At 49.9% G+C, this 68,665-nt stretch overlaps 4 protein-coding genes across 8 annotated transcripts; 3 read left to right on the forward strand and 1 right to left on the reverse strand.

Moving 5' to 3' along the window:
• Positions 1–3,138: 3,138 nt before the first annotated feature.
• S100a8 (S100 calcium binding protein A8) lies at positions 3,139–4,264 on the forward strand. The gene is made up of 3 exons (XM_004871130.4): positions 3,139–3,268; positions 3,780–3,938; positions 4,078–4,264. The coding sequence occupies exons 2-3, from the start codon at positions 3,798–3,800 to the stop codon at positions 4,204–4,206; spliced, it is 270 nt and encodes an 89-aa protein (XP_004871187.1). The 5' UTR covers positions 3,139–3,268; positions 3,780–3,797; the 3' UTR covers positions 4,207–4,264.
• Positions 4,265–18,775: 14,511 nt separating this feature from the next.
• S100a9 (S100 calcium binding protein A9) lies at positions 18,776–25,690 on the reverse strand. 3 transcript variants are annotated; one of them, XM_087203557.1, is made up of 4 exons: positions 25,585–25,690; positions 22,117–22,161; positions 20,648–20,808; positions 18,776–19,093 (listed from the first exon to the last, which is right to left on the reverse strand). In XM_087203557.1, the coding sequence occupies exons 2-4, from the start codon at positions 22,124–22,126 to the stop codon at positions 18,887–18,889; spliced, it is 378 nt and encodes a 125-aa protein (XP_087059683.1). In that variant the 5' UTR covers positions 22,127–22,161; positions 25,585–25,690; the 3' UTR covers positions 18,776–18,886. The 3 variants fall into 3 exon arrangements, with proteins under 3 accessions (XP_087059683.1, XP_087059682.1, XP_004871186.1); XM_087203556.1 differs by having other exon boundaries at positions 25,468–25,662; XM_004871129.4 differs by lacking the exons at positions 22,117–22,161; positions 25,585–25,690 and adding an exon at positions 21,154–21,366.
• A 2,999-nt stretch (positions 25,691–28,689) lies between these two features.
• On the forward strand, positions 28,690–40,758 carry Pglyrp4 (peptidoglycan recognition protein 4). Of its 3 annotated transcripts, none has more exons than XM_021249493.2 (9): positions 28,690–28,818; positions 29,634–29,693; positions 30,612–30,719; positions 31,455–31,656; positions 32,864–32,982; positions 34,115–34,267; positions 35,345–35,543; positions 38,596–38,714; positions 39,986–40,758. In XM_021249493.2, exons 2-9 carry the CDS (start codon positions 29,645–29,647, stop codon positions 40,162–40,164), a joined length of 1,128 nt encoding a protein of 375 aa, XP_021105152.1. In that variant the 5' UTR covers positions 28,690–28,818; positions 29,634–29,644; the 3' UTR covers positions 40,165–40,758. The 3 variants fall into 3 exon arrangements, with proteins under 3 accessions (XP_021105152.1, XP_021105151.1, XP_004871185.1); XM_021249492.2 differs by having other exon boundaries at positions 28,695–28,818; positions 29,598–29,693; XM_004871128.3 differs by having other exon boundaries at positions 28,696–28,818; positions 29,581–29,693.
• An 8,067-nt stretch (positions 40,759–48,825) lies between these two features.
• On the forward strand, positions 48,826–58,327 carry Pglyrp3 (peptidoglycan recognition protein 3). Its single transcript, XM_087203555.1, has 7 exons — positions 48,826–48,930; positions 51,239–51,440; positions 52,531–52,649; positions 53,539–53,691; positions 54,957–55,155; positions 57,368–57,486; positions 58,149–58,327. Exons 1-7 carry the CDS (start codon positions 48,882–48,884, stop codon positions 58,325–58,327), a joined length of 1,020 nt encoding a protein of 339 aa, XP_087059681.1. The 5' UTR covers positions 48,826–48,881.
• Positions 58,328–68,665: the final 10,338 nt, after the last annotated feature.

Consider the following 68,665-nt stretch of genomic DNA (forward strand, 5'->3'; position numbering starts at 1 on the left):
GGAATTTAGCTCAGTGGCTCCACCACCTGCCTCGCAAGCTCAAGGTCAGAGTTTGATCCCCGGTACCAAAAAAAAGAAAAGAGAAAGATCAAAAGTCCATTTCGCTGCATTTATTCCCTCAATAAATCCTAACACCACTTGGTTAGGGCCAGGTCCTGGGAGTGTGGAAATAAATGTAGCTTCCCTTCTAAAAGGACTCCCGGTCCCAAAGGCAGGTAGTAAATAGGTGAATCATAATACAGCAGGGCCGATGTTGTGATGGACAAGGAGAGAAGAACTAACTGTGTAGATGGGGTGGAGGATGGAGAATCAAAGGTGGACTTTGGTCTCTTGACACCTGAGCTGGGTCAGGAAGGGTAGGGAGCCTGCTACCAGGATGAAGAGGCATCTGGGGAGGGACAGGAAGCGAATGCTGTCACACACATGGTAAGTCACCTAAGTCTGGATTCCAGGCAGGTGTGTGTCCCTCCCTGGGCCTCTGTTTCCTCATTTGTACAATGGCAATTGAATAGTACCTACTCATAAGATCACTGTGCGAGTTAACTGAATTGATGCAAGAAAAGCACTTGGAACAGTTCCTGACACATGGCACCTGGCCATGAGTGTTAGCTGTTATTTTGCTACTGCCTGCTGTTGTGATGAACTGTCTTTGCAGTTCTGAGTATGCTGGACAAGGTGCTGTGTCCAGGGGAGGCAGAGAGGCACCATCCAGCCAAGGAGGATGTACAGTTGAGCTAGAGAATCAGGCATAGATTGGAGCAGTTACTATGGTTCTCTTGATACTGCATTTCATACAAAAATGTGTAAAATTTTATTAAAATATAATACATGTTTTGGAAAGTGCAAAAGTCTTACATATTTTACATCAATTATCCTTCCTCACAAGTTGGACATTTTACGGTGGAAGCATTTAAAAATGTTAAAACTGTAATTGTGGTAAAATATGCATAACATCAGACTTACTGTCCTTACCGTTGTAAGTTGACATTTCAGCGGTGCTAAGGACATAGCTGCACAGTTGACCCCTAGAACTCTTTTCATCTTCCAAAACTGAAACTCTACAGGCTGGACATGTAGCTTGGTGGTGGGGAAAGCACTTGACCAGTGTGGCCTGCGTTCAATCCCCAGCACGGGAACACACAAACAAAGAAACAGACAAAAAACAAACCATGAAACACTAACTCCATCAAAGAGCGATTGTCCTTTTCTCTCCTCTCACCTCCTAGCAAAGACCGTTCTAGTTTTTGTCTCCGTGAACCTGACTACTCCAGGCACCTCACATTAAGTGGAATCACATGGTATTTGTCTTTTTGTGACTGTTTTATTTCACTTAGAATAAGGGTCTTAGGGTTCATCAATGTTGTAGCATGTGTCAGAACTTCCTTCCTTTTAGAAAGTGAATAATATTCCGTTGTGTGCATATATCAATTTTATTTATCCATTCATCCGCGGACAGACAGTTGGATTGCTTCCACTTTTTGGCTATTGTAAATAATGCTGCTATAAGCATGGGTGTACAAATATCTTGAGACCCTGCTTCCAATTCTTTTGATCATTCTATTTATTTTAAAGGAATTATTGTACTATTTTTCAGAGCAGCCACACGATTTCTCATTCCCATCAATAGTTTATAAGACTTCTAATTTCTCTACATCTTTGCCAAAACTTGTTATTTTCTATGTTTGTAGACTGTAGCCCACCTTAACAGGTGAGAAATGATCAGTGATGTTGAGAATCTTTTCATGTGCTTATTGGCCTTTTTTATATTTTCTTTGGAAAAATGTCTAATTCTTTGTCCATTTTTATTGGGTTGATTTGTTGTTGTTGAGCTCTCAGAGTTCTCTTATATTCCAGATATTAACCCCTTATCAGATACATGACTTACAAATATTTTCCCCATTCCATGGATTGAAGGAATATTCTATTTTTAATTGCCCCTTAATACTTGACATAACTAAGGCAAAGAGAAGGTAAATAACTGGCCCGAGGTCACACAGCTACAAAGTGGCGTAAGGAAGCCCAAAGGGCTGTGTAACCCTGAAGGAGGGAGGCCGATCCGTGCACATCCACAAGGAGGCATTGATGGCTTAGGCGCTGGCTAAGCACATGGTCAGTGATTGTTATTTGCATGAAGGAAGGAAAGAGGAAAGGAGTTTGCTCAGCCAAGTCATATTCTCGTCAGATCACATTCTGGAGCCAGATCCTCTGCGATTCCTTCCAGACTGACACACCAGCAGGGGGAAACTGACTCAATCACTTTGCATTCTCGGGCCTCAGCTTCCTCATCTGTGGACAGGGCAGGTTCCACAGTCTATCTTTCTAACAGGCACATTCTGAGGCTCCCATGAGGCATCGTGGATATAAAGTGCATTGTTACATGAGAAATACACTACGAAGCCACAGGTTTGGAAGCCAGTTAATCGGAGTGGTGCTTTGTAGTGGTGGGAGGGGTTGCTCCTCCTGAAACCCCGGGGAACTGGCCACTCTCTCTCCTCCTCTTATGCCCGAGGCATGTCTGGCTTCTCTAAAGAACTGTGCCCTCAATAGTCCACATTTGGGCTCCTGTCTTCAGCCCACACTCCTGGGGTCCGAGACACAGTGACCATCCCAGAGAGGGTTAGAGTCTCTGCTGTGTCCTCGCAGTGCCTGGGTGCCTTGTGCTAGCCAGCCTTTGTCTCCCAGGGCACAAGGTGCCCCTTCCTCAGAGCAGAGTGGTCGTAAGGGTTGTGGCCTGCAGGGTAGGAACTGACCCAGCCCCTGGCAATGCAGAGTTCAACCACCCACCCAAAATAAAACTCCCTAGCAATAAAATACTCCACCTTTCATTACCCAGAGCCAGCACCTAGAGTTCTTAACTTTTTCGAGGTCTTTGACTCTTAAGAATTTGGTGAAAGCCATGGAAGAGTGTTCTGTGCACACCCTCAAAATGCTGCATTCTGTTTAAATTCAATTTAAACAATGTGTCAACCGGCCACAAAAACATGAGGTTAGCATGAGAGTCTCGGCGAAGTGAGGCAGAGTTTCCAGGGTCCTGGGAGGGGAGTACTTGCGGTGGCCTCCTGGTTTCATCCTGCTCTTCCACTTTTTGTACCCCCCACCTCTCTGAAATGCTCACTGTGCAGTGATTGCCACATCTACCTGGTTGGGAAACAGCAGCTATGGCAACTCCGCAAGGCCCGAGGCCACAGCCCAGCCCAAGCTACCCGCTATAAAAGGGAGCCGGCACTCAGCCCTGCGTATCTTTCACCAACTGTTTTGGGCAGAGCTGGTAAGTGGGACTGTCTGGACCTGCCCCACACTTTGCGCTTCCTTTCGGGAGGGTCGGGGGAGTGGAGGAGCCTTCTCTGAGAAAGGGAAGAGAAAGGTCTGGGGGTCTGCAGCAAAGATCCAGGGTCCTGAAGGCCGAGAGCAGGGCAGGGGTAAGGGAGGAGTGGAGTCCCCTAGCACTGTCCGCTGGGCAAGGGCACAGTTACTTGCCAGGCTGGGCTTTTCTTGGGCCGAGAGTGGAGCCATAGGGAGAGTCAGTGGCACTGGGGTGTGCGTGTGTGTGTGTGTGTGTGTGTGTGTGTGTGTGTGTGTGTGTGTGCGGCACCCTCTCCTACACCTGCATCCATGTCACCTGTTAAAGATCAGCTGTCTGTTGGTGTTAGTTATTTGGGTGGCAAGGCCAGGTGAAGCCATTCCTTGGGGTCTGAGCCCTCCGAGTGGCAGTTCTCACTCTGCCATAGGCAAGTCCACTCTCCCCACCTCAGGATCCCCCATGTGGTTCCCACTTTCAGGTGGACAAACTTGTCACCATGGAGACTGAAATGGAGAAGGCCCTGAACCAGGTCATTGAGGTCTACCACAAGTACTCCACGGCTCAAGGGAACCACCACGCCCTCTACAAGAGTGACCTGAAGAAACTGCTAACTACCGAGTGTCCTCAGTACACGAAGGTGAGGGGGGGCTGGGTGTGGGCGGGGCTCTCCACCTGGCCGGGGCTGTGGTCTTCTGTGTTTTCCTCTGTAGGCAGCCACACCTCAGCTTTCTTCGAGATCTTTCAGCTCTGCCTCTCTCCCCTTTCCCCCTTCACAGAAAAAGACTGCAACTACCTGGTTCAAGCAGTTGGACATCAACGAAGATGGAGCAATTAACTTTCAGGAGTTCCTCCCGCTTGTGATAAAAGTGAGCCTGAGAGCCCATGAAGAGAGCCACAAGCATTAGGAGAGCTGTTAGGCCCCTGCACTTGTTCCTGCAGAACAATAAAGTTATCAATACCTCAGGCCTCTCTTAGTCTCTCTTGTGTTTCTTTTTCTTGGGAATGAGGTTCCTGGTGCAGGAAGGGTTGGAAAACTTGTGTTATCCTAGCCCGAAGTGGTTCACTGCATGCTCCCCAAACTATTCTGGGTCTCTTCCAACTCCATGGTCCTGAGTCATGGTTCTAAGACCTAAGGATTTAAAAAGACCATGGCACTGTAGCTGTTGTTTACTGGTTCCCAAATGTGTGATCCGGGACTCATATGAGGTGAGGTTAGAAAAACCGATACCATTCTCTAAGCTAAATTTCAGTTTCCAGCAAAAAGCTTTAGATGCGCCTCTTGGGAAATTAGGGAGATAAAACACAGGAGTGAGGGTGTGTGTGTGTCGGGGGGTGTCACAGGGAGAGACAGAGACGAGCCAAACAGACTGACTCTCTGTGTGTTATGCCTGCATGCGGGGGATGTTTAGACTCTCCCTTTAGCAAACTAAGAGATACGGTTGAGTGGGCCAAAATGGGCCAGGTTCCTGCATGTGGCAAGGAAAGAAATGCCAAACATACACCTCATAGGATGTAGTTATGTATATTGAAGATCTCAGGACAGCAGCAGGAACAGGCAGAAGGACAAAGTGGGGCAACAGAGCTTTGTAACTCAGGTCCCCGGTACTTACAGGGCCAGACATCCACTGGTTGGGTCTAGGTGCCTCCCATCGGCTCTCTTTGCTGATGTCAGCAATCTGCATGACCTCCTAACCTGGAGGCTGAATAATTGTTAGGGTGGTCCTTGTGTTTAGGGTTGAGAGGAACCAAGGGAGGTACCTCACACAACTTCCCTTTTTAGTATTCTGGGAGCCTGCATAGCCATTAGGGGTAGTGCAGTGCTTACAGGTGAACAAATGGAAGGGAGTGGCTCGGCTCCTCTGTGTGTGACTGTGCTACTAGGGTAGCCTCCCCTCCCCTCCACGTACACACATCTGTAATTTGACCTTAGGGATTTTGGAAGCTTCCCTCTCTTTCCACTCCAAGCCTTCCAACTGGATTAAGCGATACAGGAATGGGTAGGGAGGAGACAACTACATTAATAAAACTCAGTTCAAAGATTAGCTTATTCAAATGCTGCCCCATGGGATTATATGTTCTGGTGATCTAGGAACTATCTAAAGTAACTTCCCGATTGTCACATTTGTGGATTTTTCCAAGGGCCTGGTAAAAGGGGAATACCCAAGATGAATGAGTACCTTTCAACAGAGCTGAACTCCTAAACTAGATTTCCAAGCTGTGGTTTGGGAAGTTTGGTACTGTCCTCCTTTAGGTGTAGAGCAGTGGTATAGGTGCTAGAGAAGAGGATAAGGAAGGAGCAGTCATCAGAATCACTAAATCAGAGTTCTTAACATGGCCAGTGAGAATGGCCATCATTGAGAAATCAAATTATAGCAAAGCTGGAGAGGCTGCTGGGAAAAAGGAATACTTCTGCATTGTTAGTGAGAATGTAAACTAGTGCAACCATTATGGAAATCAGTGCGGAGGTTCTTCAAAAATTAAAAGTAGAAATTCCATTTGACCCAGCTATTCCCTTTCTAGGTATCTTCCTGAAAGAGTTAAAGACATGATATTATAGAGACACATGTGTACAAATGTTTATAGTAGCACAAATCATAATACTTAGATCTTAGAAGCAGCCCATATGCCCATCAACAGATGGATGGATGAAAAAAATGTGGCATTTACCCACAATGAATACAACTCTGCCATAAAGAAGGACAAACTTGAATCATTTGTAGGAAAATGGATGCACCTTGAGATCCTAATGTTAAGTGAATAAATCAGACACACAAGCTTAAATATGATAATGGTTTCTTTTATTTGAGAAACCCAAAAGTATGAATAAATACCAAGATAAAACATAGACAATAGAAAATCAAGAGATACAGATCTTTTACAAATGGGAAAGGGATCCAGAGATGGAGGGAGGGAGGAGGCAAGGAAAAGGAAATGAAAAACTAATTAAGATGTGTTATGGGGCCGGGGATTTACCTCAGTGGTTTGACCACCTGCCTCGCAAGCACAAGGACCCAAGTTCGATCTCTGGTACCAAAAAAAAAAAAAAAAAAAAAAAAGGATGTGTTATGTACATTTACCAACTCCCCATGAGGAATGAAAGCAGTATGTACTCAAAATGTGTACTAACAAAAAATAAAAACTGGAAAATAAAAAAGTGGCCAGTCCATACATCCATGTAAATGAATTGAAGTTGAATGTAGCATTTTGAGTACGGGCACTGAGGGTCACTCTTCCGTGGTTTTCTCAAAAGAATCCAAAGATCCCAAAAAGGTTAACAACACTGGTCCTAACTAGACTTTCCAGCAGTGAAAGGTGGACTATTGCTAGGGGTGTTGCAGTTTGAGTGGGTGGTGGAACTCTGTGGGAATGTCTGCTGCCAAGGGCTGGGTCAGTTCCTACCCCACAACCCACGACCCCCCACAACCATTGTGCTGTGACAGCAAGGGGCGCCCTGTGCCCTGGGGGACAAAGGCTGGCTTGAGGTCCTTGTACACTGCACAAGGGACGCAGCCACTGTGAGGACGCAGCAGGGACTCTAACCCTCTCTGGGATGGTCACTGTGTCTCGGACCCCAGGAGTGTGGGCTGAAGACAGGAGCCCAAATGTGGGATATTGAGGGTACAGTTCTTTAGAGAAGCCAGACATGCTTCATGCACAGGAGGAGAAGAGAGGGTGGCCAGTTCCCCGGGGTTTCAGGAGGAGCAACCCCTCCCACCACTACAAAGCACCACTCCGATTAACTGGCTTCCAATAGGATGACTCACTGGGCTTTCTGTTTGTACTAGACTTTAATTATTTTAAAATGCAAATGCATAAAGTAATTTAGCAACTTATGCTCTTATTCGCTGAAGCCTCAATTACCAGCTAGCTTTAATATCAGCAATGTATTGGCAAAAATGCTTGGCAGTGAGCTGAGAGTTAAGATTAGGACTGAAACAGGCATGGGAGACTAGTTACAGAATACGGAGGGCCCAGGCAGTAGAGTGATTCTCAGTTTTGCTGAAGTACGTCTTCATTCACCCCTCAGATCTAGGGTTTCCACCTAAGTCAGAAGCATGAAACACACTGTGCAATGCAGACACAAGGATTTATGCAGCTCTTAGAAGCACCATAGTGGTCTTAGTATTTTCTCCAACACACAGTCCAAGGTGAGCAGAGGGCCCAAATATGGCCCAGGCAGAACAAGATGGGGAACTGTCTAGGTTTACCAGCTCACATTCTATGTCTCAGTCAACAATGAGGGGTAGCAATGGGAAGATAACTCAGGAACAGCCCACGCTGATGGTGGTGGTGATGGTGACAATGTTGTGTGCTTGTGTGTTTGCCAGGGTTGGGTTAAGAGGTAACACATCCCAGTACCTTTGATTCCTCTTAAAATGCACTGCTGGATTTGCTACTGACAGATTCTCTGAGGGAGACTTATTATAGTGTTTGCCTCTAGTTGAAAGTCCAGTGAGCCTGCTTTCTCTGAGCCCGCTCAGAGTGCCCTGTGGAATTTCGCCATAAGTGATGAATTGGATCCACACTGAGGCAGTAACAGTTTATTCCTGAACTCATGCTTGAACAGGGGAGGTAGCCAGCTGGTCTGACATCTCGGGTTAAGAGCAGGAGGTAAGCAGCATAGTGTTTGGCAGCGTCATAGAGGAAGCTTGAAGAAGGTCATTTACAAACACAACTGTGGCCATTACTGGAAGCCCTGGGCAGAATCAGACAAGGAGTATGGCGTAGTGAGGTGATTTTGTTTCCTGTTTCCCCAACTCTAAAAGAAGAACGAGGCAGTGGGAAGTTGAGAAATCAGTAGTTTGACAGGAAACCTCATGTAACATTTGAACCCACAAAGGAGACCTTGGCTCACCAATTGAGGCAGATCTGGCCACTGAGATTTCCCGGGCCTCTGAGGATGACCTTGACTGAGATCTTATTTCTCCATTCAGTTCTTCACCCAAGGCTCTTAACTTCAGCTGGGTTCCTAGTGATCACGACAAGAGCTCTAAAGGACATGGAGAGGATCTGGAATTGGACAGCTGGTTTCCAGCATCTGAGCAAGAGAGCTGATTGCAACAGAAAGGCCTCCCTGTACATCCGGCTGTCAGGAACCCTGCTACTCAGATTCAAGTCCCAACTGGAATCCTAACCGTCCAGAATGGGGGTGTTAAGCCTACATTAAAACAGGCCGATGAGGGGAAGGAGAGCTCCTAAGCTCATTAGTCCCAGGGAAAATGAAAAAATAATCTCAAACCTTGGAAAAGAGAAAATGGTGATTCTTGTTTTTCTCTCATGGCAGAGTTGGTGTGGATAAATGTACTTCTTGTTACTTGTCATCATCTGACACTTGAGAAAAGGAGTTGGCAAAGAATGTTCGATTAACAGCTTAAAACAGACAAAGAGGAGACAGGTTAGGTCTGCTCCACAGTGTAATCTGGTTTCCTGGTCTGGGCAATAGGTCAAACCCAAAACTGTCATAGCATGGGTCACCCTGTTAGAAACCTTACATCTACCCTAAAAATCTTACTTAAGAATTCCTTTTCTGTTTTATATTTTCTGAAATATTATTCAAATCAGCTTTTTAAAAGAAAAAAGTCTTGCTGGCTTTCTTATTAAAACAAAAATTTGAACGTGGACTCACTTCATTTGTTGTCGATAGTTTTCAGCACAGAGCACTGGTAGTTTATCAAATCTATTTCTCTCCTCTAAGACAGGTGATTGCTATTTCCATTTAGGTTAAGAAACTTGACAAATTTTCTAGGGCAGCAAGCGGAGAGCTACATTGGGTCTCCAGCTGTCACTGGCTTCGGACATGAACGTGTCCTCTGCTAGCTGGCAGGGACAGGGCAAGCCCTTCCTCTGCCTGCCTTTGGAGCCTCTTTCTCTTTGCCCCCCTGAGGATCCTGTGCTGTCCAGGGTGACAGCAGGTGCAAGGTGAGCTTTCCTCTTCGGGGCCTGACCTCTGTATAGGACTTCACCATTCTTGCCTTGGGGCCGGAAGGGCTGGTGAGCTTTTCCTGGTGTGAGCAATCCTTCTAAAAAGGGTTATTTACAGCAAGAGGATGGGCATTTTGATTTCCTGAAGCTCTTGGGGGTTGCCCCAGCAATAATTCCCTCTCCTTCCTGGGGTGGAGAAACCTTCCTTCCAGTCTTAGAAGCCCTGAAAATTCCTTTGTGATGTGAAACATGCTTGGATTCGCCACTCCCACATTTGAAGCACTTTCCCCCAAGACTTGAATAATCCATGTGTGACCTATCACTAAGCTGATGAGGGTCTCAACAGCTGTTACTGTCCATCTAATTGGACAGTGACACCCTCAGCATGGATTACCTAGCACATAGACATAAAATCAAACAGAATTTAAACATACCCAGTGGTATAAGAAGGTAGATCCACTGTGCATCTCGTGGCTAAAGCAGATATGGGCTTTGTACACCTGGACTAGAGCATGTTCTGGTGACCATTTCCTGTCTGGATTAAATATGCTCCCCTAGCTTATTTGTTCTTTTGTGAGTTGCCTGTCATCCACAGATGGGATGTGGTGTTTTACAATTTTGGACTCAGATATTTGTGTAAAATGACATTCTGAACTGGAAACAACGGAGAATGCTTTGCAGGTGTCAGGTGGTGAGGAATTCCTGCCAGAGAAGACAAAGCCCTGAAGTGAACACAAATAGCCCCAAAGCCAGGACATATTGAAACCAATGACTGAAATGGCGAGTCCATGAGGTGTGGGGTTTGAGTCTCAGGCAATAGGAAGATGACCACCTCCACAATATAAAAATTCTTATTGAGATGTTTTACATTTTCATTTTATCAACGCTTTGGGAAAAAAATGTGTATTTTGTACTTTCAGGATACCACACAGTTATCGCTACATTTCAAGAGCTCGGTGGTCGTGTATGACTCACGGCCACCATTTTGTATGCTGCAGCCTGAGATCCTTGGAGAGATGAGGTGGGGCTGGGCTGGGGGGTGGTAGTGGTGGTGACAGAGATAGGCAGACTGTGAAGGCATTCGAAAGATAGAACCTAAAAAATTACCGAAGATCACTCCAAATATTTTCCCCTACAACACTGGGATAGGTGCTGGGGGTAAATCCTTAGATTGAAGTGTTCGACTCCAGTAGGGGAACACTCAAGTCACCAGACTTTGTGCTGTATCATACGTGTTTTGTCAGAAGTAAGCACAGGACATTGTGGAAGAATAGGAAGGAGGCTCAGCTTGGGGATATAGGGTCATTAGACCTCCTGAAGGAGTAGACACTTGATCATGGTGTTTGGGGTAGAACTTCGAACGGAGGAAACTAATGCAAATGTACATGTCTGCGAACATGAGAGGATAAAAAATAAATAATGTTCATGGTTTTCTCAAAAGGGATTGGGAAGAATAGGGGAGAAAGGCCTAGAGAGAAGAGTATTATTTTGTGTCCAGCACAGAGTAAGGAGAGGGAAGAGTTTTCTGGTCACCTCATGCAAGTCCAGGCCAGATTCTTTGCTAAATGCTCCTCTGGGTCCTGGTGTTCTTCTCCAATTTGTGACTCTGCATGTATGGGTGTGCTCGTTTGTTTAATGTCCACCTCCTTTGGTGAATTAGGTTGTTTGAGAGTAGGAGCTATATCACCACTGACAACAGCACAAAGCTCGTACGAGAGAGGTGTTTGCTGTGTTTCAAATGTCTGTGCCGCTCCAAATTCATGTGGAACTCGTTCCAATTACAACCGTGTGAAAAGGTAAGGTTTTAGGAAGTGAAAGGCCACGGAAACATCACCCTTGCAGATGGGTTAGTGCCTTAAAATAACTTGATGGGGTGAATTTGCCCCTTTTGCCCCTTCCAGCATGTAGAAAACAGTGGCATTCTCCCAAGAGGATGCAGCTATGAGGTGCCATCTTGCAAGCATAGCAGCCCTCCCTAGAAAGTGGACCTTCCAGCACCTCAAGCTTGCACTGAGTGGTCTTGCAAAATGGGAGAAATAAAATTCTATGGTTCATTTCATGCTAGCAGTACAAATGGACTGAGGCAGTGTTGGGTCGATATATATGAATAGATGAGTGAAGGTGTGGAAATCAGAAAGCTGTTAGTTTGATTTCCTACACATGGTCCCAGAGAAAACAGAAATGAGTTTGGCCTCAGGGTGCAGGAAAATCTTCAAAAGGGACGGAAGGTGGTCAGTGTTCCCTGTGAAGCAGTGCAGTCCAGGCTCTACCCTCCGGGGCTCTCTGCCCTCCAGCCCTGTCCCCTGCCTGTTGGAGACCAGCTGTGATAAGTATAGGTTGGTGGGGGCCAGGAAACAGGTCCCAGGTCGGTGTTACCTTGCCTCCATGTAAAAGATGCAGACTTCTTGGCAGTGTGGGAAAGCCACAATCACAGCGCTCCTAAGGCAAGAAAACTTCTACTGGGGACAATAAATTATGCAGGCATCCCGGTGTGGGAAAGGACTTGAACTTGTTCCTTTTGAAATGCTAACCTTGGTCCCTATCTGGCTATTCTAACTTGCTGCCCTCACTCTTCCTGGAATAGTATACTACCCTTCCCCTGCTTCTTGCTGATTAGTAAAAGTGGGCCCACTGTGGAGTTCATCAAAGCCTGTCCACTAGAGATAGATTCCTCCCGGTCCCTCTTGCATATTGAGTACTGTTTCTGTCTCTTTTATTATTCTCCATTCTTCTCCCTACATGTATTCAGGGTTCTGAGGAGGCCCCCCCCTCCCCCACTGCCAACCAACTGCTAAGGCAGATGGGATCTATGGAGAGCTTGGAGGCTGCAGTAAGCCCTGTGCCTTGGAGTCGCAATTTAGTAGAAATTTCAAGACCCTCATGGAAGAAAATACCTGCTGTGCACCCCGGCAGGCCCCCAATGGCTGCTCCCCCTGATTCTTCTTCAGTAAGTCAGAAGCATAGGCTCTGAGAGAGTTGAAGAAACATTAGATAACTCACTGGAGCCCTTGTATGACAGATGTGAGGAAAATTGAGAAAGGGAGCTTCTTACTGGGAGTAGGTAGGTTTGGCTCTTGGTTTATTTCATGCAAAGCCAGGTGAAGACGATGTGCAGGGAGCTAGGACTCAGCACTGGGCTAATGAGTGACAGACAAGTCCTGGCCATCCAGGTCAGCAAACCAACACCTGCGTCTATGACACCTGGGTGCAAAGCTCCAGCAGGAAGAGGTGTGGAAAGCACATGAGGAGCTGGAAGCTGAGGACGGGGCAGGGTGGAGAGGTGGGAGGTGGGAGTGAAAATTGCCAGACGAGGAAGAAACGAGGCACCCACAGAAGCTGGTGCTGGGCAGCTTTGACCACCTAATGTGGCAGAGTCTGAGGGAGCCCTGAGGAAAATGTGGCACTTCCTGAGCAGCCTTGAGCCTATCATTTTGCCTTTATGGGCAGCCTATGTTTCCTTCATTTTTGAAGATGTCTAAGAAATTTTAAAAGTCCATTTTTGAAGAGTTTCAGACAAGGTGAATAACCAAGAGCCATGTGGTTTTCGGGTCCTGAGCTATTTGAGAACTTTGAGCAGGTCTGAGGAGGCCATCGTTAGTAGGCTTTGGGGAGAATGCTCCTGGGCACTAGAGCATTGTGACAAGACCATGAGGACTGAAGTGATGTTTCTGCATTCAACTCCTAGCTCTCTCACTTATTCACTGTGGGGTGTCGAGAGAAGTCATTACAATCTTCATGCCTCAGTTTCCCTCGAGATAGAGTGGGGATAACAGCAGCACCTTTGTCCAAGAGACGTTGTGAGGATTATGTAATCTCAGAGCACAAGAGAACGGGAAAAAAGTAAGAACCAAGAGAGACTATGTAAAGGTGCAAATTTCCAATGATGAATATCATTATATTGTATACCTAAAATGTACCAATAAAATTAAATTAAAGAAAAGAAAAGAAGAGCACCCGACACAGCACTGCTGCCAGGGAGACGAGCAACAGCAGGAAGAGGAGCTGCGTCCAGGTCCAGGAGGAAGCCAGTGTCACCCTCACTGCCACAGCTGGGGCAGGAAAAGCAAAGACAAAGGTTACTTTCAGGGACCACTTAGGTAGTTTGGTTGGCCAGGATGGGACAAGGAACCAAGGGTAACGACGCAATATCTTTCCCACAAGGCCTTTAATTCAGGCCAAGCTGTGCATCTGCATACAGGGGCAGAGGAAAAGGAGCGGAGAGGTAAAGAAGAGGAGGAGGAGAGAGGCAGGCCAGAGGAGGGAGGCAGGAACAGACTCGCCGCAAGTCAGGGCTGCCCTGGCTGCACGGCCCTGCTTGGCTGTCAGCTGCCCCTCCTCTTCCCTCTCCTCTCATGGGAGAATTAGCGTGAACAGGGAAACCTGGAAAGGTGAGGGGCTCCCTGCTGGAGCCCACTCTCCCTGCCTCTGTGTCTGGGAGGGGCCCTCAGGAGACAAGGGCTGGAGTCCAGGCTGGCCACAGAGCTGGCCTGTCTTGCATAGAGAAACCGGTTCAGGCCTGAACCCCAAGAGGCAACAGGACTTGGGCAACCAGCTGTTTCAGTCCTATTGTCATCTTGGTAAAATGTCAACATCCATGACACAGGACTTTCTAAATTGTAGAATTTTAAGCAACGGCTGGGAGGGGCAGGGGTCTGAGGTTGGACGCTCGAGTTTACTTCAGAGCAATGCCTGTTTCAGCATTGTGTAAGATTGCTTCAAGGGGCTGGCGAAAGCAGAGGCCTTCCTTCCCAGCAAAGTCTTGACAAACAGCACCAAATTACAGTCTCTATTTATCTTATGGAGGTTTTGGGGTTGTGCTTTACTTAATCGAGTTGGAGCCTGGGATATTATGAGATTCAGACCAAATTTGCATTTTCTGAGAAGCCCCATTGCGGGCTCTGCTCCACTCTCACCTGGACTATTATGGTAGCTTTCTAACAGGCCGTGCATCTACGGTCTGACTCCTACACCATCCAGACCTTAAGCACAGGGAGAGAAAGAGAAGCTTTCATAAAATAAAAATTGCCTTGCATCATTTTCCTCCCTGAAGCCTTCCCTGCTTTTGCCTTTACATCCACTCCGTGAAAGGTGAGCTCCTTGGCTTAGCATCTCTGTGACTCTCCTCTCTCCTCCTACCTGCCTTCAGTCTCCTCATTCCTGATCAATCCCACATGGGCCAGCCCTGGCCTTTGCACACATGGTCTCCAGTCTCTGAATCGCTGTCATGTCTGGGACGCCTGCTGCTACCAGCCCCTGTGGTACCCTTCCTCTGTTGTGCCCAGATCGCGAAGTCCCCAAAGACCACCAAGGAGCCGATTCTGATGCAAACACACTTGAGGGTCGTTTATTCAAGCTCGAGCAGGGGCTCTCAACTGTCACCGACGCAGCAGGTCAAGATTGAGAGCCCCGAATTTTGAATTAGCAGGGTTTTTATAGAAGCTACAGCAAGGTTTCATCTAGCAATTATAATGATTGGTCTACGCTTAGCATGCATGAAGTGTAGATTTCTGATTGGCTAGGCTCATCGGGGGGTTGAGGGGGATTACTTATAGGTTTTACAAGGGAAAAAGGGGACAAAGGTTAGTGGCCCACTGTCACATACTGATGGTCAGCAGACATCCTGACTAATAGTCACGACCACCCTGTGTGGACAGCCAGCACATTAACAGATTGTCCTATAGATAGTGGGCCCAGAACACTTGCTTCTAGGGTAAACAAATGGCTGAGTAATAAACTTAGGAATCTTGTCCTGTTACAGATTGTGTCTCCTGTCCCAGAGCAAACACATTTTAACCATTAATTTGAGAGGCTAGGGGAGTGGTGGATTTTAGCAAAATGGAGTTGCTTTGGTCTCACACCTCCTCTCCAGGGAGACAGCCCACTTCAAAGGCCCATCTAGCTGCCCACCTCCCTGGTCTTTCTCTTTCTATTTTACAGTAAATTGAGGATCTCATCCCCACCGCAGCCTTGCAAGCTCCTGACAAGAGGATCGAGGCTTATTTATGGTGGCAGCCCTGGCGGCACTGGGCAGCACCTCACCTGCAGAAAGTGTCCGGTTAATGTCTGCTGGGAGAATGAGTGGGGGCAAGGAAATGGACAAGCAACTCCATTTCTCCCTAAATTCGAGGGCCATCACACACCACTCAGGCCCGCAGGCCAATTCGGAGCACGGTCACATGTTTGGGCAGAGCCTAGCAGCTCAGCAAACCACAAGTCCCTCTTCATCCTTCCCAGAAAGACACCAGGAAGTTCAGCTTCCATGGTTAACTCCCGACTGGAGGGTAATTCCCTGGTGTAAAAATCGGAGACAATGGCCTCGTGACAGAAGGCTGCCTCTGGTGTCACATTTACTGTGATGCTGGGGAATGCCCAAAGTTTGTATTTCCCAGAAGGGCTCATTCCTTAATCGCCGGGGTAGCCTCCAGCTGTCACATGGGCTGGGAGTCTTCCCTCACCTTGCCACTGACGCTTGCTCTCTCTGTGAGGGAAGCCGCCATCTCCCCTCTGCCCAACATAAACAGAAGTCAGTTTTCTGTTGTTGTTGCTCGTTTGAACTGAAGGGCCTAGTGTGAGGGGGGGTTAAGTCAGCCCAACAGCGCTATTAAACTTTGTTTAAAGGAAACTCCACGAGGCCCTGTAACAATGGCTTGTTATTAGATCTTCCCTTGGGTTTTAGAACAATCTCCCACATGTACCCTTAGTTTGCACAGAGAGGAGGCAAAAGGAGGCACTGTTGGCACCTAGAAGGCACAGCCTGTCTGCCTTCTGCCAACTTCCATGTTGTCAGACAGCGGGTGTCCCCATCCTCAAAGCTGGCCCGCTTCCCACTAAGCGCACCCTCTTTGTCCTCCCTCTGAAGGACCCACTTCCCTAACCCCTGCCTCTAGCTCCCTGGAGCCCTAGGCCCACGGAGCCTTCATTTGTTTCTCAGCCAGAGCCTGCTGTGTGCAGGGATTCGGGCCTTGGGGCAAGTCAACCACCGTTCCATCTTCCAGGAACCGCAGTCAGGCTCGCAGGCGAGGATGCCAAGTCAGCCTGGGAAGGGCCAGGGTAGCAGTGCCAGGGAGTCCGTGGGCCTGGCGGAGCGGCCCTAAGCATGTCCGAGAAGGGTAGATGGGTAGGGAAGTCTTCCTGGGTGGATTTGCTGCCTGAGACTTGGGATCCTAAGGGACTTACCAGATGCAGAAGAGCATGTGCAGTGCAAAGGTGGGAGCTGAATTTGGGGGTACTTTGGGGACAGGGCTTTGAGAAAGCAGATGAGGAGGTGCATGGCTAGAGGGAAGGGATAAGGCATCAGAGCTATCCTGGGCCCCCACAGGTGGGAGGGAAACTGGCATTAACACTTGGCAGGCACAGGGAGACGGCTGATGTCGGGTAACAAAGAGTGTTCTGGGGGTCTGCAGCAGGACGGGAGCCCTTTCCTGGTGGGCTCCGGTGAGTTGACCTTACAACTGTGGCAGGGACTGGAGCAGGTTGGACTAACAGCAGTCATTTTTGAAACTTCTTTCACAATGAATCTCTTTCTTCAAATCCAAACTTCAGGGTAGGGGACATAAAAGCAGAACTGGTCTGACTACACAGTGGGGGGGCGGGGGGGCAGGGGGCTCGGAATCCCACAGAGGTGCTGCCCCCTGCCTTCAGCTCAGAGAATCTTTGATGTTCTGGGAAGCTCCCATTTGCATGCTTTAATCCCACTCTACTCTTCCCGCTTTTCCCCACATCCTCTCCTGAGAAGAGAGCACAGAGCGTGAGAGAAGGTTTAGAATGCTTATACAGCCAACATTTGTTGGGAGCCTACATATACCAGCCCCGCTGTAGGCAGTAGGGAGAAAGCTTAGCATGAGACATACACGGCCTTTCCTGTTTTCACAGTCTACTGGGGGTGGGGGTGGAGTTGCAAACACATTCCTTACACCTGGGATAAGGTGGTGGCGGTAGGCTGGCTGGGGAAACACGGTCCTGCTGCACCCTAAGCATCAGCGTCCTGGCTGAGCCAGTACTAGAATTCGGGCCTCCCATACTTTTCTTTCCCTGCCCTGAGCTGCATACAGTGGGGGTTAGCACGGTGATGGCTCCCAAGATGTGAGTATCCGGAAGAAGGTTCTCAGATGAAGGCTACAGCGGTCATGCCTTCCAGTGAAGGAGTCTAAATCCTGGCGCTCTGGCGCACAGCCTGGAACAGTTCCTGGGCCCATTCATCCTCACCAGAGGGGCCCCGAGGCTCTGCAGAGCAGAGGCCTGCTACAGGCAGGTTGGGGCCCACAGCAAGGGGAGCTGCAAGCTGACCCTGGTGGGTGCTTCTTTAGGTGCAGTGCCCAGGATGGAGCTGTGAGACCCAGCAGCGGAGCAGATGGAATCTCAGCCCCCACTGAGCAGCCTTGGACCAGTCGCTCCTCTCTCTAGGCCTCTGTGTCTTCTATGACTGGGCTTCTCTCCAGCTCCACGAAGTCCTAACTCTGTGAGCCTTCTCTGTTGAGAGGATGAGAGGTGTGTGTAGGGGACCATGGTCGCCTGCAGGGGACTCTGTGGTTGAGGAAAGGGAGATGAAAGAGGAGCGACTTGGCAGTGTCTGAGGGGAGCATTTGGGCCAAAAGGCCGCGTGCTGAGGGTGCAATCACAGCAGCTCCAAAGGAGCTGGAGCCAGGCCCATCTGGCCACAGGGTGTGCAGGGAGGAGCCAGTGCCCCCATGGCCTGAGCCCGCGGCCACCAACCACGGACTGCACGGATCTCCCTGACCCCTGGAAGATCAGCAGGCCCTTGATCTGCATCTTCAGAGGCCAAAGGATCTCTAGACATAAGTGAGCTCTAAGCGTCTCACGCTCTTTACAGAACCTTGTAGCTGCAGAAGCTGGACTGGAGCTCAGTTCTGCTGGGGTCTTTTCACTCCGCCATCCCCCTGGGTTGGGAGGGGCGTGGGGCTGACTCCCACTTCCACCAGTGAGGGCACCCCGTTCCCTACCAGCATCTATATTTGTGTGTGTTTTTTTTTTTTTTTTTGGTACCGGGGATCGAACTCGGGACCTTGTGCTTGTGAGGCAGGCGCCGGAACCACTGAGCTAAATCCCCAGCCCCCAGCATCCATATTTAAGATGCTAGGTTTATTACAAGAAACTCAACTGCTCTCTTGGGTCCAGAAACGAGTCTGTAGGTAATCACACCCAACCCTCCCTGTTCCCACTGCCTGACTCCAGTGCTCCTCCCCAGACACGGCGCTGCCTGGGTCCAGGGCTGGAAGACCTCCAGAGGAACAGGGTTCTATTAGGAGAGAGAAACGTCTATGGACAGCGAAAATGGGCTGGGGCTGGGTGAGGAGGGGCCAGGCGGCGCGTTGAGGGTAAGGATAGCCCTCCTTGCTTTCTTCAGGGTCAGAGGCCTTGCCGTACGACTGGCGTCGGAGCAGTGGGATCTGATGTGAGAAAGGAGGACGCGGTCAGGGAGGTGGGCTCTCACTCTGTTATGACCAAATGCAGGGGTTGAGCTACAGACAAGGGCAGGGCTGTCTAGGGCTGGGAGGCCACCTGGGAAGAGGACGGACGCAACACGCAGAGCACTGGCATGCAAGAAGACTTTATTTCCCCCATCCCCAGCCCCACAGCCCAGATGGTGTGGCACACACTTCTGGTGAGCCTGGCGGGCAGGTGCAGGGTGGCTTGGCCTCCCGATTAATGGCGCTGGCCGCTCTCTCCGAGGCCTGGCCCATGGCTGTGGCCATGACCACGGGGATGGTTCCCCTCATGCATCTTCTCATGGGAGGCATTGATCAGCCTGGCAAGCAACATGGTGAGCTCCTCGAAGCTCAGCTGCTGGTCGAGGTTTGTGTCCAGGTCCTCCATGATGTCATTTATGGCTGCTTCATTTCTACTCTCATTCTGTGGGCGGAGAAGAGACTGCTGTTAGGGCTGAGTGCGGCCAGGGATGGGGATGAGTGAGCACAGTGTGTGTTGGATGGCAAATGCAGAGGGAGGCCTGGGCCCTGGGACTCAATTTAAAAATTAAAATGGCTCTGAGCTGAGGGCCCAGGTTGGAGTGGAAGCTTGTGCTTCACACTTGCCAGCTTATCCCCCAGGCATCCCTGCAGCTTGGGGAGTAGGAGTGTCTTTATTTTACAGAGAAGGTCCTACAAGGATTAAGTCCGAAAATGTCCCCGTATCTGGCCCGCATAACTTTCAACAAGCAGAAGTGGCATCTTCCTTGAGGAAGGCTCAAGGAAACCACGTCTTAGGAAGCAGATTTGACTTAGAGTCCAGTGCTGTTCCATTCCCTCCTCAGTCACTCCCGCCCTCTCCCCTGGAGGATTGGTAAAGTTCACTCTCGCCTACACAGTAGGGACGCACTTAGGAAAACCAGGCAATGTGGGATCTTGGCTGAGGGCAGAGAGTAGAGTAGGTGCTTGGTGCCCCCAAAGTACTGAGGATTTAGGTGGGGCAGAGAGCACCATCTGTGTCCAACTCTGCTGCCCACTGGCCGGGTCATCTCAGCAGTGCCCTGTTCTAAGCCCAAGCAGCCTATTGTGAAGCACTCAACTCTGGCAGGGGATGGCAGCGAGGGGTGGAGCATGCCGGGAATCCACAGGGCAGCCTTGCCCACGCAGCCTCCTGGCTGCACCTTCTCTGTCCATCCTGACTTTGCGCTCTACGTGCCTGTGACCACCACCTGCGGGAGCTGCCAGTGTCCCTCAGGCCTCCACAGCCCCATCTGCATCTCCCCAGGGTGAGGGAAAGGACGAGGGACCTGCCCCAGGGCAGCTGCACCCAGGAATGGAACCGACCCTGAGACCCACTCTGCCCATCCTTCTTAGTCTAGGCCTCTGTTTCCCCAAACTTGAAAAGAAAATGAAAAGGCTGGTGGAAGGGATCTCCCTGTGTCCTGGCACCGCCCAGTCCTTTTCAGATTGGGGGACGACACCGATGTTCTAGTACACGCTTTGCACTCCACTTGCCAGGCTGTGCTGGCTGCTTTGTACATGCCCTTTATTCCTGTATTTCTGCCCGGCGCCCTTAGGAGGAGAAAAGCCCATGTTCTCTGCCGAAGCTGAGTCCCTCAGCCTCCTGCCAAGGGTCCTCCACTGCCTCAGCACAAATGTCACCTCCTCAAGGAGGCCTCACTCAGCCCAGAAATCTCCTTCTCCCCCCCCCCCCCCGCCGGGCACTTACTGGCATTGGATCTACTGTGTTCTTTCCTGTGTGTCTCCCACTCTGGGATAGTAGGTTCCCTATTCATGCCTACCTCCCTGTGCTCCAAACAGGGTCCCACACGGAGCAGGTGGTCAGTCGAACAATCCCTGGTTCTCTGGACTCAGTTGGTGCATCTAACTGTGAGCGCCTCTCGTGACTCCTCCAGCTGCCTCTGGATGGCAGGGACTAGAATTCTCCCCCGTCTGCTCAGACTGCCCTGTGCCCCATCTCACCTTAGCCAGGCCCTACCTTGAGGAAGTTCGGCAGCTCCCTTTGCACCAGCTGTTTGAATTCCTTCTTGCTCAAGGTGTCTAGGTTCCCCTCCTGTGTGGAGTAACGGTGGAAGGTCTTGATAGTGGTATCTAAGCTGCGTTCCAACAGTGACATCTCACTGGTCATCTTTTTGCACTCTGTGAAAAATGAAGAAACAAGGGTGTAGGCGCTTAGAAGAAGAGGCCACCGTGCTTTCTTGACAGGTCCTCTGGCTGCAGCAAAGGAAGAGGAGGGGATGGGCAAAGTTAAAGACGAAGCTCAGGCTGCCACTTAACCAGGGAGATGCTCTGTCCTACACACGTGAGAAAGGAATTTTGGTTACCTAGACAGTATAAAAAAGCAAAGCATTTGAGGCCAGGAAGCTCTAAGAAAGTGTGAAGGAAGGTATGAAATGGGCAGGATCCACCAAGGAGGGCCTCCAGGAGGAGGGTTGGGAGAGAGCTGGAAGCGGAAAAGAAAGACCTGGCCAGCAGCTCACGTACCAGAGCCCAGCAGATACACGGCGCTGTCCACAGAGCTGTGCTGCCCTGGCATTTATAGGCAGCCCTGGGCAGGAACAGGAGGCTTCCACGGAAGATTGCCTCAGAGGCCAGCCCTGTGGCAAACTTGCCAGGGAGGGGCTGGCGCGGGACAGGAAGTGTTCACATAATACAGCTCTCTTTGCCCCGTTTTGTGAAACTCCCAGGCCTGCGCCTGAACTGGCTTGAGAGGAAGCTGCTTGGTTAATTCACTTCCCCTCCCCACCAGAACCCATCCCTTCTCTTCCCGAGCAAGCCAGGAAGCCTGCTGCTCTCCACTCCCCTCACACGCCCTGTCCCCACCCGGGAGAGCCTCCCCTTCCTGGGCACTCTGTCCCCCCTGTAGCCCAAGGCTGGGCTGCACCTTCCCCTGTTTGGGCCTGGGCCTGTGGCAGTGCTCTCGGGAGGGCTAGGGCCTGGGGCGGATCAATAGACCCCTAGGGTGGGAGCCAGGGTTAGAAAGACCTTCAGGTAATCAACATTTTTGCATTGCAGACTAAGCCTGATGCCCAGAGAGGGTCCTGGGTGAGATCACAGAGCTGGTTGGTGACACAGCAGGACTGGGACTCAGACCTCCTAGTTCCCGGCTAAGGCAATTTTACAGGGTCGAGTCCTGCCTACCCTTCATGGTTGAGTTCAAATGCTGCCTCATCTCGAAAGCTGCTCCTTGGGAAATAATCTCTTTCTCCAAGACAATTCCCGCCACCACCCTCCTTCAGCTGTAACAGCCGCTTTCCTGGTATAAAGTGATTTGCATATTTTCCCTCTGTCTAATAAGTGGCTGTCGATCCCTGGAGACAGGTCTTTATTCATGCTCATCTCCTCCTATGTATGCAGCCAGGGCTGGGCACCACTGCACATGCTGAATCATCTCGTTTCCTTGAGGGCATCCCTGCCCAGCCCAGGAAGTGTGCACGGAAGGCCTACCTTCTGGCATTCTCCTTGTCCTCTTGATCACTCCAGTCCCTCTCCCTGCATCAGGGAAGACATTTTTCTTGTTTCACCTCAGTAAGTCCTTCTGCCTAATCTTCACGCAGCCTTTTCCCGCTGCCCCGCTCCCTCCCTGGCCCGTGCAGGCCCGCTGTGTGCTAACCCTGGCCTTGAGCACTGCCTTGCACTGCGGAGGCTCCACACACAGTAGCAGTGAAGAGTTCACACTGACCTTAGCCAACTGACTCAACTTTGCTTCGCGTCCCTTATCAGTAAAATATGATAATAACAGGACAACTTTGATGACTGTGACAGTGCACGTAAAGTCAGGGAGAGCTCAGTGAATAAGAGGCATTATGATTCGTTACTTTTAAAAATTAGTTTTGTTACTTTTCATTCATTTGTACAAAAAGTATTTGTTGGGCACCGACTGTGTGTCAGACAGTACCGCCCCCTACTGGGGAAATGTGGTGATTGCATCACCAACACAGACACATAATCTTACACATTCTGTCTTGCTAAATACATTTTAACTCTTGGCAGCTAGGGACAGGGCTGGCGGAGTGCTGAGCATAGGGCAAGTGCTTAATCAATGCTTGCTAAGCGCTTGAATGAACAGTGTGGACACAGTTGAGGAACACTTGAGTGGAAACTTCATGTCCATCTCCTAACAGAGGCTGCTCCCCAATTGCTTTAGCAGAGGAAGAAGCACAGGGGACAGCGAGCCCAGAAGCTGTGTGCTCGCCCTCCTCTTCCAGCCAGAAACCTCCAGTTTTAGGGGCCGTACAGGCTGCGCTACGGATGCCTTTCCCGTTTGCTCCCATAGCGCCCCCTGCTGGCGGTGTTGAAGAACTTTCGCCTGCACGGAGGCGCTTCCCCAGGCTGGGCCTGAGAACATCAAGAGCACCTGCAGGGTTGAACAGGACGGAAGAAACAAAGATAGAAAGGAGACAGGGAAAGTCATAATTTTAAAACTGCACTTTTAAGAAAACTGCAGCTTCAGTGCAGAATCAAGATTACTCAAGGCTGCAAGGCCCTTTTTTCTCCCAGCAACATCACTCCAAAAAATCCTTAAAGGGTTTAAAAATACTCCAAGCCTGTAAATGGGAACCGAGCCTTGCACCTGTAAACTGGGCCTAACTAAGCTTTGCCTCCCGCAGACTTGCATGCTTAGGCAACGGCACTAAGCGGCTCTGAACTTCAAAGACTCGTAATTTGCATCCTACCCCAGTCCATCAGCATAACCAGAGAGACATCAGGAATACACATCTGAGATGCTCCTTTGAGGACACCCCCAAACACGCAAGTCCCCCAGCCCCAGGCCACAGGAAGCCTTACTCTACGAGCACACCTGTCCCCTTCTGAGTGTGTGCTTCTTTCTCTCTCACATTTGTTCGCCTCTCATTGACCCACAACCCTTGGCTCATGTCAGTGAGCCTCCAAACCACCTGAGGGTGGGGTGGGTCGAGGTCCCTAGTTCCTCCTTAGGGACCTCTTTGGACCCTGTCTGGTGTCAGGACTACTCGGGCAGCTGATGTGGGGTCTCTGGGTTGGGATCCTGGGGAGAAGGGGAGCCGTGGTGAATGGAAACATCCCGCCTCAAAGGGATGGCCGGTACTCTGCCTCCACCTGCAGCGAAGGCTGCACCAGGCCCACGTGCTTCTGGGTCCCCTGAACATCCAGGGAATCTGGATTTTTACGTGAAACTCCCAACAAATTTTAAAGAAAAGCAAAGGCATTAAAATGATGTGGAGTGAGTGGCAAGCAAGACTGCAGGTGAAGGCAGTGACTCTGCTCTGCTGTGGAGTTTGGGACTCTGTTCCTCCAGGCGGGGTCACTGTCTCCCTCCCTCCCTGTCTTCTGGAATTGAGCAAAGGCCTCACTCAGCAGATTAACAGTTGTTGAATGAGGAAGTGCAGGAAACGGGTGAGTGTGAAGTAAAGACAGGCCTGTTGGCCTTTGTCTTGTGGCTTTCTGCAGAGTCGAGACACCAAGTGGGATCAGTGTTGGTTCAAGGTGAAAGGAAATAGGAGGAGGAGGGAGACAAGGCTCAGCCACTGGTGGGAGTGAGCCTAAAACAGGGTTCAAAGCAGACAGGCCTTTCCACGGGCTACCCAGGCCCAGGTGAGCAGCCCAGGTGATCCCAGGGGTGGGTGGCTGGGTCTCCTCAGGGTGCGATTGCCCAGGGACACTCAAGAGCCTCCTGCTAGGCTACGACTCGGGCCATGTTTTTCTGGCTCTGGACAGTGACTCTGGCTGTGGTCCCTGGGAGGAAGGGGAGTGGTTTAAGGAGAGGGCTCAAATTGTGTAAATAAACAAGGCGAGCAGAGGATTTGGAAGCTGCCACCAAGTCCTTGGCTCCGTCCCCAGGCCCAGGAGTAGGAGCGGCCTGTGTCTTTCCCTTCCTGTTGCCCTGCTGTGTGGCCCTCCCAGCATTGGGCCTGTCGGTGTTGTACTGGGCACCACACGTGGGACTTTCCCTGCTCTGTATCCTTGGGCCTATGGGGCTTTGTTGAAAGTGTACAGTGGCCTGGGCCTGGGTTCTAATCCTGGCTTTGCTGGGCTTGTTGGAGGCCATTAGCAGTCTTTTCCATGTTTCCACGTGGGCCTCAGTTTTCTCATCCATTAAATGAGAGAGTTGGGTCAGCCGGCCTTTAAGTCATTCCCAGCACTGACTCCCGACTTGGACTCGTGTTGGTGGGCTCCAGGGCACTGGGTGACTCCTGGTTTCCCTACTGCGCCCCCAGCAGGCAAAGTCAGGCTCTGCTCCTTACGGCTGCCATCTGCGCTCAGCCTCTCCCAGGCTTCACACAACCTGCCTCTCGCTTCACCCTCTCCCCTCCTTGCTGGGAGCTCTGCGTGTGGACCTCCTGACCCAGCCCCATCCAGGGACGGCTCAGCCGGTCATCTGCGGTAGCTTCCGGCTGTCGACCCCCCCTCCTGGGTTCTGCCAACACCACGCCCCCACTGCCTGGCCATCCTAGGTCTCCCCTGTCCCCACATTGGGCAGCTCCAGCACCCACGGTGAGGCCACTGGCAGCGGCGCTTCGGGGACCCTCACCCTGAAGCTTCCCCAAATGTGAACACCACCCCTGAGCACCCTCAGGCTCCCTTCTCCGTCCCGGCTGCTATTTTCTCCAGTCTTGCCTCCCTTCCTGTTTCCTGGCTGGTACACACACACACACACACACACACACACACACTCGCTGAGCTTCCAGATCCCTCCACAAGGCCCCAGGGCTATCTCAGGCTCTGTCCTCGGCTTCCTCCGCCTGTCAGGAATCCCCTTGAAGTCTACACCCCTCTGTAGAAAATAAGGGGGTTCAGACACTTCAGGGAGGTGATCACCGGGCCTGGCTGGGTCAGGACTCCGGCGAGAGCGGCGCCTCCCCTTCCTCCTGCCCGGGTGGAAGCTCTGCCTGCGCGACATCCGATAAGCGCCTGCAGAGTACGGCGAATGCCTGCCTCGGATGGACGGAACTTATCCTTCAAAGATCACTTCGTGTCATCCAGAACGCGCGCATCGCGGGAGAGCACAGAGAAGAAAGGAGGAGCGAACGCCGGAAAAGGGTAGTGGAGATTCCCGTGGGCGGAGGCGGCGCCAGCGCCAAGGAAGAGCGCGTGCTGCCCCCTGGTGACCCGCCTGTGTCAGGACAGCGTGGCTGTCCCCTGGCCTGGGACCTTTCGTGCTTGTAGAAATTTTGAGTATCACAGAAAGTTTCTGTGGATTATATCTCTCAATATTTACCATATTGCAATTTGAAATAATTTAAAATATTTAATAATTTATTTAAAGTAGCATCGAAGAACCCAATACATATCAACACGTTTATTAATTTGAAAAATACATATATATTACAAAGCTAGTGAGAATGATGTCTTTTTTTTGTGGTATTGGGGATCAAACCCAAGACTTTCACTCTTAGCTATATCCCAGGCCATTTTAAAATTTTTATTTTGAGACAAAGTCTCACAAGTTGCTAAGTTGCCCAGGCTGGGCCTGAACATGCCGTATTCCTACTTCAGCCTTCCAGTACTGTCAATTTTAAAAAACATTTTTGCAGATCTGTTTTCTGTGTAACTTAGAAGAATATGTCTGTATTTTCATACCTATTTCTGCATTCAACTTGTTGCTAGATGTTGTTTTGGTTAAACATATAGTCTCTCCCAGATAAGTACTTGGAAGGGGGAGAAATCTATTATCAGCTTTTACAAATAACTGAAGATACTTCCTCTTTTTTTGAAGATACTCTCCTTTGATCCTATGCCAAAACTCAACTGTGATAAAGGGTTTTTGCAAAGTAGAATATGAAATCATATAAATGAATGTTTTTGTTTCATTTGAAATCAATTGGGCTGTCTTGAAATTTGAATGAAACTTTTATCTAAGTGTAATTTTGTGACTTAATACATTAGTCATTTGGAAAATATTGGTTCAGTAACTCGTGAACATCTTCTAAATGGTGACCAAGTTTATCATCCAAAGTGTGTACATGTTCACCTGTATATATGTTTATATGTATATACTTATATGTGTGTGTGTGTGTGTATGTCAATATCACTGCTTATTCACTGATAAGAGCAATCGGTAAAGAATGTATTTGGAAGCTGTCAAATGATAGTAGTAGACATAAATTTCCAAATTCCAATTTTTACCTGAAAGCTCTAATTTTATTAAGCTAACAAATTCCATTAGTTATTTTCCTTGAAATCAAAGCTTACTTTGTTCATTTTAAAAAAATGCCTGGCATAGACTTAAGTCTGAGTATCCAGAGTTTGATCGCTTTCTGTTTTTTCAAGTAAAAATGGTCTTCTGTGGGAGACATGGGTTAGCTCAGCGCCCAAATCAATCATACAAGTGGTTTTCCTTGAGACAGTCAGGCTTGAGATTTTCAATTTAAGACGCCTGCCATGAAGGAGGGGCTCTGACGCCCACCGGTCCCCTGTCCTCACAGGGGCATCTTGGGAAATTCAGGCTGAAGTAGAGCCAGCCCCTCCCTCAGCCCCCAGGTGAGGCACGAGGCAGGGACACATGGGAAGGGAAGGGTTCAGCTGTGGCAGGAGGGGACAGAGAGCCCACCTGGTACAGCGGTGAGACTGAGGAGGGGCTGGGTAAGTGTGGTGATGGGTCCAGGTCATTCAGGACTGGGGAGATTCTCTTAGGAATTTAGCTCTAAGTTCACAGGACCAGGGAGGAACAACCCAAGCCACTGTTCCTCCCTCCCTCCCGATGCCCCGTGTAGGGCAGACATGTGTCTCAGGGGGCTTGAGTCCCCAGGAATCTGTTGATGTCTGGACAGGACAGAGCACTCGCTGGACCTGGCAGACAGCCACGCCCAGCCTCTTTTGGCCTTCAATCCCCAGCTGCCTCTTGTGGAAAGAAGCTGAGCATCTGCACCTCTCTCCCTGCCCCTGGATGCAGGCCCGCAGCATTCTTAGGTAAGGGCTGTCCTGCTGCTTGGGAAGCACAGACAGCTGAGGCCTGGAGAAACAGTGTCTCCCGGAGGTCAGAGACTTCAGATTCCTAAGGTACTGGTCCTGGGCTCCAGCTCTGCTCCCGAGGCATCTGTGCTGGGCGGAGGTCAGCAGTCCCTGCTCTGTCATAGGCTCCAGCCTGGCCTAGGCTCCGGACTGGGGAGCCGTGGGTGAGCCCTGTGCTCTCTCAAGGGCCTCTTTCAGGGAGCTTTTCTGGGAAACCTGGGCCTGAGAGTGAGACTGACTCACCAAGGGCAGCGTCTCTGGGTATGGGACATTTCCAGGGTCTCCGTGGCTGCCCCACCCTCTGAGAGATGAGCGTTGGAGGCTCCCTTGGGAGATGTGCATTCTGGGAAAGTGTCATGTGATGCTTCCTCTGGGAGATTCGCCACCTCAGGAGGCAAGAGCTGCAGACCATGACATCCGGCCAGGACGTGCTCTACCACCACCAAGCCAGCCGTGGCAGAGGGGCTGGAGGTGCTCGGCATGGAGGAGGCTTCCTGTGGTGACACCTTTAATGACAAGGATGGGAGTGGCCAGAGGGAGGTGATGGATGTGCAGCCTGCAGGGTCACACTTGGGGGCTGCCTCTGGGAAGACAGTGCTCTGTGTCTGTCCCTCCACGCTGCCCCTGTGGAGAGGAACCGGCGAGTGACTTCAATCCACAGCCTTCAGACCCCTGCAGCAGCTCTGCCTCCGTGGACTGGGAGTTCCCAGATGCCAGGGACAGAGCCTCCAGGCCCCCAGAATCCTCACATCGAGGGGCCTTAGTAAGGCCTGGGCGGGGAAGGCCTCCCGGAGCGTTGGGCAATCGTGCCCTTTCCCAGGGAGGAGGGCCTGGGCCTAGTCACGGGGCGGCTGCCAGGTGCTCTCAGCGCCAGTCTGGTTTCACCTGAGCTCCCCTCAGGGCTGAGGACACAGTCGGCTCCCAGCCTCAGGTCTCTGTCCTCCTTCTCTGTTCCGGATCCAGGGCTTTGCTCTTCTCTCTGGGAAGCCAGAGCCCAAGTGCTCCCCTCCCAAGGAGGGAGTGCCCTCTTAGTGTGAGAGAGAGCAGAGCCTAGGAGGAGGAGGAGGAGGAGGAGGAGGAGGAGGAGGAGGAGGAGGAGGAGCAGCTGGAGGAGGGGCAGGACCTGGAAGCCAAGTCTGAAGGGAGGAGCTGGCAGCCAATGAGGGCCAAGTGGACCGAGCCCTGACCTACTGCGCTGGGACAGTGCAGGGCCCACAGGTATTTCTGAGTGAGTGTGAGTGTTTGTTCTCTGCACCCCTCTCCTAGAAGGGGCTGGACCCTAGCAGATGAGGGCTAAAATCAGATATCCTCTGCCCTAGAACTGGGATCCACTTTACCCCAGTTCTTCTATGAAGGAGGGGGTCACCGATGCCCCGCCAGTCCCCGAGGGTTCTTGGAAAAAGCCAGGCCAAAGTGGAGCCCCCTTCCCCAGAGAGGGATGGAGCGAACCCCTCCTTCTCCCTCCTGGTGCCCTTGTCCAGGACAGACATTTGTCTCCAGGGTCCTGGCCTGGGCCAGCACAGGGTCCACAGCATTGCGGACTGTGAGTGTGAGTGTTTCTTGTTCAGAGCCCTCCCTGGCCCTATCTACCGGGTCCTGTACCCCGCTGGGAGGGAATTCTCTGTAGGAGACGCATCCCAGGGAGTTTGGATTTCTGTTTGGGGCCATTCCTGTGCCTTATAGAAATGGGGGCTAACAACCCTACGTGGCAGAGTTAACGTGAGGACTAATGTGGGCCCAATTTAATGTGCACGTACAGTCCTCACACACAGTGAACACGTAGTGAAACTCAGCTGTCAGGGGGCTAGGATGTGATGTTTGCACCCGCTCTATGCACAGCACCCTGAGAAGGCTGAGTGGGCCCTGGCTCCCAGGGGGCCCACAGGGTGGTGGTGGACGAGAAGGACCGCAGCGCCGTGCGGTCTGGGGGTTTCCGTTGGCAGAGCACGCGTGGTCCTGTTAACGGTCAGCATCCCCCAGGGACACTGTTCATCCAGGGCTGCTGGCCACACCATCCCCATTTGGTGTCCCAGGACCTGCGAGGATGCTGCCCTGGCTCCTTGTCTTCTCTGCTCTGACTGTCCAACCCTTGGGTAAGTTTCCTCTCTGCACTAAGAAGGGTCCTCCTACAGTCTTGTAATAAGAATTGCTTAAATGCTTGCCCTTCCCTTTATGTGTACAGCACAGATCTTGGAGTCTCTAGGCCTGGGCTGCATCTAGTAATGATTTTTAATAAGTTATTCAGCTCTTTCAATCTTAATTTTCCTACCTGCAAATCGAGATATGCTATCAGACTTCCCAAACTTATCGTGGGGATTACATGAGATAATGTACATGGAGGACTTAGTGCTTGGCCGGCAAGAGCAAATAAATGGCAACGATGATTATCACACGCCATTCAGAGTCTAACCAGACGAAGGCCTGTGCTTGCCAGTAAGGGACAGCTTCTCGTGGGTTAAGAGCATCCTTTGCTGGGGGTGGGGCTTTGATTGATGCCGGTGCCCACATTCATGGCCTTTTGGCTGGGAGCATGGGTTTAGCAAATGCTCCCAAATGAACAGGGTCTGGTCTGACTGCAGGTGATTCTACCTGCTTCCCACTCAACCCTCCGAATGGCTTCCACTGTGTCAAATTCACACCAGAGAGGACTTCGTGGTTTTGAGGTTCCCGAATACATTTCCAGGTTGTGTTTTGCTCATTGTGTGTGTAAGATGCCCCTCGTGAGACTAGGTTAATACACTGACTCCCTGTCCTATTAGCTCTCATCCTGGAGAACGACTAGGATCTGGCGCTGAGGGGTCCGTGCCCGGAGTCGGTGTTGGAGAAAGCCATGCCAACTGCTGCTCCTCTAGCCACTTCACAGGGGTTTCCTGGACAGAACCTGGGGATCCGGGCAGGGAAGAGAGACAGTGGGCTGGGGCAGTGGCTGTTTCTGGCCGGAGCCCACGCCACTGACACATCTGGTACTGCAGGTTTCCAAAGACCAATGAAAATAGAGTATTCTTTTGCAGGTGTTTCCTCCTGGGACAAAACACAAGAGAAACAAATGTCCAAAGGGCTGCAGCACCTGTTTGGAAACATCTCCCAGCTCATTGAAAGAGGCAAACTGGGTCTTGATGGTGAGGAGGCTTGGGAGCCAGTGGGGCTTCTCATGTGGCCAGAAATGTTTCTCAGGTCTGCATCGCCACATGTGACTGGAATGGGTGAAAGGAAGTGAGTTGCAGATGGGAGCACCGGTCAGCCTCTTACCCAGATTGTCCTAGGTCCTTAGGAGGTAGGAGTGGGCCAGGAGGGAAGGAAATCCAGGAAGGGAGAAGTAGCCTCTGCGGTAGATGGAGACCCAGACCCTGACCTCAGGGGGTGCAGAGACTGACGGGGGGACACAACCAGCACCTGGAGAGAGCCCTAGGCTGAGCAGGAGATGCAACCCCACCTCCAAGGGAGTATTCAGGGTCCAGGAGCACACACTGAGGCTGAGGTCGGAGGTGCTGAGGTGGCATGGTGAGAGGCCACTGAGACTTTCCCCAGGGATAGTGGGTGACATGGAGCTGTTCCTTGAAGTAGGGACCTGGGGTGGCCCAGGGAGGGAGCTGGGAGCTGGCTCTGTCTGTTGTGGGGGACATGTGGGAACCGGGACCATGTAGGCTCCATGGCTGCTACAGACTCTGAGGGGTGTCAGTGGGACAGGGATATGGGGTGAGCAGGGGAGAATGTACCTGCCTCCCAAGGGCCTCTCCCTAGGGCTCTTTTACCCCTCTGGGGCAGATGCGGCCCCACCAGCAAGTGGAACCCAGGTAGCTAATGTGGCTCCCAGGGGCAGAATGCACCAAGTGACATCCACGGTCCCCTCACAGATGTCTTCACAATGGTCTCTCGCAAGGAGTGGGGGGCAGAAGCTGTTGGCTGCAGGTCTCGGCTGACCGTGCCAGTGAGTGTCCTTGTCACACACCACGTCCCTGGACTGGAGTGCCATGACCAGGCTGCCTGCAGTCAGAGGCTGCGGGAGCTGCAGTCCTATCATGTCCACAACTACAGCGGCTGTGACGTGGCCTACAAGTAAGAGGCTGGGTCCGGGCCTGATCAAAGCTGCTCTCCTGTCCCTTCCTATCTGTTTTCTTCACCTTCTTGGTGGGGGGTATGTAGGTTTTATAATGAGTAGAATGCTTAAGACCCGCGTGGAATCCTAAATTCTTTGGAATTTTCTGCAATCTCCCAAAGGAAGCAAAGAAGGTTAAGTAATAACTGTGCTTTCTGCTCATCCATCCCTGGCTTGACCAACACGTCACAGGTTGTAGATGAGACTTACTTGTATTTGCACGCCTTCGCTATCCAGCAGCTCTGGTTTGGTAGGACAGGTATTTCCACCCCCACAAGGTAGGGAGGTTGTTTGATTTCCTCAGGGTCACAGAGCTGGGAAGGCACGGGCTCCTCCTTTGGTGAAGTAAACCTTCCGCTGGTTGCCATAATGACCTATCCAGGAAACCCACACCTGACTTTGGCCGGCTGCGGACAGCTCCTGGGCACGGTGATGACTTCCTGCCTCAGGTGCTATAGCATCCACGGTTTCCCAAGTGGTTGATGGGAAGGGGAGTTACTCAGCCTCCGGGTGTTGGGGGTTGATGGGTAATCTCCTCAGCCCTAGCCCCTCTAAGGGACAGTTCCAAAGTGCACGTACACAGTCCCTCAAAAGGACATGGAGGGGTGGGTGGTGGCCCCCGATGCCACCGAACTCCTGCCTGGTTGGTCACACTTTATTGGCTTTCTCCCTGCTCTCTCACTCTGGCTTCTGGAATCATTTCCCAAATGCACTGCTTGCATCCATGTCCTTGTTTTAGGTTCAAGGTCTCTGTGAGTGAGTGACACTGCAGGGAGATCAAATATGTGGGGATTTCACGGGCAGCATGCACTCTGGAAAGAGGAGGAAAACCATGTTTAGGGAAGCGTGAGGTCAGGGGAGACTCTAGCATGTGGGGTTTGGTCCTCATTAGTAACTGCAGGTTTCAGCCCCCCCCCCCTTCCAAGACCTAGGGTGATCCATGTGCGACTGTGTCCCGGTACAGAAGGAGATAGCCGATGTGCGAGTAGGTCCTTTTGGATGTTAGGGACCCAGATAAGTGAGCTCCTCCCTCCTGGTCTGGGAAGCAGCCATGCATATTCCTCTTACACAGCTGGAGACTGCTTTTCTGAGCCGGGGTAAGGGGTTTCCTCTCTCAGGAATGTGCTATCCTGCCAGCCACTACCTCTGCCTTTCCTCGCTGCACAGCTTCCTGGTCGGGGATGACGGCAGGGTGTATGAAGGAGTCGGCTGGGACGTCCAAGGCCTGCACACCCAGGGGTACAACAGCATCTCCCTGGGCATCGCCTTCTTTGGCACCAAGGAAGGTAACGATGGCCTGGCTGACGCCTCTCCAGGGCCGTCTGTGCTGTTTCGCTCCCACTCTGCTGCCCTTCCACACAGCTCTGAGCCCCACTCCCTAGGCACGCTCTTCTCCCCTGGTGCCCGTCATGTCCTCCTGGTCCCCCCGGCTTCCTTCTCCACCCATGCAGCAGCCCCTCCGCTAGCCAGCTCACAGCTTCAGGCGCTCCCAGTGCTCCCTCTGCAGGCTTCTCTCCCTCTCCTCTGTACCAGTGACCTCACAGCCCCTCTCCAGCCCTGAGCTTTCTGCAGCTGCGGGCTGTGCTTCCACGTCCCGCCAGGCACCTGCTCTCTCCACCTCTCACTCCCAGACTTCCTACATGCCTTTAATAAGACCCACTTAGAGGCCTCTGGTCTCTGACTTCCTCCCACTTTCTCCTAGTCTATTGCTCCAAGCCCCCACCACCTGCTTCCTAAATGTGCATTCTCCAAATATCATGTAATCCAGCTTACCGTTTTCTTCACCAATACCTTTTGAGATAGCTCAGGCAGGTTTTATGGTTTCCATTACCACAGGGTGCAGCCCAAGACTCTGAGAAGCGGGTGACCCAAAGTGACAGAGCCATGAGGAGTGGAATGAGAGCACATGCCCTTATCTTCCATGCAAGAGGACTCTTTGTGTGTGGCCTCTTTATTTACTTATTTATTTACTTTTTATAGCTGTTCATTGGCATTTGTTGGCTTGCGGTTTTGAACATGTCACTTTGTGCAGCTTCCAGTGTGTCTTCATGGGATGGATAGCAGCACCAGCCTCAGATCTGCAGGAGAATTAGGGTTACTACAGGTGAAGAGCCCAGCTTGTGCCTGGCAGGGCTCTGCTCAGGGGAGCCACTGGCCTGACACTGGGTGCTGCCCCCGAACCCTCTCAGGTGCATGAATGGATGATGACATCTTGGCAGGTTATTGAGAAAGGGCTTCACTCTGAACACTGAGAGCTCTGTCTAGATGATCCTTGACTTTCGTGTCTCTGAGCGGAGAGGATGAGCCGTCTTTGCCTCCAACAGTCGGGTAGGGGCTGATAGGGCGTCTGGTCTTCTCCACACAGCTCCCCTGAAACCCAGGCCAGGCTGATATTTTCCACAAATTGCTCTCTCCCAGGCCAGAGTCCCAGCCCTGCGGCCCTGTCAGCCATGAGGGGCCTAATCTCCTACGCAGTTCTAAAGGGCCACCTGTCACGCGGCTACATCCAGCCACTTCTTGTGAAAGGTGAAAGCTGCCTGGCCCCTCTGCAGAAGGCAAGCCTGAAGAAAGGTGAGATGTCCAACCCCACTGGCTCCCTCCTCACCCCCTCTGACTCTCAGACGCTGCCGGGACTGACCCCTTCCCGGGTCCTCATTAGGTTCTTCCTGGTAGGCAGCTGCTCACCCAACTTTCTGAAACTTTGAGGCTGGAAAATGTGGAGAGAGGCACTCTGGGCCACCCAGAATGAGAGGGCCTGGCATTGTGCCTCCGTGTGTTCCATCGCTCCACAAACCTCTTCTGAGCACTTGCTAGACCAGAAAGACACACAAAGGAAGCAAGCACAAAAATCTCTGATCTTGTGGAGTTTCATTGTAGAGGCCGGAGAAAGACAACAATTACATGAACAAGTAAAATACTTGGTGTGTTATCTGGTAAGAAGTGCTAGGAAAGAAGAAAAGCCTTAGAAAGGGCTGTGATACATTTATACACATATCTGTGTATGCTTACACACAAACACGCACTTCCGAATTAAAAAACTAGGACAACACTGACAGACTTGAGTGCTGAGGGAAACTTAAGTCACCACTTACACTGACTTTGCAGGAAGAGCTTAACAGAGGTTACATAACTGGGTAAACACCATCAGTTCGCAAGAAGCAACATCAAAAGCAAAATCAAAACTAATAAAGTGGGCTGGAAGAGCACTTGTCTAGCAAGTGCGAGGCCTTGGATTCAGTTCCCTACACTAGTAGTAGTAATAATAAAAATAATAAGAATAAGCATAAGACTAAGACTTTTCTTGGGCTTCATGAAGTTTGGAAGGCATTATCCCCATCATCCTGAAGCACTGAATCGATTTGATCTCTGCCTTTGGGCCGAGGCCATCTGTCAATAATTGCTTCACGCTGATGGGGTTTATGGATCCCAATGACTCCCCAAAACATTCTTTCCGAATAAGACAACCAGGTGCCACTGCTGGGATGTCTCCTGCTCCTGAGTCCCACGGTTAGGGTCAAGATCAGGCCTGGGGCCAGGAGGGGGGAGCTGGGGTTTCAGTCACCTGAGGACCAGGCAGCCTTCAGTAGTCAGGTGGCTGACACAGGTGACAAAATGAGTCATCCATGTGCTGTCTCGTTCTCGCCACAGCTTGCCCCAGCATCATCCCGCGGGCGGCCTGGGGGGCCAGGGCGAGCCACTGCCTCACCATGCGGCTCCCGGCTAAGTACGCCATCATCCTCCACACGGCTGGGAGAACCTGCAGCGCAGCAGACGAGTGCCGCCTGCTGGTCGCAGATCTCCAGTCCCTCTTCATGGACAAACGCAAAGAGTGTGACATTGGGTACAAGTAAGTGGATCCAGGGCCGGGCTCCTTTTCCCTTGGTGGGGGCAGAAACCGAACCTCTGGAAGGAGTGGGAAAGGAAACTAACACGTTCCAACTGCTTACCACCTGACAGGCCCTTTAGGTGCCACCTCAGTGATTTTCCGCCCAGCCCTGGGTGGGCCCTAGGTAGGAGGCAGCCAAGGGTGATCTCAGAACATGTGGCTCTTTAAAGGTAGTAAATGGCAGGGAGGGTTCCAAGGCCGCCCAAAAGACAAAAGAGGAGGCAGCCACAGCTGGAAGCACGTTCCCCCTTGTGTTATCTGGCCGAACCTCTGCGTCTAAGGACTGGAACTCTCCTTGGGGAGAATATTTCTTCTCTGTTGAAGGCAAGGAGAGGGACTGGCTAATATCCTTTGATTTCTCTAGTGTTAAGGTCTGTGATTGTGCAATAAAGAGCACAGTGACCTAATGGAAGAGGAAAATTTTCTTTCTTTTTTCCTCATTAAGTGGGTTTCAAATTTCTGTGACAGAATTTTGGTCAAGATGTTTCCATGCAAGAATGTTAAAAACTAGTAATTTTAGCTGGGCATGGTGTTGTGTGGCTATACTCCCAGCACTCTGGAAGGCTGAGGCAGGAGGATTGCAAGTTCAAGTCCAGTCTGGGCAACTTGGTGACTTAGTGAGAGACCCTGTCTCAAAATAAAAGTTAAAACGGGGTTGGGGGTGTAACTCATTGTAAAGGCCCTGGGTTCCATCCCCAGTACCGCAAAAACAAACAAAAAACTAACACACAGAGAAAAACCCAAATGGTGAACAAAACAAGTACAAGTTTCTTGAGGATGCTTTCAGAGATTGCAAAACATCTGGGGTTCAACTCCATCCCAGGTACTGTCAGACAGGATCACGCTAAGTTTTAAGTCTAAGGGCTGGCCACCACTGGCTTACGTGGCCTATTTGTATACATTAATGAAGGAGCCCGCCTCGAAGGACGTGCCTGATTTAGCCAGTGTGGCTGGATCTCAGTCTCTGTTGTCCTCAGCCAGGCACCTTAGTGCATGATGCAGATTTCGGAGCTGTGAGCAGGCATCTGAGCTGACTGCACCTTTTCTCTCTGTCACGTTAGTAACACCTCTTTCAGGATAGGAGAATGGTTTTTTCCAACACGCACCATCTACCAAGAGCTACTAAATGCTTTGGCGGGCAGTGTCAGCGGCAGTGTCAACATGGTGTTCTCGTTCATCTCAGCAGACATCTGAAATTTGACTACAAATTTAAGAACACTACACTGGATAAGGATAGAGGTTGAGAGGAGATCTGTCCCCCTTTCCTCCTAAGATCCCTTGACTTCTGACTCTGATTGTGTCCCTTCCTAGTATAGCTCCATGCCGCCACTTTCTCACCCCTGACAGGCTGAGATCAGGGTGCACTCACGCTTTGGCCTCACGCACTGTAGCACTAGGTGTGCTCCGGGCGTGCCGTCAGGTAGACCACAGGCATGTTCTTGCTTTCATGGCATTAATACCCCACTGCAGTGGGGGAAGAGACTAATTGAACAAGTCCTGATGAGGTACCTTAGGGATCACGGCGAAGGACACATGGGGCTAAACAGGAGGCTTAGCTGGCTGAGGAAATGAGTGGGAAGATGTGGTCCCTGAGAGTCTCATGTTAATTGTGACCCGAAGAGTGCGTGGGACGGTGGAGGAGCCTTTCCAGCAGAGGGAGAGTTCTCTGTGGAAAGGTCTGGATGCCAGCCTGAGAACGGTGCCTTCGAGGAGCTGGGAGAAGCTCATCATGAAGCTATGGATGGCAGAGAGGGGGTTGGCGGGGCTGAGGAGGCAAACAGGGGCCATGCCATGAAGGATCCTGTAACTTCAACCGAGGAATTTGGTCTCAGCACCCCGGGACTAATAGTTGGATTTTGACATGGAAAGATTTGTATTTTAGAAAAATTATGCTGTGTTTTTCTTCAGGGATGGATTGGAAAAGGGCAAAACTAGAGAGCAGTGAGAACTGAGGATTGTATCCAGCCAGGGAAGGCGACCTGGTGGCTGGGTGGTGGCAGCGCCAAGACATTCAGAGTCAGGGAGGGGAATGGCTAACGACTACAGTGCGGGGAATCGGGGAAGAGTGGCTGAGAGACACTGCAGACAAGGCTCAGCTGGTACGTGGATGAAGTGGGTGGGGTAAGGCCCATGATGGGAGCAGTGGACAGATGGGATCCCAAACGGAGAACAGGTGGGGAGGATGTGGGTTCAGTTGTGAACGCGTGGGCTTTTACGGACGGCAAAGAAACAAGAAGTAGATGGGTTTGTCCTGAAGAATGTATCGAGTGAGGAGAGAACAGGCCCAGGGCAGCAGCCTGAGGAATTCTATGTCTAAAGAAAGGGCACAGGAAGTTGAAGGGCAGAGAGGGAGCATCCAGAGAGGAAGAAAGCCAGGAGAATAGGGAATGGTGGACACTGAGGGAAGATAATGTTTGGGGACGGTAAGTGAGGTTTACATGGTCAATGTACAAAGAAATTAAGCCAGGAAAGACCAGAGGCACGTACATTGTACTTAGTGGTAAGGAGGCCTGGACCACCTTGGGAGGACAGTTTCATCAGAGAGCTAGGGAAAGGCAGGAACTGAAAGCTGTCTTCTTTCTTCTTTCTTGGTGAGCTTCTCGCAGGAAGCAAGTGATGTATGGGAGAAAGGTAGACATGAGCTAAGTTATGAGAACTGGTTGTGAGAGATTCAGGAATTTTGCAAGCCGGTTGTTGAATCATTGGTAGGCTACAATCCAGGCACGTGGGAATTTTCTTCCACAGAAATCTGCAAATGCTGTAAATCAGGGGTTCCCGTTTCCCATCTTGCCTGCCCACAACCCCAGCTGCTTTACTGGCACATCAGTGTTACAGACTCGGACTTACTTGTCTCTGGGACTTAGACTCTAAGAGATAATGTAACTGATTAACTTATACCTTGGTAGATTATAGGCAATAGGTAAGGGCCTGAGTGGATTAATAGATGAAGGTGAAAAAGAGTCTCAGAGGGCATCTTTTATGCTAATCTCCATCTCCTCTTGTGACCTCCTAGCTTCCTTGTGGGCCAGGATGGTGGTGTTTATGAAGGGGTGGGCTGGACAGTCCAAGGCTCCTCCACCCCAGGCTACAACGACATTGCCCTGGGCATTGTCTTCATGGGCACCTTCTCAGGTAAGTTGGGTGAGTTGGGTGGAAGTGGTCATCTGTGGTGTTTGGAGTGGGCAGTGTCGGATGTGGACAGCAGAGGTCAGACTCAGCCATCTCTGAAGTGTCTGCACATGCTGAAACATCTAATTTAATGTGTAACTAAGGATGACAGACTCCTAGACAGAACGCTCACCTGAAAGTACCTCCTTCACACACAGCCAAATGTGTATGTCTCTTTCTCTCTCAACGTCTAAGAAACAAACACTTGACAGGCATGAATTCGCAGAGATCTCTGGATAGTTTTAGATTATCTTAGCAGGTTTGTCCTTTCCTGGTTACCATAGCAGCAACGTGGGGCTTATGATGCCCTGCAGAGAGCCCTGACTGCATTGAGAGTACCCTTTATGGATTGTCAAGGCTCAGACCTCCCTCCCAGAACTTATTTATACTCAGGGGCTTTTAGTTGAATCTCTGGAAAGGGAGGCCCTGTACTGGGGCTGGTTCAGGCTGATAACTGCAGTGGGCATTGGATAGGGGCAAGGGTGACCCAGCATTGTGCCCAGCTGAGATTGGATCTGGGCGTGGTAAGAGGCAGAAGCATGTCTGTTATTAAAACAAGGTTTCCTAACCTCAGTGCTAACAACATTTCAGATCAATAAACTCTTTGTCGTGGGGTCCTGTGTTTTGTAGGATTCTTAGTGGTATCCCTGGCTTCTATCAGCTAGATGATGACAGCCTCCTCCCATCTCCCAGTTTTGACAACCACAGATATCTGCAGACATTGCCTGATATCCTCTGGGTACTAACCTGCCCCCAGGAGAGAACGGCTAGGTTAAATTTTTGCAGTGGAGGGCTGGGGATTTAGCTCAGTGGTTCCACCGCCTGTCTTGCAAGCGCAAGGACCTGAATTCAATCCCCAGTACCAAAAAACAAAACAAACAAACAAATAAATTTTTGCAGTGGAAAAAGGCTTTGTATGTATTCAAAAGAATTGTAATTTTTTTTTTTTTGGTACTGGGGATCGAACTCGGGACCTTGTGCTTGCGAGGCAGGCAGTGAAACCACTGAGCTACATCCCCGGCCCCAAAAGAATTGTATTTATTTTCCTTTTGATTTCAAGAAAAACGTTGGAACCGAAATATCTTGAGCTGGTTTTCTGCCTTTCCATAGTGTAGCGGCCAACAGTGGAATATACCAGCCTGGTGGTGGTGCTAAGCCGGGCGGGGTTCAGGAGTGTGTGCCGTCTGGACTGACACCCTGGAACCCTGCGATTGATGGGCGGCTGTGTTTTCCAGGCGACCCACCCAATGCCACTGCGCTGGAGGCAGCCCAGGACCTGATCCAGTGTGCCGTGGTCAAGGGGTACCTGGCCCCCAACTACCTGCTGCTGGGCCACAGTGATGTGGCCAACACTCTGTCCCCTGGACAGGCTTTGTACGACATCATCAGGACGTGGCCTCACTTCAGACACTGAGGGCAACCTCACCTCCTTCCGGGCTGCTCTCCTTCCCACCGGGTCTGTCCTCACCTCCCATTTGGCCTCAACGCCTGTGGCCCTCCTCTGCCAGCCCCGCCTTGCTCTCTTTTCCCAGGTTGGGGTGATCATGTCCTCCAGCGTCCCCAGGTCCCCACGGCTGGGCATTTACAGCCTCCTCTGGGTCCAGTCTCTTCTGCCCCAGCCTTCCTGTCCTGAGTACCCACTCACTCAGGCAGGAGAGGCACAGGTTGGGCCCTGTCACACTTCTCTTTCCATCTGCATCTGCCTCTGTGCCTGAGGCCCATCCCCTGAAATCTGCCTGGCAGCACCAGCCCTCACCGACCACCCAGGCCAGGCTGCCCACCCCTCCTCTCTGCTCACACATTATTGCTTATACAGCTTTGGATGTTGCCCTTATTTAAAGCCTGTAATTATTTACGTGCATGTCGTATCTCTCCTGGATTCTAAATTTTTCCAGGGAGTAGCTTCATTCATCTCTATGTCCTCAGTTCCTGAGGCGTGTCTGGAATTTACTAGATTCTTTAGATGTTTGTTGAAGAAATGGAAGAATAAATAAATGAATCGACCCAGTCCCTGCTCACTTGGTCAGTTGGTTTTGTCCTGTTCTCTCTGAGAAATCTTTGTGTACGGGTTTGCCTCACTTGCATCCTCTCTCATGTTTCCTCCCAATCGGGGGCTCAGAGCTGGTGCAGGTAATGGGTGCTGAGTCTTTGGGGTCCCAAGTCCCTGTCCACCTGGTGTAGGCTGAGGGAAGGTACCACATGCTTCTGCAGGGCCAGGTCTGTTTCCTCACCAGCAGCCCAGGGTCTGCTGCCTACCTGTGTCCGGCCAAGGCCTGGGGGGCTCTGGGCAGGTGAGGCCTCAGAGTCTTGATGCTTTGCAGCCCTCTGCACTAAAGCTCTTCATCCTCCTTGCTGGAAGCCAGAGTTCTCCTTCACCCCTGGGTCTTTGTCAATAAGAAAGAGAGGTGAATAAGAGGAAAGCAGGAAAGATAAACAAGAAGTTTATCTTGTTGAAAATCTTTTTCATTCCTTGTATTTTGTCTTGAGTGTGTTTCTGTAGCCCTTACAGCATCAGAAGAGTTGTCATAATTTTAAATAAAATATGTCTGTGCTTTTCAAAGTACAGTATATCAGTGTCCCTGTCGGTCATCTGCTCTCTGGCTGTGTCATTTGGGTGGGAATGGTTTTCCCTGTTCCCAAGAGGCAGAGAAAGAGTGTCTCTTCTGTCACCAGTGAGGAGTTGTGACTCCTGGAGGGAACCTTGCCCAGACTCCTTCCCTGGGCTTTCTGCCCACCTCAGGCCTTCTGCAGGGAAGATGGACACAGACACAGACATTCCTGGCCTGCCCTCCCCTCTGCTGAAGGGTGTGGGCAGGAAGTGAGCAGGAAGGGGAAACTGAGCTTCTTTTAACTGGATGCACGAGCCAGAAACTGTCCAGATTTCCGGGACTGTGGCGAGGACCCTCCATGTTTTGTTCGGTTCTGTTTTCCCGGGAATCAGGACTTCTCAGTCTTTCTCTATTGTTTTAAGAGTTTAGCCTCTTTTCTCTCCTTCTACCCATTCTTTCTGTCTAAGCCCTTCCCAAAGGCACCAGGAAAACTAATTCTATGTTTGATTTATTAAAATTTTCCTAAATCAGTGCTAGCTTAAGTTTTTTTTACATACCGAATAAAATAAATCAAAGTGCTTGCTACATGAATGCAGGCTTAGGATTACTTTTCAGGTCCTCTACACACATAACCCCCTCTAAACTGCTCTAAAGAAGTTGTTGTCTAGCTTTCTGGAGTACCCCTGAACATCTGCACTAGGGACACTTGTAAACACATGTGTTTCATGCGGGCTGTGGGATCAAGTGCGTCACCGTGTGGCCTGATAAGCAGTAATCTCTGGTACATGTTACTGTCACTGTTCACTGTCATCATCGCCAGCAGCAGCACTCCTTTTGTTTGGTGTTGGCAGGCTGGGCGGGACATCTCAGGCACTAACCTCAGCTGCCCTGTAAGGGTTTGGTGTAGTCTGGAATATGAGGAAGAGGGAAGAGGAGCAGGTGTGAGGACACCCACAGCAAAGGGTAAATAGATGTTTAAGGTTCACTCTTCATGGACGTTTGAGTTATTAGGGATTACTAAAGATTTATAGGTCCACTAGCTTAGAGATTTCCAAAAGTCAAACCCTTTCTTCAAGTAAAGATGTACACAGACTTGGATTGAAAGCAGCAGGTATGGTTCAAATCCAGAGAGGGCAAACCAACTTAGTCAAGACCACACAGGCACACAATGTAGATTATAATCAAATCTCAAAGCACCTTTGATTCGGTCACTGTTTGGATAAAACACCTTCTATGGCTACTCTTGTCCAAGATAATAAAATAAAAAATATTCAGAGTGACATTAGAGATCTTCTATAACTGGATCCAAATTTGTTTCTGTTTATACACTCAAATAAATGAACATCTTTCTATTCTTCAGTCACACTGGGTGCTTTTGTACCTTCAGGGATTTGATCCCACCAATCCTCTGAACACCGCCCTATCTTTTTTCTCAGTTTCCAGATATTTTCCTCATAGTGAGCAGAACTTCAAGGCCTGTGCCTTTTCTTGCTTTGCCTGGACAGTGAGATACCTGCTGTGATGCCATTGCTTTTTTTTTTTGGTACCGGGGATTGAACTTGGGACCTTGCACTTGCACGGCAGGCGCCGGAACCACCGAGCTAAATCCCCGGCCCGAGATATCTGCTTTGGGCAGTAGCTGATGGTTTGGACCATATATGTGTTCATGGAAAGGTATTTGTGGCAGAGTAAACTTTTAATAGCCAGGTAGATAAAATTATCTGAACCCTTTGAGTTCAGCTCAATGGATTTGCATCTGGATGTGGCAGAAATGAAGCCCCAACAACAATGTGCATCCCCTCACCAAATCAGTCTGTCTACCATTACTGTTGAGTGTCCAATCTGCCAATAGCAAAGGCCAACAACATATTTCCAACAGACTGGGAGATCCAGCCACCACCTGGGAACAAACCCACTATCTTGGACTCCTTCCAGTATGGACAGGGAATTGATTTTTCTCCCTGGAATGAATACTTGAGACAGCTCCATTCAGCTTCCATGCAATGCTTCTGCCGGCATCACTACCTGTGGACCCCTGGATACCCTTATCTCCACCACTGCATCCCACTTAGCATTATTTTTGACAGAGATACATGTTTGATAAAAAGAAAAGTGTGGAGGAAGATGACAGCAATATAAAATTTGAATCTACCCAATTCCCTCCCATCATAAAAAGTCATAAAGTGACTAGGATGGTGAAAATAAAAACAAAAATCACAGGCAAAATCAAGATAATTAGGCAACAGTGCATTTATAAACTTCCAGATTCAGGCAGGTGGAGACAAACCATGAAGAGGCAGGTGGAGACAAACCATGAAGAGCCAGGAGATCGCAAGCATCCTCACAAGGGGAAGCAGAGGGAAGAAACTGATTTGAGAACTTCAAATAACTAAAACATACTCGCCCAGAAGGTTAGCCAGCTCAGTGGCCGAGGTCAGGAGATACCTGCACACCCCAATACTGGGTGAATCCAAAGGGCTGTGGTGAGGTCCGCCAGAAGTGGAGCAGGCTGGTCCTACGACTCTCAAAATTTATCAGCCGGGGTCCTTTCCAGAACAAAGGCCCACAGGGAAGAACTCCTGGGCACAGAATCTAAAATACAGCAGGGATGAGTAATTAAGTAACAAGAAAAAGATCGGTATAAAAGTGGGGAAAGGAATGGAGCAAGAATCTAAATCGAAATCTAAGCCACATTGTGGTTGAACATATACTTGACAAAAATAATAGAAGAATCTCTAGAGTGTTGAGATTAGACAAGTTATCCCAAAGTTAAATTCTCTTCAAGGATCAGGAAAACTCCTTTCACATAAAATAAGCAACTGAAAGGGATTGCAGTCCATCCCCGTACCAAGTTATTAAAAAACAAAAAGTATGATCAGAAATAAGAAAATAAAAGCAAGGATAAGAGATGCAGCTCGGTAGGACACTCACCTAGCATGCATGCAGTTTCGGGTGAGTCCCCACACTACCAAACAAAAAGGCATTTCAAAAGCATAACACAGACAAGCGCCAAGGCTGTTCATTTGCAGGCCTGTCTGGGGCAGTACTCACTCTGGCACCATGTCCCGGGAAGGAACATCTGCTGCTGTTTCCAGGTTCTGCTACTCATGGTCCCTTTTCCCACCCCAAGGTTTGGCATGATGCTGGCCACTCATCGGGCCTTGTGGCCTCCGGTATTAGTTGCTGTTGTTAGCTCTGTCCCTTTCCCCAGCTAACTTTCATGTAATTGGAAGCATGGATTCTGTGATTTTCATGGATTTGTAAATCTTTTTTTCTAAATAAAATTGTATAAATGTATGGTACAAAACATGATGTGCTGATGTAGGCATACATTTTGAAATGGTTACATCAACCTAATTAACACATCTACTACCTCACACTCCTATTGTTTAGCGATGAGAATATTTAAGTTCTACTCTCTTAGCAATTTCCACGGGTACGCTATACTATTACTAGCTATAGTTGCCAGGTTCTGTAATAGATCTCCTGGATTAATTCATCTCGTCTAAGTAAAACTGGATTTTGGCCTTAGGACTCTAGTGAAGGTATACAATTTTTTTTTTTTTTAAAAACTAGTTGTTCTTTTGCCTTTGCAGGATTATGAGGGGGTTGAGTGGGAAAATTTTATTCTAAGTACCTGATATGCTCCTCTATGGCCAGGAGACAAAGTGACTATCTTAGATACGGGATTTGTTTTCTATTGCTGCCTGTGTGTCTTCCAGTCAGTCCTCACAGGGCTGCAGTCCAGTTTGACGGGGCTCAGGCAGGAAAGAATCTGCTCCCAAGCTCAGTGCGTTGGCAGCATTGGTTTCCTCTAGGCTGTGTGACTGAGGTCCTGTTTCATCGCTAGATGCTGGCCTGGAACACTCTGAGCCCCAGAGACCTCCCTCATACCCTCGTCATGGCCCTTTGCAGTCCCTGTCACTGCCTGACAGTTTCCTTTTCTAAGCAGAGAACCCCTCTCTTCAGAAAGCAGTGCAGCTAAGTAACAGGGTCTCATCCCATTGACTTTGAGTTCCTAATTACAGTATTGTATTAAAAATGAAAAACTTTATTGTATTAAAAATTCAAAGTGCTCTTTCATGTGTAATAATCTGATTTATATAATTTATACTAAATGTACGATAATTTTTATCTGTGGAAGGAACATCTGTAATTCTCATAAAAATATGTCTGGGCTAGAAGCAGCCTTGCCTCAGATTTTCTGCCAGTGAAACCTAGGTGTCCTTTATTCTGCCATCAAGGACTATAGGGCTGTATCTATTTTGCATTCTCTTTTTGAGCTGCTACCACTCCCTTTATCCCTTGGCTTTCTTCTTTTCCAAGCTTGAACCTCTGAGTCAGACAGGCACCTCCGTTCTCTTTAACTTTCTCCAAACATAAGTTCACAAACTATATTTATTTTAAGGACTGAACTACTAATCATGGTGGTAAAACACGCAGCCTTAAAAATTTCAGGTACGTAGACATGACCAAGGTTTAAAACATGCATAAGTTGGTGTCTGTCATTGTTGCCAGTGACAACTTCCGATTCCCTTGTAACATGTCCCTCCTCAAGAGCCTCTTCTAGGATGCCCCACACCTCTGGACAGCGGTGTGCACTATGCACATCCCTTTCCAAGGCCAACAGGCGCCAGAAGCTCTGGGTTCTGTGCAAGATCCTCCCGGCTCTGGCCCTGAAGTGCAGTTTGGCTGATCAGTGTGTAGAACATGGTTCCTCAATCCCCTCTAAGTGGCAGAGTGATGGCAGACATCTGGTCTGACCATGCCATCTTCAGGAGCTGCGATTCAAGTGCCTTCAACAGAGAAAGTCTTCTGCATAAATGTACCTTCAGTGATGGTACAAGGAACCTCAGAGGCAGAGCTGGAGACAGGGGCTGCTGTCAGGAGTGGCTGAGAAGGCAGAGGCTGTGGCTCTGTTTCACGGAACAGTTTGATGTTGAGGTGGGGATGGGGGATGAATGGTCACGGTGGCCCAAAGGTCAGAAGGCCCAGTGATGCCACATTGTGAGGTGTGAACACAGCTGGGAACGTAGTGCTCTGTGTCTGTCCCTCCACGCTGCCCCTGTGGAGAGGAACCGGCGAGTGACCTCAATCCACAGCCTTCAGACCCCTGCAGCAGCTCTGCCTCCGTGGACTGGAAGTTCCCAGATGCCAGGGACAGAGCCTCCAGGCCCCCAGAATCCTCACATCGAGGGGCCTTAGTAAGGCCTGGGCGGGGAAGGCCTCCCGGAGCGTTGGGCAATCGTGCCCTTTCCCAGGGAGGAGGGCCTGGGCCTAGTCACGGGGCGGCTGCCAGGTGCTCTCAGCGCCAGTCTGGTTTCACCTGAGCTCCCCTCAGGGCTGAGGACACAGTCGGCTCCCAGCCTCAGGTCTCTGTCCTCCTTCTCTGTTCCGGATCCAGGGCTTTGCTCTTCTCTCTGGGAAGCCAGAGCCCAAGTGCTCCCCGCCCAAGGAGGGAGTGCCCTCTTAGTGTGAGAGAGAGCAGAGCCTAGGAGGAGGAGGAGGAGGAGGAGGAGGAGGAGCAGCTGGAGGAGGGGCAGCTGGAGGAGGGGCAGCTGGAGGAGGGGCAGCTGGAGGAGGGGCAGGACCTGGAAGCCAAGTCTGAAGGGAGGAGCTGGCAGCCAATGAGGGCCAAGTGGACCGAGCCCTGACCTACCGCGCTGGGACAGTGCAGGGCCCACAGGTATTTCTGAGTGAGTGTGAGTGTTTCTTTTTCAGAGTCTTCTCCTAGAGGGCTGGACTCCATCATGTGAACATGGTGAAGAAAGTTCCCCTGGTCTGCCCGCTTGAAACCTTCCTTTAAATCAGGAAACTTTCTCTCTTCTCCATTTCCCTAAATGAGTTTGGTACTAACATCCCTGATCAGTCCTGCCAAGGTGCAGGTCCTGCGGTGCAGGTCCTCTACACAACTTCCTCCTCCCTCTCTGTAGAGTGCTGACTCCATAGCGGTTATGTCTTACTTGGGTGCAGTTATATTTAAGGATAAATGATGCGCAGTAATGTGATCCAGGGCACCAGCCCATCTGCAGCCTCTGCAGTTCAAGGCAGAATGGGAGAATCACTAGTTCTGCCCCTGGCTAATCGGGGCAATCTAAGCCTTGAAACTTCAGGTGTGTGATGTGAATGGTTAGGGGTAAGGTCTGTGATGTTAACATTTATGCTTGGAGGTACAGAATGATAAATGACCTGGCTCCAAACCTCCTGCCGATTATGACTGTGGCTTCTGGCAGCTTTGGAAGAGGCCAGCTCCTCTTTGGGGGAGATAAATTGTCAAGTTAATCCTTACCCTCACTTAGCTAATGAGGAAAGCTGAACACCTTTCCTCATATTGTTAGGTGCCTGCTTATTTCTAATTAGCTCATTTTGTCTTAAGTGCAGAGTTTTTCTAAACGAATGGAATTCTGGGTGTTATTTGCTAAGAGGTTGCCCATCCTGACCCAGGAAGCTTCCATATGTCTATTTCTTCATCTATGGTTCCAAAAATTTTCTCCCTGTAGACTCTGATTGTTGTATAAAAACCTTGGAGGATGATGATTTTCTATTCTTCAACTGGGGGAAAAGTTGATATTTTGGTTGACAGCTCAGATACTTGATATTTCATATTGATTGAGTGTGAGTAAACAATTTATTTTTGCCTGAAAGAGTTAAGGAGGACCATCACCATCCTGCAGTTTTACCTGTGAGAATCTACACTGATGAAAGTCAGGCAGACTGTGACGTTCCAGAGAGAAGCTCTGGAGTCAGACATGCCTGGGTAGTAGGCGTAGGCTCTGCCCCTCCTTGTTAGACAACTCTGGGCAAGTGGCTTAAACCACCTGAATTGCAGTTTTCTGATGGCAATTATGGGTCTCATAGGTCACTGTGAGACTTACTGAAATGTTTATGGAGTCCTTACCAAATACCCGGGCCACCGAATGGGGCTAGTAAGTGGTAACTACTGTTGTTTTCATTCTTGTTCAAGAAGAGATTCGCTGGGTATCTGCCAGGGATCTTTGCAGAGTGAGGAACTGACTCGGATGACTTTAAGTACCTCTGATTTTCTAGTAGTGCAGGGGATGGAGACCAAGCCTGCCTCTATTTGTCATTCACTCATCCCTGTTCTCCTCTTAACAGTGGGATTCAGAATGCCTTTCTTACAGGGATTTTATGAGAACTAAAATTGTGGCACTGGATATGAAAATATCTGCACAGGGTTTATTCCTAGCAGCTACTCAAGGGTTTTAGAAATTGTTGTTATCTATTCTGGAAGACCTAAGATCAGAAACTGGGCTCCCCTGAGGGACCAGGAGCTCCCTGGGGTAATAGGAGGTAGGTGGGGAGAAGGACTGCTAGAAATGGATGTTAATGTGGTCAGGTAATGTGACTGATGTGTGCAGAAGAACTAGAGAAACCTGAGCCGGGTACTGGCCCTCAAGAGGCCACAGTGTGGTGAGCGAGCAGGCAGGGACACTGGGCAGCAGGTGGGTGCTCGGTTTGAAGAGTGAGCAGGGTGGTGTTAACGGCCCGTGTCTCTCCAGGGTCACTGCCCTCCCGGGGTGGCATCATACTCTCCCTGCTGGTATCCCGGAACCACGTGAGGATGCTGCCCTGGCTTCTTGTCTTTTCTGCTCTGAGTCTTCAGGCTTGGGGTAAGTTTTCTGTCCTCATGTCAGAAATGATTTCAGGGAGTGACTGTCATTAAATCGCATAACAGAATTACCCGAGTGCTCTCCCTTTGCTAAAGGATAGTGTAGCTTTGCAATTTGAAGCCCTGTTCTGGAGTTGACAGACCTCTGTTGCAATCTTTGCCCTCATATTCATTATCATCTTTAACAAGTTATTTGGATTTTTGAGTCTTATTTGCTTCCACGATATGAGGGTGATATTGCTCGCTTCTAGGGTTGTTTTTCAGGATTAAATTAGATATCAATTGTGAGGCATTCAACACAATGCTCAATCAATGTGTGCTTGGCAATTTGTGGTATGATTTAATTATCTTAACTTATTATTATACCAATCATGGTTAAATCTGGCATACTTTTGCAAGTAAATGCAAATTCCTTGAGAATAACACTACTCTTTACTACAGCAGAATGCTTCTTACAGTTTTATATATACGATTGGACATGTAGCAAATGCCTAATAAACAGATGCTGTTGAATTAAAATGGAAGGGTTGGTGATTCTTCAATACTGAACATATTTTCAAGTTCACCTGATGATAGGGTGTGGTGTCTGCAGAGGGTGGTGGTCATGAACTCGAGCTCCGATGTCAGAATCTAGTGGGAATCTAGCATCACAGCTTAAAACTCGTGGAGCGAGTAATTTTGCTTTGCTTATTTCACGAACCTGTTCTTAGTCACAGTTCCCATAGTGTCTTTAGGAAGTTTGTCGTCACAGAGCTGGCCTATGGGAGGTGATGTTGGGGACAATGCTGCTATTGCAGGTGGCCATTGCTTCTATAGCTTCATGTACTGACCTGGAATTCTGGGGAATGGGATATGTTGGCAAAGATTAACCCTCAATAAATTCTAAGATATCTAGTTTTTTAGGGCAGTCACAAGGATCCATATATTTCTATGTTTCAAGAATCTTGCATGGCACCGATAAGTGCTGAATACACATATTAAGGGTTAGGTCAAAATAATGACTGTCCCCGTATGTGGCACTCCGATGGGCACCCATGGGTTTATGGTAGGGATTGGTAGCAATGAGCTAGGAAAGACAGCATTGTTCAGATAAGGTGGCAGGGGAGGCTGCCGTGTTCCTGGGATGGAGGGAGGATTGGGGAAGGAGGGTGCTGAAGGCCACTTTAGGGCACATGTGGGAGGCAGAGGCAGATTGAGGCCAGAGATGTATGTGGCTCTCCCGTGCTGCTTCCTGGAGGATGTCTGGGGACCTGAGAGGATGAGAGGCGGTGGAGCTGCGGTGTCCGGCTTATGCCTCTGAGCATACTAGCCAGGAGTTCCCAAGTATGAGCACCAATGTCCTCTGCAGGGGATGTCCCACAGTTATCCTGGAATGAAACTCAAGCCGGGGGCATCTCGGGGAAACTTCTGCACCTATTTATTAGTATCTCCCAGCTCATCCACAAGGGTTGCAATGGTGAGGTGGATTGCAGACTGGGTGGGATTTCTCAGGACTTGATTTTGACTGGGCTGGGGCTGAGTGGGTGGAGTAGAATCCCAGGAGGCTCATCTGCCAGCAACTCCTCGGGACTTCTTGAGTTTTGGGCAAGGTCGTGTTCCTTTGCCTGAGGAGAAGAAAAGAAGAGAAAGCCCGGGGAAAGAAAGAGAGGAGAGAAAACCCAGGGAGAATAGACACATGCCTTGGCCCAGCTCCCAGTGTGAGCAGAGGCACCCTATTCCTCAGAGACTCCAGGGACTCTCAAGATGAGGAGAGAGAAAGGAAATTCCCCGGAGGCCTGCAGTCCTGTGTGGGGACCTCACAGCTCCAGCCCTGGAGAGTTTTCCTCTGACAGAGGGAGACTCACATCACGTGTTCAGGGGACTTGCTGCAGGCTCTGGAGCCCCTCACTGAGGAGACTGACAGGCCTTCTTCTAGACAGGCACCATTTTGAGTAGAGCACAGAAGCAAGAGAGAGGCAGAGACCCAGGGTCCAAGACCAGGAAGAAGACACTCAGGCATCCAGGCTGGTGTGCTTCAGGGGCTGGGAATGGGGTGTCAGCTGGGAATGCTTTCCAAAGAGAGAGAGAGATGGAGGAGGCCAGAAAAGAAGGAAGGCTGGGGTCTGTTCTCCAGGGAACCACAAGGAGGGAGAGTCTGGGAGAAGCCAGCTTGACCTCCCAGGCTTGGTGCAGTCTGTCTGGATGGTTGTTGAGCCCAAACAGGGCTAGGGAGAGGAGAAGGGGAGGCTGTGGGTGCTGAAAGCCTCCTCCTTAGGGTCCCTCTCTAGGTGTAGGGACTACTGAATGCCACCCTGTGGTGTCCCCTGCAGGTACTCCCACCACTGTCTCCCGCAGCACGTGGGGGGCAAGACCACTTACCTGCAGGGCTCTGCTGAGCCCACCTGTACCCTACCTCATCACGGAGCAGCTCACAGGGATGGAGTGCCAGGAGCAGAGCGTTTGTAGCCAACTGCTGAGGGGTTTGCAGTCCCATTCTGTCCACATCAAAGGCCGGTGCGACTTGGCCTTCAAGTAAGAAGTCGATCAGCACACATCTACAGTTACCTCTCCTGGGGTGCTTCCCACATCCCCTTCTCTGCTCCTCCATTTCTGGGGCCTTCATTTATGTTGCTTTCAGAATAGATAAAAATAAAATGTGTTTAAAAGTAATCAAGCAAAATCTACAAGGCTCCAAAAATCATTAGGAGGGATAACTCTGAGGCATCTACGTAAGTGGTCTTTGAGCCTGGGACACCTAAAAGGAGTCAAGGAAGCTTTTGTAATAGCTACAGTCACCCCTGGGAGCTTAACAGATGACATAGTTCACAAAGGCCTTCACAAACATGACCCAGATAAGCCCTCCAGCTACTGGGGGGAATGGGCAGGAGAAATATTACTGCTCGCATTTCACAGGTGTGCCATGGTATACAGAAATTGAAGAAATTGTTTTAAGTGACGCATTGCAAGGGAACATAGTCCAAGAACAGCTCTGAGAATGCCTATCAGCTCAGTCCTGTCTCCTGCGCCTCCCACAGGGCTTGCATCCCGTGAAGCAGTCTCCTATTCGTTACCTTGAAGGGCCATCTTGACAGCGAGATGGGGGATCCTGTGGGACGCAGTGACAAGTTTGGGGCATGAAAGAATTTTGCACTGTGCATTGAGTAGCTACTCTGCAGATTACACTGGAGGCCCAGAGCCAGAGAGAGAGAGAGAGAGAGAGAGCAATGGAGGCCCTTCCTCACAGAATTTTAAAGACAGAGAAATGACTTCTCAGTACTCATTTTGGAAAGGACAATCCCTGCAGTGGTGGGGCCTTCTCTCTGTGGAGGCTGTCTGTGTTAACTACAGCCTATCTGCTGTCCGTGCCGCTACTTCCTCTGCCCTATGGTGTCACTGCAGCACTGCCTCCTTCAGCCACATATTTCCATGGGAGTCCAGACACCGACCTCTAAGTCCTGTGTCTCTTGGAGGTTTAAAGTTGGTTATTCTGCCCCCCACTGTGGTGTTATTGAAGCAGAGTGCTTACTTACAAGCCTCTACACCCTGTTTACCTTTTGAGGATCAGTGTAAAGGGTTCTGTTATAGAGCTTTACCATCTTACCCAAATTTTCTTGCCTGGCAGCTTCCTGGTCGGGGATGACGGCAGGGTGTATGAAGGGATCGGCTGGGACATCCAAGGCCTGCACACCCCAGGCTACAACAACGTGTCCCTGGGCATCGCCTTCTTTGGCAGTAAGATAGGTAGTGGACATTCCCGTGAGCCCTCAGCCCGAGAGCGGTCTGCATTCTTCCTCCATGCTCGGGTCTCACACTCCTCTTTTCAGCCTACATCATACTGGTCTTCTCTAATAATCATCCTCCTTTTGAAACTCTTCTTTTCACTGGATCTTCTGCATTTCTTTTTCTCTTCCCCTTCCCTGGCCTGCACTTCCGTGATATTGCTGAAGCCACAATGGACACTGCTTGAGCTCAGTTACTGCTGCCACTTCTGGAGTCTGACATTGATATTGATGCTCTGGCTGTCAGAGGCAGAGAAGGGCTTATCTCTTCTTCCCGTGTCTTCTATTGGTGGAGACTAACCAGAAGCCAGCAGGCAAGGAATTCTGGGAGATGTAGTTTGTAGGCTTCTGGCTCCCTGAGAAACAGAGGAGTGCGTAGAGCGGGGATGGAATTGATAGCTAATAGATAAATAACTGACACCTGCCAGTATCCTTGCTTGATAATCGGGGCTAGTAGTAGCATTTATTTTAGAGGTTTTCTGTGAGAACTGTATGAGTTAATGGATATAAAAGACTTGGCATGTGCCTGATGATGACAGCTGTCATTTTTCCCATGTTGGAGCATACTTGTCTTGCTCAGGTGAGTCTCCTCTTGGTCTTTCTATCTATAGGTGGAGTTGATAAATAAAGCTTATGTTTGGCACTTGGAAGAGGTCACCAACTTTTGCAGTCAAGAGCTCTGTTCAAGTAGTTCTTGTGTCTTAGGCCCTCTGGCCTGGCCTTTGGACCAGTTTCTTTTCTTCTACCCACTTCTAGTCATGCTCAAATGGGCATTTGTCCTCCCTCCAGAGGTCTAGTCCAGGTTGGGGTTCCTCACTGACAGTCCTATGATCCCTGCCATCCTCTTTAAGGCAGCAGTCCCAGCCCAGCTGCCTTATCAGCTGCGGAGGGCCTGATCTTCTCTGCCATCCAGAATGGTCACCTGTCACCCAAGTATATTCAGCCACATCTCTTGAAAGAAGAGATCTGCTTGGGCTCTCAAGGTCCAGTGATACCCAGTAAAGGTAAGACTCCCCTCATCCTCCTGCTCATCCTCACATAAGCACAGCTGGGGGTGCTCTTTCCTGTTGGGTTCTCGTGGGCTTCTTTTATCCAGACCTTCTCATGCATTTTATAACTTTGGGACCCAGAAAATTCTGAGAAGGTACTTTTCTGGCCTCCTCTCCATCCACTAGAATATTTCCACGGATCCATTCTTAACATAAATGTGTGTGTGTGTGTTTGTGTGTGTGTGTGTGTGTGTGGATGGCTGTGGACAGCGTTTCAGTCAAAAAATCTTGACTGACTAGCAGGCACTCACCAAGGTACTGAGCACACAGCTGCTAACAAATCAGACAAAACTCTTCACCTTAAGGGAGTTCATAACTTAGTAAGGAAAGTCAGAAAATGAGTGAACCAACAAGTGAAATATATTTCATGTTGGATGGCACAGAAGCTATGGAAAAAATGATGGATGGGAATGGAGTGGAATAAACATATTTACATATTTGTGTGACTATATTTGCATGTTTGTGTGAGTATATTTAGACACATACACACACCTTTCTAATTGCAAAAACCAGCCAACATGAAAATGACCACAGTGTTGAGAAAAACTTGAGTTCACAGGTTATGCTGATATCATAGTGAATATTCCAAGAAGCTGGGTAATAAAAACGATGCAGTGTCTTGGAGACAACAAGTAACACCTTAAAATCAGTAAAATTGATAAGCACTATCCACAGTTTAAATGTCTGTGTTAGGGTAGGCTTTCTCTGGGACTCAATGATATTTTAAATTAACTTTTAACATTATAAAATCTCTAAACAAAATTTTTCTTGCCTTTGGGCTGGTACAGTCTTCAATGATGATAACTCTAATATTTGTAGAGTATTTTATAGATTTCAAGTTATTTTGATACACATGTGATTAGTTCAGAGACAGCTAATCTTTTCATCCAGTCCTGTTCCCCAACACTCATATGTTTGTAATGCAGATGTAAACATGCAGGAGTTCTTGTCTTTTGAAGACAATGACTTCACCTCTGCCCACCAGCAGCCCATTCTGCTTATACACTGGTTTCTATAGTTTCCACAACCCTATCTGAGGCCCCGGTGACCTGACCTAGAAGTCTCACCAGGACTTTCCGGTCTCCTACAGTCAAGTTCACGTTAGGAAGTGCCTATAGATGTTGGGCAGAGACTGAGGCACAACCCAGCCCGAGCTCCTGAGACTGCTCAGCAGGGCCAAAGGCGAATCCTCATTTCCTTGCTTTCTCACTGCATCTCAGCTTGCCCCAACATCATCCCACGATCTGCTTGGGAAGCCAGAGAGACACACTGCCCTCAAATGAGCCTCCCAGCCAAGTACGTCATCATTATCCACACCGCTGGGGTCAGCTGTAATGTATCCATGGACTGCCTGCTTCGCCTCAGGGGTATACAGTCCTTCCACATGGACAAAAAAGACTTTTGTGACATCGGATATCAGTAAGTAAGATGAGGAAGGCTTGGGGATAGAACCAATACTGACTAAGCTCTTGATCTGTGCCCAGGGCTTTATGTGCAGCGCCATCCTTTCTTCTCATAGGAGTCTTGACGGAATATGGTGAGGGCTGGCTATCCCTCCTGGGTATGTGCTTTCTCCACAAGTCTTGGGAAGGCTGAAAAGAAGACATCAGAAGCAGTAGCGACAAAGCAAGACCAGATAACTTTAGGAAGGTCATTGAAGGAGTGTGTCTTTTCATGTAGCCCCTTGTAAGCAGTTGGAGGTGAAGGCCCCTCTCTCCCTCACCCAGGTCTGGCCCGAGCCCAGACTTGCTCTCTCTGTTAGAATCCTACTATTCTTCTGCTGTTCATGCCATTTATAGATAGAAGGGCATTTCACCTTCCTACCCCTCCTTTGTCTCATCTCTACTTAGGGGCAGCAATATGTTTTCTATTTAAAAACAAGGGGTGAAATAAAATTTTTTTTGGTTCCTTTCAAGGTGAGTATATAATAAAGAAATACATTAAACTGATGGGATACCAAAAGCTCCTTGGGAGATGCCTTTGAGTCTTTGTAGCAGAATTTAAGGATAGAATATGGTAAATTCCAATCATTCATTTGAGACATAATCATAATGAATTTTATAGCCTTGGTCGGCTTGGTTCTGCAAACGTACTGTTCTGCCTGGCTGGCTGACTCTGTCCTGTTTAAAGAGCAGGCTTTGCCAACAGCCAAGAACCTGTGGCATGTGACAGAGGTTTTGTTTGCCTTGCTAAAGTTACTTAGCCTGGATAGTAGAGGATGGGCTTCAGATCTGGAAATTCCAAATGGCAAATTCCAGCAGCTGAGGCAATGTTTGTTTTGCTTTGTCATTCAGTCATCAAGAGACTCAATCCCTGTCCCTTGACTTTAAAGCCTGTTGTTCTCCCTCCTCTGCTGGATCCTGTACCATCTCTAGCCCTGACTTGCCCCGTAACAAGGACAAAGCACCCGCTCACCCCCTGTTTCTAACTCCTTAACATGTCTCTTTCCTTCCCCTGTAGAGTTGAGAGAAATGATAAACAAGTAATTATGATGCAACATGTTAGGCCCTGTGATGGGCAGAACAGGATATCGATAGGATGGGCCTCTACTGGAGAGTTTGAGGATGACTGGCATCAGAGAAGAGTCCTGGGGAGAGGGGTGTCCATGGCACATGGATAAGCTGAGCAGAACAGGAGGGGGAGTGGCCTGGATAAAGGGGAGCAGCATACTGCAGAGCCTGGGGGGCCAGGCAGAGCACAGTGTCAGAAGGATGAAATCAGTTTAACTCACTCCTGCAAATAGCTTCCAGGAGAGAAATGGTGAGAGGTGAGCTAGAGAGGCCCCTTGTAATTGACCCTGAAGATAGACTCCGTTGGAAAGGCACCTGGAGGCCTTCTGAAGCCTCACGATAGGATTTGTACGTTAGAAAAATCATTTTGGGTGCTACAGTCCAAATGGATTGGAAGGAGGCAAAACTTGGGGCAGGCAGTTGTTACAGTAATCAGTGACCCAGGACAGGGTAGTGGCAGTTGGTGGAGAGAGGTGGGGAAGTTTAAAAGCTGTGTAGGAAACACAGTCGCCAAGCCATGATTAGTGGCCGGATGGGGCTGGGAGCGGGAGAGGGCGGCATTCAGGATGATGCCCAATTTTCTGGCTGGGCAAACTGCAAAGACGCTGGGTTTGTCTGGATCTGTTGGCTTTCACAGATAATGACTGAAGCCATGGGAGTGGATGACTGTGCAGGGCCAGTAGGCTGAGGCAAAAGAGAGATGAGTACAGCGGGGTCCTGAGGAGGAAGAGCACTGTCCGAGGAAGACAGCATCACAGCATTTGAGGAAAGCAGGGTGGATGGCGGAGGCCTGATGGAGAGATCAGGAGGGTGTAGGCCTGTGAAAGCCCCGGGAGAAACATTTCCAGAAGAGAGTGGTCAGCAGGGCTTGCGTTTTCCAGAAGTAAGAGGTGTCCTCTGTTCACCAAGGAGGTCACCGGTCACCTTGGAAGGATCAGATTAAGTGGCATGGTTGGGGCAAAGACCACACTGCAGTGGATTGTGTTTTTGTTCTTGGCACATAAGAGACATCCAGCCAATATGTGATGAGCGGATAAAAGAATGAATTCATGATGGAAGGAGTGGAAGCAAAAAATCTGCTCTCCAGAGTGACTTTTTCATTTTCCTTTGCCCGATCCTAGCTTCCTGGTCGGCCAAGATGGCGGAGTGTATGAAGGGCTTGGCTGGTATAGCCAGGGGTCTCACACCTATGGGTTCAATGATGTCGCTCTGGGAATTGCCTTCATGGGCAACTTTGTAGGTAAGGGGTGAGCATGGGCGGAAGGGCTTTGGGTGATGAATATTATGGGGAATGCATAGGAAGCATAAGGCGAAAGGCAGCACTGCGGTGCCCGGCAGTGCTGGTGGAACATTTTAGTTCAACTCTCAATACAGGATGACTGTCACCAGAAGCCCCTCCCAGACAAAATATCCATCCCTAAGTCACATTCCCATTCCCAACCCCATCCCACTTTAAATCCCTACCATGGGGCAAAAGAGGAAAAAAAAAAATCTTCTGAAACCTTCTGTGTTTTATGACTCAGCTGGCAAATGTGTATGCTCCTTGGTAACCATGGCAACAATGTTGGGGCACACTGCGCGCTGTGGCACAGAGGTGGATGCCTCAGTGGGCTGTGTGTGCCTTGCACCTACTGAGAAGTGGGGTGTCCTGCTGGAGTTTTATTCCAGAGTTGTTTTTGACTTCCTGAAAGAAACTTTGAACAGGAGGAAAGGAAGAAGACAGTAGCCTTCCCTTCTTTTTGTGCCTGATTGCTATAATTTCTGTAAGTTTGTTGGCTAGGATGATGGTGGTAAGGAGTGGGGTGAAGGAGGTGGGAGATGCAGCCTAGGTGCCCGTCCCTGCCCTAAGCAGGTAACCAGCCATGAGACCCTAATGACTGATGGAGTAAATGTGTTTTGCAGAAAAGCCTCCAAATGCAGCTGCGCTGGAGGCAGCCCAGGACCTGATCCAGTGTGCCGTGGTCAAGGGGTACCTGGCCCCCAACTACCTGCTGCTGGGCCACAGTGATGTGGCCAACACTCTGTCCCCTGGACAGGCTTTGTACGACATCATCAGGACGTGGCCTCACTTCAGACACTGAGGGCAACCTCACCTCCTTCCGGGGCTGCTCTCCTTCCCACCGGGTCTGTCCTCACCTCCCATTTGGCCTCAACGCCTGTGGCCCTCCTCTGCCAGCCCCGCCTTGCTCTCTTTTCCCAGGTTGGGGTGTTCATGTCCTCTAGCATCCCCAGGTTCCCGCGGCTGGGCATTTACAGCCTGACTGTGTCTGGGGCCAGCCTCGTTCTCTTTACCCTCCTGTCCCCTGAGCACCCACCTGCTCAGCCTGTGAGAGGGAGGCTGGCTGCTGTCGTGCTTCTGCTCTCCTTTCTGCCTGCCCTTGTACCTGGTGTCCCTTCCCCTGTGGTCCGGCTGGCAGTCCCCCGCCCGTGCCCATCACACGGGCCAGGCTGCCCACCCCTCCTCTCTGCTCACACAATGCCCTGTACAGATTTGGATGCTGCTCTTATTTAAAGTCTGTAATTGTTTATGCACATGTCTGTTTTCTCTCCTGGATTGTAAGTTTCTCCGGGGAGTAGCTGATTTCTATGTATCTCCATGTCTTTAGTTTCTGAGCAGTATCTGGAATTTAATAGATTTTCTTAGATGTCTGTGGAAGAAATGGATGAATAAATGAGTGAATTATCTCCAACCCCTGCTTACTCAGCGAGTGTGCTTCATCCTCTCCTCTTTGGAAAGCTCTTCTGGACATGGCTGCACCCCACCTGCATCTCTCTGTCCTGTTCCCTCCCAATCCCAGATTCAGAGCTGGTCCTGGCGCCTTGTCTGTGATGGGTGCTGTGTCTCTAGGCTCCTGTGTCTCTGTGCCCTCCGAGTACCCTGAAGCAGGTACTGTGTGCACCACTAGACAACCCAGGCAGCATCATCACAAGCTGCCCCATGCTACTGCCCTGTTTCACTGGCTGTGTCTGGCCAGGCTCCACTGGGTATTGGGTAGTGGGTGCCAGGACCCAGAGCCTTGGTGCTCAGGAAACTTGTGCTCAGAGAACGGCCCCCTCCTTTTAGATGGGGGTCAGAGAGCACTGCTGTTCATAGAGGCACAGAGCTGGTTTCTGTTTTCACTGGGCTTGAGCTGAGAAAAAGGGAAGGAGAGAAGGAAAGAGTCATAAGGAGAAAGAGCCAGGAACAGGCTCCTCCCACCACAGCTATTTCTTTCCTTTCTTATTTATACTATACTTTGGCTGTGACCATGCTTACCCATCTCTTACAACAAGATCCCATGTAGTAGCCCCATATTTACACAGCTCTTTGGGCTTCTCCCAGACTCCCAGGGCCTCACTGGATTGATTCTCCCCACTAGTCACCTTCCCAAAGGTGTCCAGGGGGATGAACAAGGGAAGAGATGGTTTGTCTGTTGAGTCAGACTGCCCCAGACAGGCTTGACTCCTCTTCCTGACTGACACATCCGAGGAAGGCTGCTCCTAGCTCTCCTGGGACAGGATGTCTGTCCAAGGGACACTTGGCCCACCCAGGCCTTCCTGTGGGGGAGGGGCTGGGCACCTGTGCTGGGCCGAGCTCCCCAGTGGGGTGAGCTTAACAGCCCCTCTTGCAGGAGATAGTCCACGGGGTCGAAGTGAGGGTCCTCAGAAATGGGCTCACGAAAAGCTGTCCCCTATGATGTGACCAAGCCCTCCGACGCTCACTTGTGGGAAATCCCATCCCTTATTGGCAAAGGCACTGAGAGGCAGGGCTGTTTAAAGGTGATCAGTGCATCAATGTTGCTATTGTGAGGGTGGGGTTTATGTTGTAGCAGTGAGTCTGACCCTTTCCTGCATTCTCTCTCACTGCTGCACATGCTTGCACGTGTGTGCTTCCTTGCCCTGCACACTCTGCCGTGGGGGTGACACAGCACGGAAGCCCTTCTCTGAGGTGGGCCTCTCTGCCTTGCATTTCTCAGCCTCTAGACTGAAGAAATAGATTTGCTTTGTGTAACTTAGTCTGAGCTATTCTTTTCAAGCAGCATAAAACAGACTGAGACATCAACTTTTGCTATCTCGGGCTTCCTTGCAATCCTTCAAAGTAGAGGATTTTTCCCTTGATGTAAACACCGTTTCGGGCCTCAGGGTCTCGTTGCTCTACGCTGCTCAGATCTTGCTGCAAGCATGCTTTGGAGAGGCTCCAGACCTCCATCTCCACCAGCACACGTGGAGACTTCCTCCAAACCGCCGTATTCTGGAATTCCTGACACAGGTGGGCAGATCTGAGGCAGCTCCTGGAGAAGGAGAGGACGTATCCAGTCCCAGGCTCCCTGGACGGTCAGGGTGAGAGGATTTCTAGAGGTCGCTGACTCCCTTGTTTTCCACAGTTATAAAATGCTCATGCAGGAGGATCACAATTTTGAGCCCAACCTGGGCAACTTAGCAAAAACCTGTCTCAAAATAGAAAATGAAAAATAAGGATGGGAATGTAGTTCAGTGAGAAGGTTTCCTGTTTGAGGAAAAGAGAGACAGGCAAAGAGGACAGGCTGGTTCAATTCCCAGTAACATAGAACAAAAACAAACAAAAAACTCCTCAGTTTTGCATAATCGTAAATATACAATCTCAGTAAAATCAGAGCTCTCAGCCAGCACATGGTTTTAAGGCAGTCCATTGCATAGTTTGTTTCTGTGTCCTTTGATAGCGAAATTCTTCCTGTAACAAACAGTGGAGGAATGAGACCACCCAGGCAGGCCAATGAAAGCAAAGAAGCACAGACTTTATTCACCTGGGCAGAGGCGGACTGAGGGCAAGCAAGAGGCGCCCAGCCTCGAACAAAGAAAAGGCAGGAAGCTTTATAGGGCATTGGCAGAGAGCTCTGTTACGTCTGTCACGTGGAGGAGTCAGAGCAGATATTTGTGGTCGGGTCCATGCAGGGATCAAGGCAGACGTATGGATCCTTTCAGGTACTTGGCATGGAGAAGATGCTGCACGTTGTAGTCATTATTGCTGTGTTGGGAACATCCCATCCTGTGTCCGAGACAGCACGGCTTTTTCGGGTAGAGACGGCACCTGCATCGGCTGCCTGTTTTGTTGTGGTTTTTGTATCTTGTCAAACTGTAGCTTGGAATTGAAGAGGATATTCACCCATCATCTCACAGCCAGGTCAAGCCCGACACTTCCTAGCTCCCCTGTACTCATTTACAGTGGGGGTTATGCTAACGCCTCCTCAGAGGAGTGTTGTGAGGCCTCTATGGATGGATATATGCGAGGATCATAGAATCCATGCTCAACAGACAGCCTGTGTTCCACTGAAGTTAGCAGAAGTATCCTGACCATCGCCAGCACTGTTGTGGTAGTTGCTCTCTATTCTTCCTGTTTGGCTCTGGCAGGAACCACGTGGGCACCAAGCTGGGCTGCCTGGGGAGTTTGGTACAGGCTGAGCCTGAGCCTTGGGAGGAGAAGGAGGAGCCTGACACGGGTCTGCAGATCTGAGGCAGCCAAGCGGGAAAGGTCCCGTCTCCATCTCCGTCTCCATCTCTCCCAGGCTCCTGGGACTGTCAGGGTGAGAAGATTCCCATGACTTCTTTGTTTTCCACAGTTACAAGCTGGGAGCACACAAAGACCCCATAGTTTTCTTTGGTTCTAGAATAATATATCCATCTTACAGACTATTGAGCCCAAGGGGGCAGTTAACAGTGAGTTAAGGAAGCAGGGGGGATTCTGACTGAGGCTCCCTCCTCTCAGCGCTCCGGTGGAAATCAAGCAGTGGCCTCTCCTTTCCAACAGGGAAAAGTAAATTGTCTTAGCATGCCTCGTGGGACTCCCGCTGCCTACTTTTTGAAGAAGGAGCCCTCCTGGGCTCTCTCTCCTGATGCCTTCACCCACACCATCCCCAGCCTCCATCTTGACCTCCACTATTTTACCTGCTCCTCTAAACCAGAAATGACTTTGCTCAGGCCTCTTGGTGGCTTGTGCTTGGCCTCCCCTCTCCCCTCCAGACCCTGGCCTCCTTGGGGCTGTGCCTGCTCCTGGCTGGTTCTACCTCTAGGGCCCTGTGCAGGGCCAGGCATGCCGTCGGGGCCACCTATGTGTCTGAGGAATGAGAGGCGGGTGGGGTCCGCAGGGCAGGGACGCAGTGTTCACTCAGCTGCCATGGGAGGCTTCCAGCATCTTCAGGCTGCAGGGAACCCAGCCCATCGCTGTGACTCCGCATGTTCCCCATAGGAACCTCACAGGTTAATTCTCTCCTCACTCCAGGCCATCCATCACCCCACCCTCTAGTGGCTTCCCATAGGGGTAAGGTCTGGGGGAAGACATGCTCTCCAGCGCCAGTGTGCCCCGCTGCCTCCAGGCCGCTGTGATCTTTTCACTGAGGTGGCTGCAGCCCTGGAAAGTGCACGGCTGAGTGCACAAGGCTTCTGATGCCCTCCGTGCTAACACTGCCCCTGCGGCTCTGTTCACCGCCCCCCCCCCATGCCTCCTGCACCCTTCTTTGCCTCCTGGACCTTTTCTTTCCACACCTTGGTCTTTTTTCTAGTGTCTGTCTTTGTCTCTGCCTCCCCCAACTCCCACCTTTTTGCCTGTCTGTCTTTCTTTTCCTCAAGCTGTGTCCCTCTGTATCTCAGTGTTCCTCATTTGCTGTCTGCTCTTCTGCTCTATGTGTGCCTCTTTTGTTCTTTCTCTGAAACACCTTAGAGGGAAAGAAGCAGTGGGAAAAGAGTAACAGTGGTCACAGAGACCCTCAGCCCCTTGGATGTGCACAGACCCTCTCCACTCATGCTGCCCCTGACAGTCACCCAGGGGCCCTGCCCTGGGCCTCCTTGGGCCTGGGGAGTGGGAGAAGAGGGCAGGAGGTCAAGGGTGGGGTGGCTCTTGGAAGGTGTTTGGTTTCCAGAAACTCAGAGCCAGGAAGAGCAGGACCAGGTGTGTTTCTGGCCCAGCAGGTTCTGCTGAGTGCTGGCCGAGGGCAGGGCTTTCAATAGAACTGAGCTGGGATGGAGGGGAAGGGGTTATTAGCTGGGAGGAGTGCTGCAAGGGTTTGGGACTCCCGAGAGGGAGGCTGGGCCCTCCCGGGGGACTTTCCACGGTGGGCTCCAGTAACAAGTATGTGCCATGGTCAGGGCGCGAGGCTCCCTGTCGGAATAGCTGGGAGCCCTCCAAGGATGCTGCAGCTGCCTGCCGGGGGGGCATCCACGGATTTCCTACTTGGCTCCAGTGCTCAGTTCACGTATCACTGCCCCTAAGCATCTGCTTCTTAAAAGCCCCCAGTTAAGATTCTCCTATTCTGTTTTTCCTTGGCGCCTTGTTCATTTGCGGTAATTCATTTATGCTTTTCTCTCTGTGTGTACACATTTCAGCAGCTGGCTTTCCTACTACATTATGAGCTATGGGGAACCCAACTTGCCTCAGCTGTGTTCACTCTTTTTTTGGTTTTTTTTTCTGGCACCGGGGATCCAACTCGGCACCTTGTGCTCTCGAGGCGGGCGGCAGAACAACTGAGCTAAATCCTCAGCCCCTTGTGCTCACTCTTGATGCTGGTGCACTTTCCAGACTTGCTGTCTCCCAAGTCTAGGGAGCAGGACTGCAACTCTCTATTGGCTTGCCTGGAAGCCAGGGCCAAATGCCCAGGTCTGTTCTCACTCAGGTCCCTACTGAATGGTGGTGGGGAAGGGCCCAGCATGTGAAGATAAAGGAAGTATCTGGAAACTGACCTGGGTCCAAAGGAGGTTGCAGGAGACTCCAGAGCAGATCTCTATACCGCATGACTGAGAGGGCTGAGAGCTAGTGACACTGGTTGTTCTTTTTGCTTGCAATCTTTGTGCTAGGCATGTGTGATGGATGATTTCATTTAATCTCCAAGACAGATCTATAGAGCAGAAACTGCCATTGCTACTTGTCAGCTGAGGAAATGGGCTGGGCTTGGAGGAATTAAGTCACTCCTTTAAGGGCACACATAATCACTTCTCAGCCTTTTGGCTAAGGCCAAGTGTAGTAAGGGCACACGTAGAATGCATGCCACTGCTGAGCTGGAACTCTGTTCCTTTGTCCTCATCAGCTATCTGCCAGGTGTTCACATGGCTTTCACAGGTGTGACTGGAAGTGGACAAGATGCCAAGAGTCCCCTGTCACAGAGTTCACTGGAGCAATGACTTCCATTGATCAGATAACATTCTTCAACTAATAAGGTGATACATGTAAAATCCCTATGTAAATAGTGTGGCTCTAGATTCATTTCATAATAACAGCAGCAACCGTGCCAACCGTAGCACTGCAATCCAACATTGCTTCACTGGTGTGGCCACCAAATCGCATCATCAGCCCCCACTCATCACAGCTGCTATTGACCCACCTCTCACCCCACCACGTCCTCACCAGACCTGTTTGCAGGACTCCAGTTTGACTTATTTCATATTAGTAATGTTTCCCTATAATTCAAATGTGTTGAAATCTTTTTGAATCTTCATGTTGTCATCTTTTAGGAGTCATTGCTCACAGCTTTATCATCAAATCCTGCATCATCATCCATCCATCCACTCATCCATCCACCTATCCATCCATCTGACCTCCATTTGTATTAGGCAAGGAGTCCTGGGCAATTTTAGGTAAATCACCCATTTGACTCTCACACAAATGCTGCTGCGAACAGGAGGGCACTATCATTTCCATTTTACACATGCATAACAGACTCGTGCTGGATGCCTGTCTCAGGGTTGGAGTGTGCTCCTGTTGTTGCCTTGTAGGCTTTTTGCAGAGATCTCCCTCAAAGCTGACAATAATCCTTCAGCCATAAGCATCTGCTTCTGGTTCTTACAACAGCTTGAGGGACACTGACAAGTATTGTGTATCTTCCAATCCCTGTAAGTCTATGACTGCTGGAAGGAGAGAGGAATTATGGCTGAAATATAGGCATATGCTGCTGCATGCGCACACTTGTGTGTGTGTCTGTCCGTGTGTGTGATGAACAACCACCACTGTTCATGACTATCGAGTCTCATGATTGAACACTCACAGTTGTCTCTTGTCACCAATGTTCTTTAAAATCACAATCTGGAACTTTTATTATTGTTTTTTACTAAAAGGCAAGGATATCCTTTAACTCTATTCTTTTTTTCTCTCTTAGTCTTTTCACACACATGATGAATTTCACTTTTGAAATATGCCCCGAGATAGTCCCTTAGGCCTTCCAGTTTATTTTGTGCCCACCACCTTATTGGTTAGTAGGAAAGTAGGGAAATGCAGTGTTCACACAGGATGCCAAGCGTGGTATGTTAGGACTTTTCTGATTGGTTCATGGTTTGCGGAGAGTGGACAGAGCTTTATGATCCTTAGACTTATATTTGAGGATACTAAATGTAGGTGGCTGCTTAAATCACAGAGAATCTTGGCTCAGAGTCTTGTTCCGATGAGGTCACTTGTTCAAGACTCTTGGTTTGCTATCCTGTAAAATTTAGGAAGTACAGCTGGGTGTGGTAGTGCACACCTCAGAAGGCTGAAGCAGGATGATAGCCCAGGTTCAAGGCCAGACTGAACTACATAGCAAAACCTGTCTCAACACAAACTAACCAACCAAGTCTGTGAAGTAATGAAATCCTCTGGGCTGCTATTTAAAACAAACAGAAGAAACTACCATGTTACAAATAAGTTGAAGGATAAAACACTCACATGTTTGCAAACAGAATAAAACAAAGGCAAGCAATATTGCCTTCCCTTAGAGTGGTTTTCATCTGGAGATGAGGCACGGGGGGTGGGGGTGGGACGGGGAAGAGAGGGGAGTCTGATATGCGCGTTTCCAGCTCTTCCGATGTGAGGTCTCACGCACTGGGAGTATGCCCTCACTCCCACTTCTTTGCATGCCCCATGTGGAGCCACCTTTCAGCTTTTAGTCTGAAGGTCGAATCTTCAGCCATTCATAAGAGTTCCATTCAGAAACTTGCCCCTTCCCAACGTTGCATCATTTGGAATTGTATTTTAAATTCGGTGGTTACTTAATTTATACATGCTTTCCTCACTAGACTGTTCGCTTTGTGAAGGCGAGGCATCCCCAGGGTATCCCCAGTTTCTGAGAGTCAGGGGGCACTCGCACGTAGCAGTTGCGCAGTAACTGTTTGTGGAATGAATAAATGCCTTCAGCATCTTCTTCGGTAAGACAATGGGCTGAAACAGGTGATTTGGGTACTTCCCAGGTCAGAGATGGTTGGAGTCAAAGGGCTACAGCGAGGGCCTAAACGCTTAGCAGCAGAAGAAAGCAACGCACAGCCGAACTACCATCCTAACCTGACTCCGCCAGTAGGTGGCGCAAGCGAGCTGCCTCCCTGCCCGGCAGCCCCGCTCGGTGTGGAGCTGGCGGAGGCGCTTGCTTGCCAGCAGGCCTACACCCGAGCCTGCCAAGTGAGGAGCTGGTGCCTGGCTCCTGGAGGCGCAGGAAGGAAGCAAGAGCAGCTGGGTGGTGTGGACCTGCTGGGGCCTACTGCAGGTGTGGCATCCACTTTTGGTGCGGAGCAGAGAGGCAGGGGGTCCTGAGACTCAGCCCTCCCTCAGCGTGGCTCCCCAGTTCTTCCTCGGACAGGTCTCCAGCTCTGTGTTGCTCCTGCTGTCGTCCTCAGGTGTGGGACAGGAACGGCTCAACCCCGTCTCCAGGCTTCTTCCCAAAACAGGCCATCTGGAGTATCTCCCTGCTCCCTGAGGCCTTGAGCAGGTCCCTGCAGCCGCCTCCCAAAGCCTCCCGGACCTCAGCCAAGGAAGGAATGAGCCTCGCTGTGAAGGGCCACTCGACGCCTTCCCTCGACCCTGACCATCCGGCTTCTCCTGGGTCCCCCTTGTGAAAACTCATTTTCTTACCTCAACTATTTAACTGCGGCTTAAAATTTTAACTCGTCATTTCTCTTTCCACTTTGTTATCTCATAGATAGCCAGTCCAAAAGGGAGCTAGGAACCCTGGATATTCCCTCCCAGACTGCTCCTGCTGGATGAGAAGTTCAAGCCTAGCCGGAGAAACTTGATGATTTAGCCAGAGTAAGACCCTATCTCAAAATAAGGGGTCTAGGTTTGTAGCTCGGTGTGGTGTTAAGGCCCTGAATTCAATTCCCAGTGCTGCAAACAAATAAACAAACACACAAACTCTACTTCTACCACAATCTGTCCAGCTCAGAGAATGGTGGTTCTACTCTAGAAGCTCAAATCAAAAATCTTGGGGTTACCATTGACTTTTCTCCCATTACCTTCACCAGACTGGTTCTACTTTCAAAATACACTCACAATGGAGTCTCTTCCCGGCTCTCCTTACCACTTTTGTGGTTGGAACCGCCAGCATCTCTTACTAGAAGCGCTGCAGCCAGATTGACCTCCTCATTCTGCTGTCCCATCCTATTCTCAATGCACAAACCGGAGAGAGCCTGTTAAAATCCAAGTCAGATCTTGCCTCTCCTCTGCCCTAGACCCTCGGATGGCTTCCTGTGTCACTCAGAGTAGGAGTCCAGGTCCTTTCCTTGGTCTCAAGGGAGCTACACACCCAGCACCTCACCGCGTCTGACTGCAGCTCCTACCACCTCTTCCTTCTCCCTGTGCTCCAGCTTCAGTGGCCTTTGCCATAGCCCTAGGCAGGTCCAGGCAGGCTTTTGCCTCGGGGCCTTTGCTCTGCTGTTTCCTCTGCCTGTGATGCTGCCCCCTTTGATGCTCAGACTCCTCTTTCACATGGTTCAGCTACTATGCACAGGACGCTTTCCTGGACCACCTTCCTGCCACATCTGTCACCTTTCCCTGTTCTCCTACAACCTTTCTCCTACTGTGTCTTGTATAATTTATGCAGTTTATTTTATTTTATTTTTATTTTTGGTACCAGGGATCGAACTCAAATCCTTGTGCTTGCAAGGCAAGCAACGGAACCACTGAGCTAAATCCCCGGCCCTATGCAGTTTATTTTTTATCTCCTCCAACTAGTGTGCAAACTCCTCTGGGGTAGGGATTTTCAGCTGTAGAATCAGCATCCCACAGAAGGGTCTGGTACAAAGCAGGTATTGAACATTTTTTTAGAATGAATTTGTTGAATTTACAGGTTTTCCTGTCTTCATTCCCAGTCTATATTCTTACCCAACATTCTTCCACCCTGAAAAAAAAATGAACTTGTTTTAATCCTGCCTCTCCTTAGTTATTTTCCAATCTCTCTTCTGTCTTTTTCTCTCACATCTCTGAAGGAGCATCCTGTTCTCACAGCTTATTTACTTCGCAGCACAGCTTCTTGCCTCTTCCTCCCCTGGGATTACTCCTAGTTTCCTTGGACCTTGGGAAAAGTCAAGTCCAAGGGGGAAGTTGTCAGTCTTCACCATACCATTGGTATCTACTCTATTTTCTACTTCTGGTTTTTCTCTTAGATAGTTTTGAAACCGTGCATTTTGGTGGCTCTGGATATGTTCTCCAAACTTTCTTCTTCTCCTGCCATATTCTT

The sequence above is a fragment of the Heterocephalus glaber genome, unplaced genomic scaffold (assembly GCF_053883595.1).
Source record: "Heterocephalus glaber isolate CG9 unplaced genomic scaffold, H.glaber_assembly_v1.0 deba00001795, whole genome shotgun sequence".
NCBI classification, from domain to species: Eukaryota; Metazoa; Chordata; class Mammalia; order Rodentia; family Bathyergidae; genus Heterocephalus; species Heterocephalus glaber.

Excerpts from the sequence above, each read along its gene's own strand:
- S100a8 (XM_004871130.4), top strand. The coding sequence starts at position 3,798 with ATGGAGACTGAAATGGAGAAGGCCCTGAACCAGGTCATTGAGGTCTAC. Across the intron at positions 3,939-4,077 it reads AGTGTCCTCAGTACACGAAG|AAAAAGACTGCAACTACCTG; the intron begins GTGAGGGGGGGC and ends CCCCCTTCACAG.
- S100a9 (XM_087203556.1), bottom strand. The coding sequence starts at position 25,549 with ATGTCGCGCAGGCAGAGCTTCCACCCGGGCAGGAGGAAGGGGAGGCGC. Across the intron at positions 22,162-25,467 it reads TCCTGACCCAGCCAGGCCCG|GGAGAGGGACTGGAGTGATC; the intron begins GTGATCACCTCC and ends TCCCTGATGCAG. Across the intron at positions 19,094-20,647 it reads AGCTGCCGAACTTCCTCAAG|AATGAGAGTAGAAATGAAGC; the intron begins GTAGGGCCTGGC and ends CTCCGCCCACAG.
- Pglyrp4 (XM_021249493.2), top strand. The coding sequence starts at position 29,645 with ATGCTGCCCTGGCTCCTTGTCTTCTCTGCTCTGACTGTCCAACCCTTG. Across the intron at positions 31,657-32,863 it reads GGCTGTGACGTGGCCTACAA|CTTCCTGGTCGGGGATGACG; the intron begins GTAAGAGGCTGG and ends CTCGCTGCACAG. Across the intron at positions 34,268-35,344 it reads GAAGGCAAGCCTGAAGAAAG|CTTGCCCCAGCATCATCCCG; the intron begins GTGAGATGTCCA and ends TTCTCGCCACAG.
- Pglyrp3 (XM_087203555.1), top strand. The coding sequence starts at position 48,882 with ATGCTGCCCTGGCTTCTTGTCTTTTCTGCTCTGAGTCTTCAGGCTTGG. Across the intron at positions 51,441-52,530 it reads CGGTGCGACTTGGCCTTCAA|CTTCCTGGTCGGGGATGACG; the intron begins GTAAGAAGTCGA and ends CTTGCCTGGCAG. Across the intron at positions 57,487-58,148 it reads CTTCATGGGCAACTTTGTAG|AAAAGCCTCCAAATGCAGCT; the intron begins GTAAGGGGTGAG and ends TGTGTTTTGCAG.